Source organism: Cibotium barometz, chromosome 16 (assembly GCF_041138505.1).
Source record: "Cibotium barometz isolate CiBa-2024 chromosome 16, ASM4113850v1, whole genome shotgun sequence".
Taxonomy (NCBI): Eukaryota; Viridiplantae; Streptophyta; class Polypodiopsida; order Cyatheales; family Cibotiaceae; genus Cibotium; species Cibotium barometz.
Genome location: NC_141061.1, coordinates 8149550 through 8221638, shown reverse-complemented (window position 1 = coordinate 8221638; position 72089 = coordinate 8149550). Strand labels below are relative to the sequence as shown.

Here is a 72089-nt window from a genome sequence, read left to right as displayed (position 1 = left end):
TGGAATTAGGGTTGCAGGAATGCACACACAACTTCAAGAAGATGAGGAAGCTTGAGCACAACACAGTAGTGTATTATGAGTGCCAAAAAGGAAAGATAACAAGCCCTAGATGATAATGGGCATATATACAATGCACGGGGGAAAAAACCTCCTAGTGAGGGAAAAAGTGCCCCGGCGGTCCTAAGTGTGTTCACACACATCACTACTATAATATGGTAACAATTCTCATTAAAATTGATTTTTATGCATAGAAAGATGCATAAAGGAATTATTTTTATTTCAAAAGTGTTATTCTCATTAAAAGTGATTTTTATACATAGAAAGGTGCAAAAAGGAATTATTTTTATTTCAAAAGTGTTATTCTTATTAAATTTGATTTTTATGCATAGAAAGATGCATAAATGAATTATTTTTATTTCAAAAGTGTTATTCTCATTAAAATTGATTTTTATGCAAAGAAAGATGCATAAAGGAATTATTTTTATTTCAAAAGTGTTATTCTCATTAAAAATTGATTTTTATGCATAGAAAGATGCATAAAGGAATTATTTTTATTTCAAAAGTGTTATTCTTATTAAATTTGATTTTAATGCATAGAAATATGCATAGAAGAAATTTTTTATTTCAAAAGTGTTATTCTCATTAAAATTGATTTTTATGCATAGAAAGATGCATAAAGGAATTATTTTTATTTCAAAAGTGTTATTCTCATTAAAAGTGATTTTTATGCATAGAAAGATGCATAAAGGAATTATTTTTATTTCAAAAGTGTTATTCTCATTAAAATTTATTTTTATGCATAGAAAGATGCATAAGGAATTATTTTTATTTCAAAAGTGTTATTCTCATTAAAAGTGATTTTTATGCATAGAAAGATGCATAAAGGAATTATTTTTATTTTAAAAGTGTTATTCTCATTAAAAGTGATTTTTATGCATAGAAAGATGCATAAAGGAATTATTTTTATTTCAAAAGTGTTATTCTTATTAAAATTGATTTTTATGCATAGAAAGATATATAAAGGAATTATTTTTATTTCAAAAGTGTTATTCTCATTAAAATTGATTTTTATGCATAGAAAGATGCGTAAAGGAATTATTTTATTATAAAAGTGTTATTTCTATTAAATTTGATTTTATGCATAAATAGATGCATAAAAGGATTTTTTATATATATAAAAGTGTTATTCCCATTGAAGTTGATTTTTATGCATAAATAGATGCATAAAGAATTTTTATATCAAAATTAGAATTGTCTTAAATTCTCTGTTTAAATTCTATGAGTATTTGATAAATGAATAATTAAATACTCTAAGAGAGGAATTTTTATCGTTTTATATTCACACGGATTGAAAAAAAAAAAAAGAAAATCCAAGAAATCTATCAAGATCAAAATATTCAGATAAATGATTAATTTATTCCTCATTGGAATTCGTAACTATTTTAGAAATCAGTTAAGTGAATATTCAAAGAAAGAAATTCAGTAAAATAGTAACTGAATTATCAAACCTTTTCGAGAAAGATAGTTCAGGAAAAAAATCTTATCCGACTCGAACCTTGAATCAGACTATGACCAAGACCAAACTCTTTTGTCAGTTTTGAGGAAAGAAGGTGTGACTAGTTTAGAAAAATACACTCAAAACTCCCGCCAAATCTGAAACTAAGTTTGAGACCCTTCAAATTGATCTGTGGATCAAGGTTATAGAATTCGAGGAATTCTGGTATGAAATTCAGAATTCCAATCAAGAAGTTTTGGGGATGAATGGATGAGATGTAATGTGAAGTGAATCAGATAGATGTGAATGGATGTGAATGTGTATGAGAAGAATGGATGTGAATGTGTATGTGAAGAATAGAGTGAATGTGTATGAGAAGAATGGATGTGAATGTGTATGTGAAGAATAGATGTGAATGTGTATGAGAAGAATGGATGTAAATGTGTACGAGAAGAATGGATGTGAATGTGTGACCTGCGAGAAGGATCCTAGAGGGTGCTGACCATACGGTGCTCGGGCTCTGGGTCGCTGAAGATACCCACACATACGTCGTGGAAGATATTGGAACAAGGAGTAAGAGTTGTTTTTTGAATTCGGGCATGGATGTGGTTGATTGACCTTGCTGGTCCTCAAGGGATGAGTCCATCATGGCTCTTTTATATGGATCTATTGGTTGATCTTGCTGAATCTTCAACAGAGATTCCATTTTGATTTTTATAAGTGAATATATTACTGGGTACTATGAGGTAGGAACTATTGAAAAGGCCACTGAGTGGACAGGTGGTGAGCATTTTGGTTGCCACCAATGATGCCATTTTGGAGGATTATGATCATTGATACTATAATTTCATTAAAGATAGCTGAGTCTGTGAAAAAGGCAATTTCATATTGGGTGTGTAAGTGGTGTGACTAGTTTTAAGTTTGCATGAATATCTGGCTAGGGGGCTTGGGAACTCTCTTCCCTGGTACCCGGGACAAAAACACCAAATTCTTAAATGGATCCCATCACTACAGTGGTTGGGTGGTTGGCTAACCCATGGGACTAGATGGGGTTAGGCTGGATTGATGGATCCCAAAAATGAGACTCAATTCTGTTATGGTACGATAGATGAAGTAAATCCCGGATAAAAATTTGTTCTATGGAAAAGAATCAACAGATGTGCCTCTCAATGAGGAAAAAAGCGTTGGTCTCTATGATTCAAGTGTTGTCTTTTCCTTGATCTGACTATGATACTTACGGGTTCGGTCAGATCAGTTCAGTTAGTTAAGGCTCTTGACTACGTTAGAGGAAAAAATATCCTGGAGGAGGAATCGCCCGTGCTTTCCGAGCGAGGGAAGTTTTTCCGAGTTCGGTTTTGGAAGAACCGAGGGATTAGTCTCTTGTCTGGATATTCGTGGGTGAGGCGGCCTAGAGTGAAGGACCCTGCCCCACGCAAGAAGTGCTACTTCCGCTGCTAGCACCCCAGGATTCGTTGCGCGGAGGGGACAGGGATCTTTCATAGCCTCAATGCTAAAAAAGAATGCTTTTTTCAATTATCCAAAATAAAGGTGTTATTTTAAAGTAACTAGGATTATAACATGATGCATAAATCGATTATAACTAAAATGGATAATTTTGAATCAAAATTAAATAATTTTGAATCAAAATTAAATAATTTTGAATCTAATTAAATAAAGGCAATGCTAAATTCCAATTAGGATTCAAAAATTCAATTGAGAAAAATTGGTTGACCCTTAAGGTTCAAGGGTTTATAATACTTTTCCATTTTTTGATGTGTAAGATTGGAAGAGTGGCCTAGTATAAATGTACATCCAATTTATTTTTAATTATAACTTGGTCTTTATTTAGGGAGTTCTTGACCCTAGTGTTCTTGAAAAGCATTCTCTTAACACAATGGTGAAAATTTTCATTAGAGTAGTTCTTACTAATTTTTAAAATTCAAAGATATTTATAAAAAGAACCTCTCAAAATTTAGGAAGTTCTAGTGTAGATTTTGTAGGCATTAGGGTCTTTATAAGTATTAAGGTCATGTAATTTTGGGGAAGAGTCTCAGTCCATGAGGAAGGGTGAGAGAGATCTCCCCCTTCTATTAATATTCTCTCTCTTCTACCCACATTTTTTGGACTGTGTAAAGCATCTTATTCAAATTTAGGAGTTGGCAAGCACACTAAGGGGCTTACACACATTTCCCCCACCCACGCACACAACAATGCTAGGAGATTTGACATTCTTGGACATAACCTACCTAATCTAGCTTCACATTTAATCACGTTGAAGAAAAAAAATCATCACACCTTTCCACAAATATTGCACAAAGGTTGACATCTTTAAGAAGATAATGAGAAGTGTAGCAGTAAAAAAGGGAGGGAAAAAACCACATTTGTGCAGTTTATTATGCCCAACTTTTTTCCAACCATAACCCCTCAGCACAATAACATTACGAATGCTTTCCATGACGTGGAAAAAATCTCCAATTTTCACTAGGTGAAGTGTGTAAAGCTTTTTAAGATAGGTGGGCAATCCAAATATATCGAGGCCTTGTTTCATTCTTGGGCACCTAGTGTAACTTATAAACCCCCTAAACCTCGATGTTTTCTTGTATAATATATTGCTAGCCCTTATGGCCATTATATTTTAAGGGATGATGTGATTCAAGTCCCATTTCATAATACCCATGCTTAGTTATTTAACTATAGATGATTGGCCTTACAAAAATTATCATCCACGCCTTGTCAATTCTTTGATCAAACTATGTCATTCTATTTTTAAAACTATGTCACAATACAAATAGATCATGTGTATTATACACCTTGTCCAATTCTTTAGGTCCACAAACCAACAAACATCTCATAAAGCAACATAAAATAAGCCATGAAGTAATAGCTTCTAAGAACCTTACCATTCAATATTTCAAACATAATAGTTACGCCACTAATTCTCAACATGTAGATTCATGACCTTTAGATATGAGTTCACTTATACCAACTAGACTAGCTAGCAATATGTGCCACATCCTTGAGATAATTTGATCTTTTAATAGATGATTTTGCACAAAATGTGTGCTAACAATGAGTAGCATCATGAATTGTCGTTAAAAAGAACAAAATCTACTTTTAAAATCCAACAACAAGCACCTAAGAGCGGTGTGTTGATGTAGTGACTAGTCTATTGTTTGTAAAAATAAAAAATAGGCCTTTTATGTTAAGGTCACATATGTTTATTGATCCCTCCTTATTGCAATATTGTGTTGGAAACCATACATTGTAACATGTGGTTGTCCCCAAAGTTGAAGGGCCCCTCCATCTGCTTCAAGAACCTCTCCATTGAGAGAATGGTTGAAGGCAGCAAGTGGAAGTAATGGAGAGACTTGGGACAACCAACAACACGAGCAAAATGATCAATGAATTAAATGGCAAAAAGCATGTATACAACACAAATAGCTAAGTCAGCCCCAATAGAAGAAACCCATGACTGGTGAAAAGTACCTAAAAATTTGGGAAAAATACCCATGACTGAGTAAAATACATTAGATAAATATGCTACATAAATGGTGTAATAAATGGGAGAAATATTGGAAATGAACATAGTCCAACACCTCCTCTAATCTCTAGCATGATGGACCAACTCCCATATGCAAGACCTGATCAATAGATCTTGAGGAAGAGGTTTATTTGAAGAGGTCAACTAGGTTGTGCTGAGATGGATAATGGTTGAGAAATGATGCCATCAGTGTGCCTAGCTCATGAAGAAAGTGAAAATGGACCTCAATGTGTTTGGTCGTGCCATGAAAAGATGAAGTTCGTAGAAGGTAAATAGAGGAGCCCAAAAGAACATCAAGATTACTTAGCATCTACATCATCAACCATAATAGCTCACAACAAGGCCCAATACTTAGCCTTAGTAGAAGAAATTGAGACTGTATATACTACTTCTTGGATTGCCAGGAAATTGAATAGGACCTAAAGTGAAGCAATAACTAGAAGTGGACCACCTGGTATTCTAGTCACCTGGCCAATCAACATCAAATTATCTGACAAGCTTAGTGTTTCCTTTGAAAGAGAGACCATAGTCCAAGGTACTAATAAGTATGGAAGAATCCTAAGAGCAGCTTACCAACCAATGAGAATGTTGAGGAGTGAAAGAGAACTGACCGAGAACATGTACATTGTAAGAAATGTCAAAGTCAAGTGAATAACAGAACACACGCTGTCCTCAAAGACTATTGTGCAGAACCCCATGTGAAAAATCTTTTTTTTTGGGAAATGGTACAACTTTCTGGGAAGGAACAGGCGTACACTTTCAAAAGCTAAAGGGAACAAGCGTATGCTTCTCTCAAGGGACAAATGGCACAAACGTTCGCTTCCTAAAGGTCATGAACGGGTGTGCACTTTGGAATGGAGAACGTACAGGTGTGGTAGTTGTTGGAACGGGCTTACCAAGCTGGTGCCAAGAAGGGAACAAGTGTAGCAAGACTGCCATGGGCGTACGCTTCAAGAAAGACAATTAGCACGGGCATTCGCTTTGGTCAAGGTAAGTGGTATGGGCATGGCACAAATGGAAGGGTCATATGCTTTCTGAATCCAATGCCAAAGAGAATGACATGGGCATGGCAAAACTGACACGGTCGTGGCAAACACAATGAGTACTCTGGAAATGGGCGTACCCTTCAGGAGAAGGAATGGCCATAGGGCAGATCTGGAACATCCATATGGCAAGATTGGAACAACTGTGGCACTGTCAGATTCAGAGATTTTTAAGATTTTTTTGGGGACTTACGAAATTTAAGGGGCGACAGGTTGCCAACCACCAACTATATTCCCTGACAAATTCAGTTGTACCAACTTGATTGAATGCACTTTATGCCCAATTTAATCCAATTATTCTAGTTTTAATGCAACTGCCACATTTAGGGAAAAAGATCTAACCAGATTTGGCCAATTGAGAAGGGAACGAGCATGGCAGATGTGCGAACGGCTGTTTGCTTCTTAGATCAACTAACAAAATGCAATTTTTGCCTGGTTTTTCCATAGATTCTTGTTAATTCAGGTATCTTCCCACCAATTTTTTGTGTTTTTGATTCAATAGAGAGCTAGAGCTAGTCTCAAGCTATCTATTGGTGCCTATAATGCGTAATGAAAACTAACTTACTAGGATTAATTTGTGGATTACGCTAAAGTGCAAACTTGATATAAAAGAAACAAAAAATCAAAGAGTTTCATGAATGTCAAGGGCAATGTTGAGCACTTACTTACTTCTTCCACGTCGCTCGGTGAAGATCTCAATGCTTTCATGCTCAATCCATCTTCAAAGCTCCATAGATTCACCATCAACAAACAAAACAAACATAAATCAAGCAAACAACGGGTGGATTTGCACTCCAACCGGGCTAAAAAAGGACTCTAGCAAATGAATAAATTAAAGGACCCTAAGCTAAATGCACTCCTCTCGGCATAGTGGCGCCAAAGATGTTAAACCTAACATACTACCTTGCACACAAGAGGGAGAGACAAGAGAAAAGAGACACATGCAAGGGTCGAGTCTGGAGGATTGCACTTAGCCAACCCTAATGAGGGTTAACTCCTCGCTGTGAAGCCGCTAGGGTCTGACTCCACCTCTACTTGTGTCACCCAAGTAGAGATTCAATGGCTAGGTAGGAAGCAAGGAGGAGGGAGATATGGAAATCTGAACCTTCACTTCATGCCACATGCATGCAAGAGGGACATGGTAGAGAGGAAAGAGAGGGGAGAGAGGCAAGAACATCACCATTTCTATAAGCACACACCAACAATCAAGCATGTAAGCAAGCATACATCCCCACAAGCTCAAATGAGAGAGAGAGAGAGAGAGAGAGAGAGAGAGAGAGAGAGAGAAAGGAGGCAAAACTCAAATGAAACATCACCATTTCTATAAGCACACACCAACAAATGAGAGAGAGAGAGAGAGAGAGAGAGGAGGCAAAACTCAAATGAAACATCACCATTCCTATAAGCACACACCAACAATCAAGCATGTAAGCAAGCATACATCCCCACAAGCTCAAATGAGAGAGAGAGAGAGAGAGAGAGAGAGAGAGAGAGAGAGAGGAGGCAAAACTCAAATGAGACTAATGGTATTGTCCCTTTCCATATTTAATAAATGACTTATATACAAGAGCTCGTAGTTACAATTAGGGGCCCAAAACTAGTGTTCCTAGCTCTATGTACAACTGTTCCTCATGATTGGCATTACACAAGCCGTAAGCTTAGTCATCCCATGTCTCTTTTACATTAAGCGCTTAGTGAGGTTACAAAGGATGAGTACAATTAGTGATGTTACATTAAGCGCTTAGTGAGGTTACAAAGGATGAGTACAATTAGTGAGGTTACATTAAGTGCTTAGTGAGGTTACAAAGGATGAGTACAATTAGTGTAGCCACACTTGCAAAAGTAATGTTAGCTGGAGTGGTTAACACAAAGCAAATCCCCCCCAGCCAAAGACACCCACCTCTCTAACCTCCACTCATAACCCTCCTATCAAGCTATCTATAACATCTTCCATGGGAGCCCCTTCTTTATTCACTCAACCCCAAATCCTTGACTTTCTCAACCAACTTAATCATTAAGTGCATCCACGAGTCCTCCTTGCTAAATCATTCCATAAAGGGTCGGATTTCAGGAGCCATTGCAGAGACTACTTGGGAAGAAGCCAATGAAGATGATGAGAAGGACCATGGGAAGGATCCACGGATGTGGCCTTAACTATCCATCAACAATAGTTCACATACTCAACAATCCTACAGGATCTCACATTCCAAGTGTTATATGCACATTATGGGTGCATATACTAGGAGGCTAACCCACATTAGGCTTGTAAGCATGGGAGCATAGAAACAAGCTCTAATGGAGCATGGGTTAAGACTAACCTTAAGGGTTAAGGTTAGGGTCAGGCATCCAAGGGTCACACATAGGAGATGGAGAGTCAAGAGTCACTTGAGGGCCCTCCTATATAATAGGGGCATGGGGCACACTCAAGGGGGGCTTAGGCTATGGTCTCTTGATGTTATCTTGAGGCTAGGTTATGTTACTATTTCATAACTACTCACCTACCATTTCACACTATAGCTACATGCTGATGGATTGGAGTTATACCTCTTGATGGTATGGGACATCAAGATCAAGGTATGATGTACTTCATTATAATTCATGTGTATGTCCCTTGGTCTCTCGTCGGATGGGTGAGTTTATGTCTGATTTATGCATGTTTATGCATAACAATTATCTAGAGAGATCTTAGGGTTTTAACAGTGGTATCAGAGCAATCTCTAGTTAATTGTTGTTATTTTTTCTTTCTTATTATAATTTTTTGATATTTTTTGAAGTAAATTTTAATATTTACTAAATAAAAATATTATTTTATTGATTTATGTTGATGATTTACATGTGGATCATTGATATGATGGTTGGAATGCATGTTACTACTATTCAATGGACGAATCGACGTTGCAGGGGAATTCCGTGAGTTTAATGCTATTTTTAACTATTTTTTGTGGTTTAAAATAAGCATTAATAAAAAATTTATCAAAATACAGCATATTTTATTGTGGACATTTTTGGTAGAATGGATTTCCTAAATAAATATCTACAATTTTTAGGAATTTTTTTCTAATTTTTTAAAAATTTTTAGACCATTTTTATAGTTAAAAATATATTTTTTATATATTTTTACGGGTTTTTTCGCGGGTATGCTATCAAATTTTGCCGATTTTCTGCTAAAATGCAGTAGGGGCTAGCATGTTGATGCATTGGGTTCTCTCTCGTGTGTGCGGCATAATTTGTCTCTCTCAAATCGAAATTTTCTCTCATATTTTCTCTTTTGCATGGGAACACCCCTTATGTGGATAAGTTTGATTTGTATTTAAACTTGATTAGTGTATAATCAAGATTAATCATTAACCACATGATTAACAGAGGAAATGAGAAGAAGATTGAGAAATTATTGTTGGGGAGGAGAAGAAAATTTAAGACTTCTCCTTCTCCAAGATGTAGCACGCAGCAGACCGGGGGGGGCGGGGGCGACGGCGGCGGCGGCGGCGGGTGGAGGGGGCTCAGGACGGCGGTAGCCAGCCCTCCCACGAAACATTAAGAAAATATATTTTTTAAAATAAAATGTTTAAAAAGATTTTGATTCAAATCTTCAAATCCTCTCCCATGCTCATTTGCGGTGAGAGCCCAGGGCAGGGTATTTCTTGGCCACGGCGGTAATCTTTGATGAAAGCTGTAAAGCTTTTGAATAAGCTTTGTTAAGTTTTTTTTAATTATTAAAGCTTAAGAGAGAAAAACAAATCTTTAATTTTCATGATTCAAAGATTTAAAAAAAAATCTTTTAAAATCTTTTATATATTAAAAAAAGCTTGGAAAAGCTTGAAAAAAATGAGGAAATATGAGATTTGAGAAAAAAAATTCTTTGAAAATTTTTCAATTTATTTTCTTGAAAACTCTTGGCTTTCTGCATTCCCAGGAAACCTTTTGGCTTTTCGAATTCCAGAAAATCTTTTAACCTTTCGGATTTCGGAAACTTTTGACCTTTCACATTGCGATTTTTTTTTCGTCTTTTCATTTTCCCGAAACTGTTGGCTTTCCGTATTCCAAGAAAACCATGGGATTCCGAAATTTTTTGACCATTATGCGTTCGGGGTAAATTACAAATTTTAAAAAATTCTTAAAAATTAGTGAAAAATTAGACAAAGGTTATTTTAAATTTTTGAAAAATGTGGGGTTGGTGTTTGGCATGTAGTGTGTCCATTCGGGCACCCGTAACCATTCAAATTCCTTTAAAAATATATTTTTTGACCTAAAAATTAGAAAATCCATTAAAATTATAAATTTTCATTGAAAATTTTGTGAACGATGGGATTCTCAGGAAAAATTAGGAATTTTCTAGAAATTATTTTTTAGAAATCCTAGAAATTGATATTTTTAAAATATCAATGGTATTTTGGTAAATCTAAATTGCTAAAAATTTTCTAGAAAAATATAGGTTTGGAATGCCATAAGATAGATTTGGTAGAATTCAAAATTATCGTATTTTGAGGCCCTGTAAAATTAGAAAAATTTCAGAAAAAATAATGATAATTCTTTTTCTCGAGAATTTAATATTTTCGAGGGTTATTTAATGTTGAAGTACATTTTCTCGTACAGCTGACATTAGATAGATGTGGATTATTTGCATATAATTAATACGATTATACCTCATATTAGTAAATATTTCTGTTTGGATTAATTCTAAACGATGTTTTTATCATTTTTTGCCATTGTTTAGCCATTCTTTTTGGACATGTTCCTTAAGTTTTTTAATGATGGCTATAATCTGAGTTCAAAGTGTGTCTCACCTTTGACACTTTTCCATGATAATTTATTTTGCACTTATTTAAGTGTGGTCTATCCTTAATTTCTTAAGCCTAAGACAATTTCTATCATGGGTTAGTTGATCGGTTTGTTTTGGTAGATTTTATTGGATGTTTTCCAAGTTTTATATAGACTCACCAGGTTCTGCCTAGATCACTTGTATCTAGGGGTTTTTTAATGAGTGCTACACACATGTGTTTCACTTGCTTACTTTGGAGTTTTGCTTAAACGACACCACGTTTATATACTCCGGATTGATGAGTTGGCCACCAATTTTAATGCTTCTTTTGGCATGATTAATATTCATTAGATGGTATACATTAATTTTTATGATCAACTATGGTTTTCATGGATTCGAGGAGCTTCTATGCTTTTATCCATGTTTTTATTAGGATCTTTTGATCTTTTGGATAATTTCATGTGCTTTGAAGGTAGCATTTGCGTTCGTTTTTTGCACATAATTTCGGATTATGTTCCTTGTACTCTTGTACATATTCTAACTCAGATACCTAGTTGTTTATGTATCTAGGTAAGTTATTTTTCTATCCCAACTTTATTGTATTTATTGGGTAGTTATCCTTAGAAAGGCGCCAAAAATTCAAAATTCTTTTCTAATGATGTACTCGGAAAGAGTTATTCCTTGATGTGGTCTCAGGAATATAGAGAAGTTTTAGTATGTGAAAGTTTGGGATAAGGCCATCTTATTTCTTTTATAAAGGATTTTATTCATATCTCTTTAACGGCATACTAGGGAGTTGAAAAATATGGGTGGTATCATGGTGGTATGGGATGCTAGCGATCCCTTACATATATTATCTTATGGGATAATTTGGACTCAAGATTGTTGCTTTGCTTACATCACTTAGCATGTTGACCTCAACATTCAAAGACAATCTCATTTTCTGAATTCATTTAAAGTTGTGTGGGCATTCTCTAAATAAACTTCTTTTATCTATAGCCTACATGTATTGATGAGTGTAATCTCGTCGTTGGCATTTTCACTTGTTGAAATCTCTTTCTTTAGAGATCAAGGAGTTTATCTTATTGTGTTTGGATTAAGGAAATTTGGATTTTTCCTTTGTTGGCATTTCTTTCTTTAGTTCCGTACTTTAGGTGATTTATACAGTCAACTTGATGGTTTATGGATGGACATATATGACTCATCGAGACGCTGATGACTCTCTATGTTAATATGGGTAACTCGGGACGTTGATAATTCCATGAGAAAATGTGGGGTACATCGGGCCGCCGATGGATACCTGGTTCCTACTGTTATAATGCCATGTTTTCCTACTTTATTCCGAATGGTTTACAATGAGGAAACTACTGTGAGTATGAATTCCTCTGATCATCCGCAGTTTGTTGATGGGCAAACAGAGCATATGAATCATATTGTAGAGGATATTCTTTGTGCATATGTCTCTGGAAAAGCATCAAATTGGGGAAAATATCTTCTAATGATGGAATTTGCCTATAACAGTTTTAAACATACGGTTATTGGTTTTAGTCCATTCATGCTTATGTATGGGTATCAACTCAGGGGACCTATTGATGTCGGTCTTAAGGACATCGAGCTTGATGCATCGAGGGATTTCTTGTGTGATATGCAAGAAATGCTGACCGAAGCTAGGGATTCTATCTCGGGAGTGCTCAGGATAGGACACGGTTCTATGCTGATAAAGGACGCTCAACTTGGTCTTTTGAACCAGGAGCATTGGTTTATTTTAATGTTCCTAAAGATTCTGAGACTTTGTCAATAGGAAAATGCTTAAATTTATCTCCTAGATATTGTGGTCCATTTCGATTTATACATCGGATTGTCACGGTTGCGTATGAACTTAAACTACCTCCACATGTTAGAGTTCATACAGTCTTTCATATCAATAGATTGAAAGGGAAACTGGGAGGTGAGGATAACATAGTTACTCCTCAAGAACTCGTTGAAGTCGAAGAATTATCCTATGTTCCACATGAACCTGATAAGGTACTTGAATTCAGGGAAAGGAAACTTTGTAGATTAACTAATCCCTGAGGTTAAAATTAGGTGGAAAGATATGGAAATAGAGGATTCGACTTGGGAGTCGGTTGATATTGTTCAGTGCAGTTTTCCTTCTTTTCATTGCAAGAGTGCAATGTTTTGAGAGAGGGGAAGTATCTTATATGCACATTATGTGTGCATATACTAGGAGGCTAACCCACATTAGGCTTGTAAGCATGGGAGCATAGAAACAAGCTCTAATGGAGCATGGGTTAAGACTAACCTTAAGGGTTAAGGTTAGGGTCAGGCATCCAAGGGTCACACATAGGAGATGGAGAGACAAGAGTCACTTGACGGCCCTCCTATATAATAGGGACATGGGGCACACTCTCAAGGGGGGCTTAGGCTATGGTCTCTTGATGTTATCTTGAGGCTAGGTTATGTTATGTTCTCTTGTGTAGAGGATCATAACTATTCACTTCCTATGCATAAAATCAAAATTGATGAAAATAACTCTTTTGAAATAAAAATAGATTTCTTTATGCATCATTCTATGCATAGGTACTATTTTTTCATGAACCTGCATTGAGCCTCATCATCAACAAGCCACCAGCTATATTTTTGGATGGAGGGACTATAGCAAGCATAAGCATAGCCCATTGTACAACCCATCACATAGACCTTTCTATAATTACCAAGGAACTTTTTGTGGCCTCATCTTCAACTAGACCACCCATTGATCCACATTACCTTTATCCCAAGTGTTGACAACACCTAATCCATTGAGTAAAAAAGGCTCCCCAACTCCATTATAGCTGTGGGGTGGGTAGAACCATTTGTAGGCATCAACCAAGGGTTAAATGCAAAATGATGATTACCACAAATTTATCAGCATAATTTGAATTTGCTACCATGCCTCAAACAATGTAATAATCTCAACTCCCCAAGAAAAGACGTTAAGTGAATGTCAAAGAAAGTAGCATGGAGAGTCAAAGAAAGCTAGAGAAGTCTTCATGATGCGGAGAAGTGTGCACACAGGGGCACACCTTTTGATCCTCCACCATTGCATGCAGCTAACCTCATTAACACCAACCCTCCACCTGCACATTGCCCATGCACATCATCGGCATATTTGAGTATGGGCATCACAATTGTTTTCACTTCTCGCATCTCACAACACACACACATATGCACCTACAACTAACCTCATCAACACTAACTCCATGTATATATCTAGATGGGGGGGCCATGGTGAAGCACAAGACTCTCCCATGGTATGGCCCATTACTTAGAGAACCCTTGACCTTGCAATTTTCTTCAATGAGCTTCCATTCTTGTATCCTCCCTTTGTGTAGAGGAATGGTATGTTTCACCACTTTTGGAGGAATTCCCTTCATGCCGGTGTATTTCTACGCACAAAAACATCTTAAAATTCCTTAAGCAAGGCTATCAATTCTCCTTCTTGCTCATGGGTGAGGTCATTGGCAATGAACATTGGCTTAAGCTTCACCTGGGCGGCTAGCAAGAGTTATTTCCTTGACCTTGGCAGGGTTGTCATATAAAGCATGTGGCTCTGTGCTAGGGTTTCTTTGAGCCTTCTCACCATGCACCACTATATCCCCAATATTATAGAACTTCAAGTACTTGATCACCTATCTCAAATCTTCCTCTTAAGGTTCAACAAGCTCTTTGAGTTTTTCTTCCTTCTCTGCCTCAACCTTGATCTTATTGAGCTTTCTTATGGTAGCTCATAGAGCTTGGCTTGTTTGGAGCCCGTATTGTTGTCTTTGTCTAAATGGTGACCTTGTTTAGGTTAGTTTTCCACTGCTAAGTGTAGGTTTCATGCGAATCTATGGCCTCGATATATCAAAGCCAGTGAAGATTCATGTGAATCTATGGCCTTAAGATAGCAAAGCTAGTGAGGATTTGTCTCCATGGGGAGAAGATAATTCTTAGGCTTTCTATGCACTTTTCTCCTTCTTAGCCATGTGATTGTGGGCAACATAGTAGTTGATCCATCTATGAAGGAGTCCTTGGCTAGATACATCACTAGCTACTCCTAGTTTTAATTCATTTGTTAGCTCCCAAAAGGGATGCTGCACACTGAGCATGAATAGGGAGGTAATTTCCTTTCCATCTAGTCATGCAAACCTTGTTCCAAGATTTTGTGGAAGAGTGTACATGGTCGCCAAGACATGTACCTAATCCTTAGAGTCATCAAGCTTTGGGAGAGGCTCATAGTCCTTGGCTAGATACATCACTAGCTACTCCTAGTTTTAATTCATTTGTTAGCTCCCAAAAGGGATGCTGCACACTGAGCATGAATAGGGAGGTAATTTCCTTTCCATCTAGTCGTGCAAACCTTGTTCCAAGATATGTGGAAGAGTGTACATGGTCGCCAAGACATGTACCTAATCCTTAGAGTCATCAAGCTTTGGGAGAGGCTCATAGTCCTGGTTCTCATATTCACTATCCCACAACAACTTGTTTACATTATTTACACATGTTGCCCAAAGCAGTTTAGATAATTGTGCTAGACCCATCGGTGAGAATGCCTTGGCCCATGGGAGGAGTCTTCCCTATCTTCAAGGATTGGTTGCCTTTGCATATCTATTGGCCTCAAGATAGACAGGCCAGTGAAGATCCAACTCCATGGGGATAAGATACTTCATAGGATTTCTATGCAATTTTCTCCTTCTTGGACAGGTGGTTGTGGGCAACACAGAAGTTGATCCTTTTGCAAAGGATTGTTGCCATATATATATAGGCAGTGATGTGTGTGAACACACTTAGGATCGCCGGGGCACTTTTTCCCTCTTTAGGAGGTTTTTTCCCCCGGCTTATATATACACCCATCCTTCTAGGGCTAACTTATCTTTTGTACATTGACACAATCTAATACTTTGTGTTGTGTGCATTCTTGCTTCTTCTTCTCCAAGCTTTGTGTGCTTTCTTACAACCCTAATTCCAACAATTGGTATCAGAGCAGGCATCGGCTCCTAGGGCTACGCCGCCAGTACCCTCCGACTCACGTTCTAGGTTCGTATACTCTACAAATAAGCCCGTAGGGCTTGGCGTTCTCAGAAATCGCATGTGAGGTCGTTTTGGGCTCCGTTTTTGCATTTCAAGTTCTGCACAGGTGTTTTCATCATTTTCTGTAGAAATTTTGACAATGCAGTTTTCTGCAAAACAAGCATACGTACTCAAAAATGGCAGCACTTTCACACTTTCAGATGCTTTGTATGTGCCAGGGATAAAGAAGAATCTATTGTCTGTCTCTGCGCTTGCTAGACTTGGATTTGTAGTCAAATTTGTGGATGACAGATGTACTGTTCATGATTTGACTTCTGGTGATACAATTATTGCATCTGGCACCTTGTTTCGTGGGCTGTATAGGCTCAATTCTTATGACAAGTGTGTGGAAGATTTAGCAAATGCAGTTTCTGATGAAAAGGCATTTTCAGATGCAAAACTATGGCATGCTCGTTTTGGTCATCTAAACTTTGCTAGTTTGCTGCGTTTGCAGAAATTTGATATGGTTGCTTCATTGCCCCCTCTTGAGGCACCATTGAAACATGTTTGTGAAGGCTGTATTTTGGGCAAAATGCAGCGTTCTGCGTTTCCAAAGGATGGTTCTGTGCGGGCCACTCGCAAATTGTAACCTGTACATAGTGATGTATGTGGCCCTATGCAAACTCCGTCATTTGGTAAACACTTGTACTTCGTGACTTTCATTGATGATTACTCGAGGCATGCATGGGTATATCCACTGAAGGCAAAGTCCAAAGTGTTTTTGTGCTTCAAACAGTTTTTTCTTATGGTTGAAAATGTATCCAATTGTACTATGGGCACCCTCCGTTCTGATCGAGGGAGGGAGTTAAAATGTATAGATTATATTTGATTGATTATCATTTATAAATAAGATTTAATTCCATGCATGGAAGGGAAGTACATGCGTACTTGGATTGCTACTTCCTCTCCTTGGATTTTTTCCCTTGTCTTTTGTCTGTAGATTTGCTTTCCTGCTTTAAAACCCATGGGGTTTTATCCTTCTTATAGTATTCTTGTGCTTGAAGCTAGGACTTGGGAACCCATTGTTGTCCGACTGGGATACATTGCTGTGGTTCTCTTGAACTGGGATGATGTTTTGACGTGGATGCCTATTCTATTGATTTGTCCGCTTTGCTTGGCATTGGCGGCTCCATGTCGCATGTAACAACCTATTTTCCATGTCGCATGTAACAACCTATTTTCCATTATTCAATGGACTCCATAGTGGAAGGGTGATGGTTTCTTCGCATGGGTATTATTGGTATGTTGGTGCCCCAGGCTGATATGACAGAGCCAGGTAGGCCCTTTCTCTCTGATACGATGTTTTAGGCCCTTGGAGAGTTGGTATTGGTCTTGGGTTTAGTATTGGTCTCTGGGCTATGAATCATCCACCCCTGAGGGCAGGCATGGCCCTCCAAACTAGTGGATGACTTTGGGTTTGATTACTCTCACTTTGCCCTATTTTTTCTCTAGGATCTAGAGGTAGCATGGGCTCTCTTTCATGTTGGTTTTCCATACCTCTCTCCCTGGGATGTGGCTCGTTTGACCGTGTTTCCTAGGATAAAATTACGGAGCCTCGAAGAAAGGCTTCTTTGTGAATGGGTAGGAGAGGTAGGGTCTTGCTCTAGGATAAGTGGTTTGTCCATACATTGAGCCTCTAGTTCTCTTGTCTCAAGGTCAAGAGTAACTCGTCTTGTGCTGGGATGATCTTCACTCTCACTAGTGCTATCAAAGGCTAGCACCGTTTGGCTCCAAGCTATGTTGAATGATGGGTCTCACCTTATGAGCAAGGGAGTGTCATGAGAGTTTATACCATCAAATAGAGGGTTTATACCATCAAATAGAGGGTTGTTTTGCACCAATTTTCCCGAGAGTAGGTGCATGAATGTGTGGAATAGCAATGTTGTGAATAGTCTATTTTTTTGTGTTTTTTTTGGGAACGGTATGACCATACGCTTTCAAGATGGTACGGGCATACGCTTTCTTGAGGACACAGGCATACACTGCCCTTTGCTGAATTGAATGCTGCCGATATCAAAAGATCTGTCCTGGAGAAGGGAACATGCGTGGCAAAGTTTCCATGGCCATGGCACTGAGAAGGGTATGGGAATACGCTTCTCATAAACCCTTCCAAAGTGAAAATTAGACCTACTCTCCTCCTCAAATTTCTATAGATTTAGGTGTTTCCCAAATGTTTTTTTGAGTTTTTTTTAATGGGGGGCTAGAGCTAGTCTCTAACTACCTAATGATACCTAGAATGCCTAAGGAAACCTAATTAATTGAGATCAATTAAATTATTAAGTTATTTATGCAAACTTAACAAATGTTGAACAAAAATAAAAAATTGCATGAATCTCAAGAGAAAAATAAAGCACTTACTTGTGTCTCCCGCATTTGAATGAAGACTTCGATGCTCCAATGCTCCATTGATCTCCATAGCTCCATAAATAAAATCAACAAACAAGCAACAAGCTCATATAACATGCAACAACCGGTGGATTTGCACTCCAACCGAGAAATGTGAAGACTCTAGAAAATGAAATGTATGGAGGACCCTAAGCTAAATGCTTATCCCCAGTAGCAGTGCCAAATATGTTAACCTAAACATACTACCTTGCACAAGAGAGGGAGAGAAGAAGAGAAAGGAACCATGCAAGGGTCGATTCAGAGAATATCACCTAGCCAACCCTAATGAGCGTTAACTCCCCTATGTGAGGCTGCTAGGGGCTCACTCCACCACCACTTGTGTCACCCAAGTGGAGATGTGGATATTCACAAGCTAGGTGAAGAGAAAAGAAGAAGGGAGCTATGGAAAGCTCTACCTCCACTCAATGCCAATTTGCATGCAAGAGGGATCTTGATAAAAATACAAGAGAAGGAAGAGGAGAAGAGAAGCTAGACTAACACCATCCCCTCCATGTATACACAACAATCAATCAAGCAAGCATTCACAACCCATAAGCGAGAGAGAGAGAGAGAGAGAGAGAGAGAGAGAGAGAGAGAGAGAGAGAGAGAGACTCAATTGAGATAAATGGGATTGTCCCTTTTCATATTCCATAAAATTACTCATATACATGAGCTCACTTTTTACTATGGCCGGCCGCCCATTTACAATTGGGGGCCGAAAATTGGCTTTCTAGCTCTATTTACATCTAGCTCATTCCTATTGACCGGCATTACACAAGCCGTAAGCTTGGTCATCCCATATATCTTTTATTAATAAGGGCTTTGTGCAGTTTACAAAAGGATAAGTTACAAGAAGTGACCAGCTTGAAAAATGATGTTAACCAGAGTCATTAACAACCATGTTGGATATACTTCACTTTCAACCCTTGGGTGAAGCTCCTATAACATGCCCATCTTCAATAATAATATATGTCCATTTAATAGATGAAATTATGGTCTTTTTTATAGTGTAAAAATCATCATTTTAATAATTGAGCTATTTCTACTTCGAATATGAAAATTCTAAGCCCAAATTTGAAATCTGGGCGTAATTTTATCCTAATATAAGATTTTACAACACTCAAAACGGACACTCGAATAAGCCTCTACGTAAATGATTAGTTAAATTATAGTAAACTTCCAACCCATGCAAACATTGCCACATGAAAGGCCCATGCATACCCCACCTTTAGCCCGTTTATAGGCACCACCCTTTCCACAGGCTCATACAACCACAAACTAGCATATTTTTACGTATAGCATCCTTTCCACCCCTCTTTGCTCTCTCCTTAACCGTACCCATACCCGTAACTAGACCCTATATAAACCCCCCAACCCCAGCTCCCCCCCTCTATGCCCAGTAGCCCCCTTTCTAGGTGTAAGCACTCCTCGATATCCCTCTGCAACCAACCTCCCAATAGCCTGCTTCATCCAACCGCCCCTTATGTTGTGTGGAGGGGGTGTCCTTCACCTCCCCCCCCCAATGTGAATAGACTCAAGGGGAGAACCCTTCTCCTTCCCCCAGCCCTCTGGTCTTGTTTCCAGCCAGCCTTACTCTCCACTTAAGGGCACTCTACTTTTTCCCCCTCTTATAAAGAAACTTAAGCAAGTATACTCTAGCCCTAAGAGGTGGTTCCCCATGGGTGAGTCTTTTGCTCATAAAGTGAGCAAACAGACTCTAAATTGTGATCCATCTAGATCGTTGAGTTTGTGATTGTGCAAGCTAAAAGAGAGTGGACAGTATGGGTCATCCTTGAAGACATCAAAATATTGCCTTGGGAAGCGTGCACGACAAGGACACAAGAGGGGATTCTCTGAATGCGGCCCCATATCTTTCTTTAGGAGTCCCTCATGGAGGCAATGGCGCCCCATCTCTTCCTTTAGGAGTCCCTCATGGAGGCAATGGCCAAGTTGTCTTAAAAATCATCGAAAAAGGAGATTTTTAGATTAAGAGTTAGGTAAATCCTTAATCTTAACATTAATTAAGAAAGATAAAGGATGCTATTTTTCCTTGTTTTGAGAATATAGGCTTCCATATTCATCTAAACGTAAAAATGTATTTTCTTGTAAATTTGTTGCATTCTCATTCCTTTGATTCAAGAAAAGATAATGTGGTTTATCATATCTTATGAGATTGGGTTAAACTATTGTGTTGATATCTTGTTTAAATTAAAGTATAGGTATAGCTTCCCCCGCCTTGATGCTAACCATGTTCTTGTGCTTATGATGCTACCTAGTTTTGCGGGCCTAAGCTAGTGTAGTGATTAAACCCACCCTAGCACATAGACATCCCTCCGAGGAGCGAGAGGATCAAGCGACGGAGCCTGAGAGGGCAACAGGCCAGCTTGAGTCCTTGCCTCTACTACTACCAAACGACGAGGTGTATGGTCTCATAGTAGGGACTACCTAGTCTATGGAGACTGGAAGGTGTAATTATGGCTATAGTTGGATTCAAACCCTTGTAATTATTCTTAGTTAAGTCCCTTGTTTTCTAGTATTGTTGTATCATTATTCTCAGTTAAGTGGTTGTTCTAATGAACACTGTATAAGATCCCTAATTAATGAACTTGTATATATAGTCACATAGTGTGGTTGGATTAATTAGAAAACCAAAAGTACGGGTGAGTTGGGTGGAAAGTGGGAGGGTGGATCGCCTTGAGACTATGTCGTTCTATGGACGGGTGGACCCGATTAGTCGGTAGCTTTCCAACAAAGCTAATCAATCATACTACACTAGGTAAGTAATTCCCTAAGCAATTCTACTCTAGAGGACTAGGTCAGCACAGGCATGACTCGCATAGATGGGGGAAAGGGCGTTGTTTCTAAGAATCAAGGATAGAGGTTGCCCAAGACAGTTCGATCACTCTATGGGTTTTAAGAATCATTTAGGAGACCATGCTTCCCTTGTGAGATAGAGCTAGGTCTTACCTAGTAGTCATATTCTCGTATCTCTACACGATCCAGGTGTCAACAAATGACTAGGAAATTCTTTCAAAGACTTAGTAGACTATCTTAAGGATTTCCTTTTTAGGTTGGGGACCTTAAAATTGGTATTAGAGCAGAGTTTTAGTTCCTAGGAATTGTTATTTAGAGTTGTTTTGAAGTGTATGTTTTAACTCAATTACATGTTGCTTAATAAAATACCTTACTGGTACAACTTGATTTGGTGAATGAATGATTATTGGAGGAGGAAGATGTTGACTCTAGATTCCTAATCTGCCAGTTTGTCTTCCAGACAGCTTGTCGCTCTTCGAATTTCGAATTTCACGATATGATGATGCAAATACTCGAGAAGTTATCCCTCTCTCATCCCTCTTATATCCAAAGAGGGTAGGGTAGAGACCACTTTTGGAATTGTGGGCCGAGGTACTTCATCATCCGAGCAAACCGAATTGGGAATCTCACCATCAATTTGAAGCGGGTTTGTTAGATCAAAAACCTAAAGATGTTCTGCTTGTTCTGGTTTATGGGTACCCCTAGATTAGAGAGTTATTTGACCATAGAAGGGAGCCATATACCATAGAATCATTTGGTGTATGACCAAGTAATGCAAGTCTTACAACCCGCCGACTGAGTAGCTGTTATGGAATGCAATGCAATCCATAGTCTACCTCCCCTACCATCAATTTTTCATATCCTAGAAACCATAGTGGAACCCCTATATTTCACCTACGTAAACCGCTCGAGTCTTATGGCCTAGTTAAGCCTAGAAGTCTCTTTTATGATAAACAAGAGTAAATACATTAGTCTCAATCCTTATAATCAATCTTGCCCTTGTAAATATTTGAGTTGAGAAAGAAAATGATTTCAAGGTTTTACTTTTATATCATGAGTGTAGTGTAAAGTATAAGTCTCATGATCCTAAATTTACTCTTGCAAATGATGGCCAAGATGATTGGTCTTCTCCCCCCAATGTGCTATACACATACACCTACGAGAAGAAGCTCCTACTCAAACAGATGCAACCTCCCTCCTTTAAAGGGAAAGATTAAAAAATTGAGAAGGATGTGGAAGTATAGATTGAAGCAATGGACAATTACTTCTCAGCCTGCCAGTACTGGAGCTGCGAACCAATCCATGCTTGCACGGTTTCACCTCACTAGGGACGCTAAGCTCTGGGGGAAGAAATGGACAATTACTTCTTAGCCCTATGGTACTGGAGCTGCCAACCAATCCATGCTTGCACGGTTTTGCCTCACTAGGGACGCTAAGCTCTGGTGGAAGCAATGGTGTTGCGGAAGTTATCAAACACTCCCAAACCTAGGATGACATCAAGCAAGCTAGGAAGGAGCGATATCTTCTCCCATCTCATGAGTCTATTAAGATGAATGAGTTATTTAGCCTCAATAAACTCATCTTAACTTTGGAGAAGTACTACCCTAAGTTCATCACTCTCCGAAAGTATGCCCCATCCATGACTACCTCCCAGCAGGTGCCCTGCTTCGCCAACCTTTGGATTCTTGCTGCTGGAAGCAATCAAGCCAAGTAAATTGCAAGATGCTCTCATATGAGCCAAACCTCTTGTGAAGGAGCTAAATTCTCTTATGGCAAAGCTAGGTCCCAGAAGATATCTCACCATGAATCAAACCCTAAGGACCAGTCTTACAAGAAGCCCCCGCTAAACGCTCCCAACTACAACCGAGGTCGGCCAACCAACCTCTTTGTTCCTAGAACGTATATACTGCTTCTACTAGAGAGGCCCTTGGGTGCTTCTATGAGCTTGGACACTTTAAAGACAATTGCCCCAATCTCGCAACATCCTTTCCTCAAAGTGGTCGAGCAAATAAAAGTCGTGGAACCCCCATCCGCCACTAAGGTACAAGAGGTGGTGTCAGAGATCGCAGAGTAGTTGCTTGTGGCTATGCTATAAATGAAGAACCAACTTTGGAAATGGCCAAAGAAGAGCATGCCATCATCCATGCGACAATAGAGCATCAAGGTCCTAATGAGCAGTTTGGTGTTATTCAAACCCAAGCTGCTCATGGTAAGCCATTCCAGCTTTTGATTGATTGCGACAATACCCATTCATTTATTTTTGTAAGGTGTTTACATAAATTAAACCTAGGTCAAAAACCAACAAGGAAAATGGTTGTAGAACTAGCTAATGGAAAGGAAGTAGTATCTCACCACTTTGTAGGAAACCTTGATTTTGAATTGGGTAGTGAAAAAACTCATGGCCATTTTAGAGTCCTACCATTAGGCATTTATGATGGGATCCTTGGGATGGACTGGTTAGTCGCAAACAATGCTAGTATTCACTGTAACCAGGGGAGTATCACTTCTAAAAATGAGCATGTCCAAGTATTACTAGTTTAGGGTCTTTCTTGGAATGTAAAAAATATATAATTTAATGATATATCCGTATTTTTTTGGATAAACATGCTGGTGGGATCATGTGATTTTTCTCAAAAAGTTAGTAATTGCTCCTCTTTTATGATACCTTAGCTCGGTAAATTGCATGCTTCATCAAAACAATGACATTTTACACTATTACCAATCATTCTTCACATGAAACTTCTATGATTCTTTTCATTCAAGAAAATTATAAAAGTCTTCCAAGCAACCTAGGAGCTAGGGTTTTCTAGAGGAAAAGAAGCCATTCTGTATGTATTACATTATATGTAGGTGTGAGTGAAATAAATAATTATCTTTGATCACTTAATATATAATAAAGTGTATGGACTAATACATTATATACATATAGCAAAAACATAATAATATCACTACATTATACAATAATAATATATAACTAATAAGATGCTGTCATAATGTATATATACATATACAATAGTATAATATATCATACACATTATTGTTGATTTTATTTTAATATATGCAATAATATCAAGTGCCATTGAAAAAACAATTATCTTTCATTACTTAGGAATGCGATACATGTAAAGAGAAAACATAATATCACTAAATTATAATAATAATATATCAATTAAAAAGATGTTATCATTTACATATACGATATCATAATATATATTATCTTTTTTAAAAAGAAATATAAAAGGCGATTATATATTAAATTAAGAAAGCAAAAAAAGGAGAATGAACCGTTACATCATGCTTTTAACCAAAGAAGCATAACTCATGCATAAAAAAGACCAGAATCTATAATCTAAACACTTTCACGGTGAGAAGGCTTTGGACATTTGTGAACTTAAAACCGTCCTATTAGGGGTATGATGATTTTATTGCTTTAATCCATTATTATTCGGTAAACATCATCACATCCTAATACAGGGCCAGGGCTATATGTGAAAACAAAACCATTGAAACATCATCATATCCTAATTGCTTTAATCCATTATTATTCGGTAAACATCATCACATCCTAATACAGGGCCGGATGTGAAAACAAAACCATTGAAGTTTGGGCCAAAAACAAAGAGGTGTTATCTAAAAGAGGAGCAATCTGTCTACATATGCTACATTTATTGAAAACCCTCGGGAACTAGGCCAATAATTAAAATTTGGATAGAAGGTGATATATTGGAGAGGCAGTCTCCCAAAGGTTGCACATGTGAAGCTATGATTGAAGTATGTATACAACTCGAATAGTGGGGGCAGTTTTTGTAAAGCAAGGAATAGAGTTTGTGGATATGATTTTGTAATTTCTCTTGAAAAAAAATAAAAAAATAAAAAAATAAAAAAATATAACTATTGTCCAAAAAAAACTATTCTAAAGAAGTACGTCTTTGCTTTTCGACTCTACAGAAAAAAATCGATTCTAAGCGTAAGCCTGTACATTAGCGTAGCCATGAAGACAAATGGAACGGAACCAGGTAGTCTGCACAGCAAGGAGCTCTGCGTCTAACGCTCTCAAATACGTCAAAGCCTTCTTTGGATCATTCTGGCCAGGTTAGTGCGGTATCAAATTTTCATGTTTTGTCTCAATTAATTTCTTTGCCGAACAACAGCAAAAATCAGCAGAAAATTCTTCTGTATTTTATTTTTGTGATTGAAATTTTGGAATGCATCACCATTCTCTTGGATTTTATTTTTCCTAAAGTTTTTCCTTGTGTTTATTCATTTTTTTTCCTTGGGGGGGGGGGGGGGATTTTTTTGGCATTAGTATGTATGCGAGCTCAATAAATACATTTATTTTTCAGTGGAACAAAGGGAAGCATTGTGGTGGAAAAGGAAGGTTTTGCACAATGTTGATGCAAGTGGGTGGAGTGGAGGGCAGCCGGCCGACCTTCTTCGAGATGGCAGCGGCCCAGCAACTCCCTGCGAGTTTGCGAGCAGCTTTGCTCTACTCTATGGGGGTCAGTTTTTGCATCACTTGATATTAAGTACATCTTTTCTCTGATAGCATCCATATGTCTCAGTGTTAGGTATTTGTCAAGCATTAGAGTTAATCAACATTTAATATGAGAGATGAAGCAATGTTGTACCACTATAACTGTACTTATTGAGGGCATCTTGCAGTAAACTGGGGTGGCTACCCTGTTTTCAGCAGGGAAAATCCTTAGTTCACCAACAATAATGACAAAATGCCACAGTAAACATGTGAAATTTTCATCTTAGATCAACTTGCAGTGTTATGTCACACATGAGATCTTGCCATTAGACGACGACACTACTGCTGGAACTCTAACCTATCCAGCATATCTATGTGCAGGTTTTGGCACAAAGAAGACCGATTCTCCACAAAGTTCTAGACCACAGCGATGAAGCTTTCGGTCTTCTTATGCTTGTGCTTGAAGCACACAGCCTCCGAACAGCTGGTATCTTCCTTTGCCCCATCTTTTTTTGGATGTCCACTATACATTTGATGAGTTCAATATATTGCATGGTTAAAACAAAGTGTAAAAGTCCGCACAGGTACATTTATATTGCTTTCCATGTGTGCACAGATGCCTCTTTTGCAGAATCACTGTATGGTTTGCGCAGAAGGCCTGTTGGCATTCCCTCACATCCGAAGAACCAAGCTACAGAGAAGGTTTTCATGACAAGGAGACAGAGAATTCTTTCACTTTTATTCCTGGTAATTTGATAGCATACCCAATTTTTTGATTGAAGTAGTCAATGCCGCATCTTACACCAAGGTGGTTTTATTTTTGCAGGTAGGCCTGCCTTATTTGAAATCAAAAATTCAGGCTGTTTATGATGCTCAAAGGGGAAGCATGCTCCATGCAGCCTTATGGGGAAGAGGAGACATAGATCAAGTTGATGGGGACACATTCAGCACGGAAATGGAAACCACAGAGATTGTTTCTGTATCTGAAGAGAATGGTGCTTTGGGTGGTTCCTTTAGACAGAAGTTGATGGCTGCTCTTGTTAAAATGTATCCATGGATTCATGCAACACACGAAGGTATTATATTTTTTCTTTGATGTCATGGAGAATAATGTGTCACTATTTTGGCTTCTACTAAAAGAGATTCCTGCTTGCTTGTCCTCCCTTGTCCCAAAAGCTCATGTTAGAGACCATTTAGTATGATATTAGGGGATACAGAAAGGCCTAGATATTGGGGGCATCAGTGGATTCATTTGCTTATCTTCTGATGAAAAATGGTAAATGTATGTAATTTAGAGTCTCCACTTGGAGAGAAATTAACTGGGAGAGATACAGTCACGGTTTCGTGAACATGAAATCACAGACTTTTAGAGGATACCGCTGGTCACACTTTTTCTACGGGTGATCAGTATGATATTAGTAGTTGAGATTGTTCATTGATGCTCTCCTCCCTAAAGAGCATCTTTCCGCCCTCAAAAGTTGCAGCATGTGACCCATAAATCCCTACTTCATTGTCTAGTATCCCATTGCTTGGTTGGTTGAGGCTGGAGCTTGTGACAATTTTTTCTCAGATGGTACAATTTACAGGCTTTTGGTCCAGATGTGCAGTCTTTATCAGAGAGACTGTCCTGGGACAAAGTGTTTTCACAACTGAATGCAGGTGGGAGCAGGGCTGCATGAGTGCAACAGCTTCTTGAAGCTGGCCAGGTAGTCAGGTACCTGCTCGCCTTGTTTTTGATGGAAATTCTCCCATTGCGTCTTGAGATTGCGTTTGGTAGTTTATGGAGATAATTTCCTTCAGGATTGCCTGATGACATGCTTCAAGTATGAACACCATGATGCTAACTAGTCCTCCCAACATAACAAGGCGGAGTGAGTCAAAGCTATATGCAGTTGGAACAAATTGGAGCCACTTGCTGCCTCCAGTGTGGTTGTCATCTTCTGATTGAGATTGAGAGCAATGCTCGGAGTGCCTCTCTGCTCCAGCACATCCTTGTGCTCATTCTTCTTGTTCCAGGAGTAGCGAGCTTCTTTCAAGTTGAATTTTGGAGCCCCATGAGCCTAGGAAAGTTGTCATCTGAGTATTGAACTCTTTCTGGAAAGGTCCCATTTGTAGTAGAGGATAAACAAAGGTATGTGCATTTGGCTTGATACTTGATGGCAAAACTGACAATGATTTAGATCCCTCAAGCCTGAACATAAGGTTGACTTCAACGAACTAAAAGCTGCTTTGATTATTAGGTTTGCACCAATTGGTGCAATGCATGGGCCAAAGCTGCCATCTGCTGGTCTGTGGCCGCTGACCCCTAATCAAGCAACTAGAAAAGAAAAGTTTTGCAGAATGCCTAAGCTGAAAGGACAATCAAGAGTGGTTTCCAGCTGTAGAGCATCCACATACCCCACCGATAGAGCTTGTTGGTGATTTATGGTTGCACTTTGAAACCACTTTCACAGGATTCTAGCTGAACCAAGGCTCTAGGAGATGTAAGCTATGATACCAAATGTAAGGCTATTGGCTATATGCAACCGAGAGATAATGACAATGGAAACCAAAAACACAAGCATTCTGTTGAATACGTGAGCAAAAGATTCAAAATAGAGAAGATTGTTTTCGACTATTAATGTCAATCCTAGCAAAAGGTGACCAATGAAGAAACACCAAGTCAATGAAAAACACCAAGGCTTTCTCAAATGCTGGCTACAATCTGCTGGTTTTCGCCTTCAATGCACGCTTATGAGCTCCTGTGACTGCTTGGTTGCTGATAGAGATTGCGGAGGCTCGAAGATTGATGATTGATGTGGGAACGCTATTTATAGGTCATCAAGCCCCCTTCATGGCTGGTCTGCGTACTGCCTGACCTACCAGACCTGTCTGTCCTGCTTGACAGCTGCCAGACCTGTATGGTTTCCATTGGCAGCTGTTTAGTGGCCTGAACGCTCCCCAGAACTGATCCCATCCTGCCAGCCTCTACTGTGGGGTCCTGTGGTGTTACATGTGGAAGCTTTGAGATGCTTCTTTCAGCCCTAAACACCATCTAGAACATGCTGATGCAAAAACGCAAACAGAAGGTAGAGTAGAGAGAGAGAGAGAGAGAGCTGGAAATTCAGTATTTCATATGGTACAAAAAGGTACATCTGTCTTGTAGCCCTTGGCTGCCTTCCATGAAAAGGTAAAACACCTAAACAAACCCTAGTTCTATGACCCAACTCAAAAGGAGTCGAATACTTTGGCTATTTAAGTGGACTGGCCAACTGCTGGTCGGCCAGCTCTTGGACATAATTAATCATATGCTGCAGCCGACTGGTCCCTCTTCTTCTGTGTACTGGTTGATAGTATCCATGTCCTCCACTGGTCAAAACCCCCTTGCCAAAATAGCAAACAATGCTCCAAATATGTGGTTCTAATCATTCTTTAATCCTTCTTTATCTGGCTGCACTCTAGGATTAGTCCTGAGATTAGCATGTACATGTGTGCGCACATGACATCCCCCTTTGCTAAACTTGATCATCCCATTCCATCCCCGGAGTCCCTCCGTCATCCTTCCTGCTCTGGCAACCTTTTCATTGAATACCCGACTCGGTCTCCAAATCTACTCTAACTCTGAAGAAGATCTATGCATCTGTTCCATCCAGTCCCCAATCCGTTCCTGCCTTGTCTCTGAACACTGTCTTGGTTTTCATTCCTGAGAAACGAGTTGGTACTCTCACTCCACCCCTTGGAGGATCATCCTCCCTTGGATCCATTGCCCGAAAGCCTTTCTTGGCTCACAGGACTGCCATCCCCTTTGGGTTTTGTGGAACACCACCAACCAACCTCTTGGGAGTTCTTCCCGGTCTTGTGTTCCTTGCCTTGGGCCTCTTACCTGTGCACTTTCTTGCACCTTGGACCTGTACACCTTCATATGGGATTGAATCAGTGTTTAGCCTTGCTGAGCCTGATGCTCTAATACCAATGTTACATACAGAAGCTCTGAGATGCTTCTTTCAGCCCTAAACACCATCTAGAACATGCTGATGCAAAAATGCAAACAGAATGGAGAGTAGAGAGAGAGAGATAGCCGGAAATTCAGTATTTCATATGGTACAAAAAGGTACATTTGTCTTGCAGCCCTTGGCTGCCTTCCATGAAAAGGTAAAACACCTAAACAAACCCTAGTTCTATGACCCAACTCAAAAGGACTTGAATGCTGAAAACGATGAGCACTTTGGCTATTTATAGGCCTTGTGTTGGCCAAGTGGGCTGACTGCTGGTCGGCCAGCTCCTGGACATAATTAATCATATGCTGCAGCCGACTGGTCCCTCTTCTTCTATGTACTGGCCAATAGCATCCATGTCCTCCACTGGTTGAAACCCCCTTGCCAAAACAGCAAAACAATGCTCCAAATTTGTGGTTCTAATCACTCTTTAATCCTTCTTTACCTGGCTGCACTCTAGGATTAGTCCTGAGATTAGCATGTACATGTATGTGCACATGACATGTGGGTAGCCTGTCCTCGACGAACGCTGCCTAAGGATGGTGTGAACTGTGATAGTCTGGGCTGTACTGAGTGTGTCAAGGATGGTCACCTTAATCCTACAGACATTTTTTTCCCCATAAAAATATTGTAGGGAAGGGAGCAGCAGCATTGTAACTTGTTTGGGGGATTGAGCTTGCCAAAGGATGACGAGATATGAAGCTAACCAACTTCTGGCCTACTGATGACGCTGATTACACTGACTTTCCCTGTATTTACTTTTTAAGTCACCTCATACGTTTTTATCAGTAAAGGTACTGTTCAAGAACCATTCATAAGGTTTTTCTATAAATACGTCACTTCCTCAGAGTGACACTTGGGTATCATTTGGAACTAGTTGTGAATAGACAGTATGTTTGGTCACGTTGATGTTGATACGTGTCACCTGTGATGATAACCAATTGTGCACTTTTTGAACAGGTCTATCTTTTGCATACCAGCTTTTGTACCTGCTTGATGCCACACGCTTTTACACCCCGGCACTGCAAATCATGGGATTACAAGTTTGTCGTGCCTCAGGACAAGAGCTGGTAACTCCCTGTTTAGAAATTGACTTGATTTATGACTTCTGCTGCTGGATAACCGGCTCCACTGCTTGGATTCCCCCCTTCCCCCACTCAGCTCTCCCACCTTTCCTGTACACCGCTTTTTTGTCTCCAATCCTGAGACACGGGGTCTATCTCCATCAAGAACCAGCTTCTTCCTTACGTGGCCAACTCATGCACTATTGTCCTGGGTAGAGCTCAATGAGTAAACTGTTTTGTTTCCTCCACCCCTGCTGCCCTTGCCTCCTCCCTGCCTCTGCTGCCCCCGCTTCCCTGCTGCCCCTGTCTTCTTGCTACCCCCGTTTTCCCCTTTTGCCCACGCTGCCTTTCCTCCTCTTCTGCCCCCGCACTCTTCATTGCCATCACTGCCATTTCCTTCCCTTCTTGCTCTGGCCTCCGCCTCCCTTCGCCTCACTCAAAAACGGATTACTCTTTAACATGTTTCAAGTCATCCTTTCCGACAAAGTAGACATGCATCATGAGTAGCATGAGCAAAAGAATGTTCGGCTTAGGGATATATGCATTCGTGTAATCTATTTTGAAAGCATAGTCTTCGCTTTTGTGCTTGGACCTGTTTATTGGAATTTGGGTTATTCTATCAAAGCACATAGAAATCTCTTCCGGACTCATGACGGACTTGACAAACAAGAGAGAAGTACTTTGCCATTGTTATTTGTTTTGTGTTATTTTGGTTAAGTGCTTACCCTTGTATGTGCATACAAGAAGAAGGGTGAATTGTTTGCCTTGAGTAGTTTCAGGAAAAAATTTTCAATGGTTGAAAAGCTTGGTATCGATGGTATACATGATTATCATATGGTTTTATGGCTCCCTTCACTAAGACGTATTGGATTCATGGAGCACACGACAACTCATGGATTGAGGATGTTTCTATGGATCTCTATTGGCGTTGAAATGCCTATACGACTATTGGTGGTGGCCGAAATGTCTATAAACTATGTGTAGCATAAATGTTTATGGAGCCCCAGGACTATCTATATGAGTGATTCTTATCTTATGTTACACACTTGACCCACCTCTCCTCCAAGGTGTGTCATGTGCATGATTGCCCATGGACATTTCCTGCAACTAATCCTGAAGGGGCAACCAGAAAAACAGATTAGAGATAGGATTTTGAGCACAAAGTGCAGAGAGGCAATGTTGGACTTGGTGCAAGGCATGGAAGACTTGGAAGAGGCTGTCGGCTGCAAGACAAGGGGATGTCGGCTGAACAAAGTGGAGTTGGCTGTACCAGAAGGCGGCGGCTGCAGGCGCTCAACGTTTAATGGAGAAGTATGCCAGTCGGCTGGCCGACCAGCATTCCAAAGGTTCAAGAAGCCTATAAATAGGCATATGTGCTCATTGGATAGATCATTCAACTCCTTTTGAGTTGGGTCCTTAGAGTAGGACAGATTTTGGTGTATTCCACCTTTTATGCAAGGCAGCCTAGGGCTGTATAATTGGGTACCTTTTTGTACCATATGAATATGCTGAATTTACAGCTCTCTCTCTCTCTCTCTCTCTCTACTCTCCCTTTTGTCTGCGTTTTTTGCATCAGCATGTTCTAGATGGTGTTTAGGGCTGAAAGAAGACTCCAAGAGCTTCTGCGTGTTACATTGGTATCAGAGCATCAGGCTCAGCAAAGCTAAACACTGATTCAGTCTTATATGATGGTGTACAGGTCCAAGGTACAGAAAAGTGCACGGGTACGAAGCCCAAGGCAAGGAACACAAGATCGGGAAGAGCTCCCAAGAGGTTTGTTGGTGGTGTTCCACAAAGCCAGAGGGGATGGCAGTCCTGTGAGCTAGATAGGTTCTCGGGCAACGGTCCCAAGGGAGGATTATCCTCCAAGGGGTGATGTGAGAGTGCCAGACTCATTTCTCAAGAATGAAGACCAAGACAGTGTTCAGAGTCAGGGCAAGAATGGATTGGGGACTGGATAGAACAAATGCATAGATATTATTCAGAGTCAGAGTGGTTTTGGAGACCGGGCCGGGTTTTTAGAGAAAAAGGGTTGCCAGAGATGGATGGATGACAGAGGGACTTCGGGGAATAGAATGGGATGATGACAGTCATCCAAGAACAAGTTGGAATCCCATCATCAAGTTTAGTAGAGGGGGATGTCATGTGCATGATTGCCCATGGGCATTTCCTGGAACTAATCCTGAAGGGGCAACCATAAAAACAGATTAGAGCTAGGATTTTGAGCACAAAGTGCAGAAGAGGCAGTGTTGGACTTGGTGCAAGGCATGGAAGACTTGGAAGAGGCTGTCGGCTGAACAAAGTGGAGGCGGCTGTACCAGAAGAAGGCGGCTGCAAGAGCTCAGCGTTTAATGGAGAAGTATGCCAGTTGGCTGGCCGACCAGCAGTCGGCCAGCATTCCAAAGGTTCAAGAAGCCTATAAATAGGCGTATGTGCTCATTGGATAGATCATTCAACTCCTTTTGAGTTGGGTCCTTAGAGTAGGACAGATTTTGGTGTATTCCACCTTTTATGCAAGGCAGCCTAGGGCTGTAGAATTGGGTACCTTTTTGTGCCATATGAATATACTGAATTTCCAGCTCTCTCTCTCTCTCTCTCTCTCTACTCTCCCTTTTGTCTGCGTTTTTTGCATCAGCATGTTCTAGATGGTGTTTAGGGCTGAAAGAAGACTCCCAGAGCTTGTGCGTGTTACAAGGTGTGTGCTTAGAGCACCAACACGGAGTGTAAGTGGTAAGAGTGAACTTGAGCCCACCTCTCATACAAGGTGTGTGGTCAGAGTACCAACACGGAGTGTAAGTAGTAGAGTGAACTTAAGCCCAGCTCTCCTAGGTGTGTGGTCAGAGGACCAACACGGAGTGTAAGTGGTAGAGTGGTTAGAGTATCAACACTTGAGCCGACCTCTCCTCCAAGGTGTGTGGTTAGAGTATCAACACGGAGTGCAAGTGGTAGACTGGACATGACACTTGGTTGGCATAGGACTTATGTCTATGCTAAGGGTCATGTGAACATGACGCTTGGTTGGCATGAGACTTATGTCTACACCAAGGGTCATGTGGATTGACGCATGGTTGGCAGGAGAACTTGTCTCTACGCCAAGTTTCAGTAGATTGGAATCTGGTCATGATATGTGGACGTATGGAACTGTTATGTCTTGCCCATTCATTTGGGACATGATTATGATATCTAGCCTTATGGGACTGTTTTGTCTCGTCCATTCATTTGGGACATGATTATATCTTGGATATATAGCTTGAAGCTTAAAGTTGTGGATAACTTCTAAGAAGTTGGGAAGGATGTCACCAACTTCTAAGAAGTTGGGAAGGATGTCACCAGCCTAGACATTTCCCATTTTGAAAGGGGTTTGGTGGACTCTTAGACGTCTAAATATTTAGAAAGTATTAGCTTTGGGAATGGGGGATTTTCCAATACAAAAGATCTAGCGCATGAAGCATGGTCTAAGTGCTTGAGATGGTTTCTTGGACACACAAATGGGCATTGGAGCTCAAGTGGAAAGCATGTATGGCGAGCTCCCGAGGATTTGGAAGAGATCTAGTATTGAAACATGGTGCTCACATACATTTCTAATAAGGTGGAATACAAAGGATCACACTCCTAAAATCTAGGAGGGTTACTATTTTTGGGCAATTCCAATGGAAATTTTGTTCACGTCATTACAAATGGAAGGACTTGCTGAAGCACCTTTGACAGAAGGTCTACGAGTTGAGATATTTTTAGAGATGAAGTTTATGGGTGGGAACGATCTCTTAAATTGGGATGTGTGGCACGACGATGGATCAAAGTGAGAGAAGTGGCCTCACACTTGTCACCTCAGCTCTCCACTTGTCATTATAGCTTTTACTTGCCATTCTAGCTCATGAGAGTTCCAAAGCTATAAATTAGACTCCTCTCTTCACGTGAGCAGGCTCTATTGCTGTAAACTAGCCTCTACCATGTTGGTAACTCCTCTATTCTTGGTGGTCATCCAAGGCTGGGGGAGATTGGTGAATAGTAGAAAAGATGTGGTCTTGAGTTCGGAAAAGGATGGCTACAAAGCGGTCCTCGAAGGCTGGACTTAGGAGGCTGTGGGTCCTATCTCTGTAAAGATCCATCTTGGGCTCAGGGGCCAAGGAGCGCCAAGAACAGGAGTCTTGGCGGAGATACCGACCATGAGAAAGTCCTACCAGGGCTCACCACTTGGGAGGAGGCCTTTGATGATTAGCTTACCCAGAAGGGCTTTGCTCTACATAGAAGGATCAATAATGCCGAGGCCGACTTTGAGGCAAGTGTGAATTATGATTCTCCAAGCCAGCTTGGCCTATGCCGGCTTGCCATTGTTGTGTGCCCAAAGGATGTTGCGAATCAACCGCTGTACCTATCCAATACACGCCCTAGAAAAGGCCCAGTAGGAGGTGATGTATCACATTGTAGCGAGAAGGACCTTGTTCACTACCACTACTTTGTTGGCAAGAGAAAGCTTGGTCGTGCTTTAGTATAAAAGCTTCTTCTGAATGTTCATGAGGAGGGGGGCAAGGTCCTGCTTAGATTTGATATCGATCGCGACCTAATAGCCGAGCTTGTCTTGCCCAAAAGCGGCAAGGTCTTGCCCCAAAAGTGGAAAAGGTGCTATTATTAGCTCCAAGCTTGGCATAGGCTTTCTTGAAATACATCAAAAGAATGGCCAAGTCTTGCTGTTGAAGATAAGCGGTGGTGATGCCTCCCAAAAAGTGTAGATGTTATCCAAGATGCTCCTTGCCATGGATCAAATTTGCGAGGTGCGGTTGCAGTCGATTTCTGATGGGATTGGTGAGAAAGTGGGAATATTTCGCCTCGAGTGCCCTGGATCAGGACCTGGTTGTGAGAGGCTGAGTAGAGGGTGAGACACCTCGGATCTAGGCAGTAGGGAAACCCATCCTTCACGTAGTCCGAGAAGCCCCAATCCACCCTATCATAGGCTTTCTCAAAGTCCATCAAAGGAAGGACCAAGTGCTGCTATCGAAGACGAGCGGTGGTGACGTTTCCCAAAAAGTGTAGATGTTATCCAAGATGCTCCTTGGCATGGATCGAATCTGGAAGGTGGGTTTCATACTTAATAGAAGTCTCTTTCCTGAAAAAAATAAAAATAAAAATGTGGGAGGTGGGGCTGTAGTCGATTGCTGATGGGATTGGCAAGGATTTTGTAGGCTGTCCCCAAGAGGGTGATAGGTCTCCACTGGCGAATCTCCAACCTGTCATCTCCCTCCTCGGGGATCAAGTGAATCAAACCCTCTGCCGCTCTCTCTGGCATAGATCCAGAGCTCATTATCTCATTGAAGGCCGTGTGGAAGACGCCCTCCATGAGGTCCCAGTGTCGAAGAAATAGAGGATTCGGATGCCCATCTCGCCTCGGCACTTGCCTCTAGGGAGTGCTTGCAAAGCCTTTGCAATCTCCTTGGAAGAGAAGGGCATCAACAAGAAGCTCCGGAGAGCCTGGGGGACCACCTCATGTGTGCTGCCAGACCCTCTCTCGCGCATCCTGTATCTCCAGGGAGTGCGGTTGTGGAGGGAATTGAAGAAGCCTATGGGTATGGCTCAAATGTGGAGTGGTTCAGAAACAATGGTGCCATTCGATCCTCTAAGTCTCCGGATGCCATCCCTCCTGTGGTGAGGCCTTGTTCTGCTCAAAGAAGTCCCAAGTGCCTTTGTTTCCCACCTGAGTCCAGAAAGATGCTCCGGCATGGAAATTTTTTTTCCGGCAAACAGATCCTTCTGTTAGTTAACAAAAAAACAGCCATGAAGGGCTAAACACAACCGCACCTCCATGTACGGGGCGGGGATCGAGGAGAAGGCTATCTCATAGAGGGGCAGGGGGAGGGAGGGGGGGGGGAAAACCACATAGGTGGTCTGTAATGCCAAGTGGGATCTGTGCGACCGCCGACAATCAGGCCCAAAGGGCAGCCCAAAAAGGTCCTCAATAGGGGCCCAAGAAGGTCCTCATTAAAAGGCCTTACAAAGGCCTAAAAAGGTTTTTTTCCAGGTTGGCTAGGCTGGCCGACAGGGCCAGCCGACCTGGTTGTGTGGGGGGCCAGCGCTATATAAAGCACTCGCGCTGCCCATCCTTGGTAATCAATCATCGATCATCCAGCAGTGCGGCGCCCTACTCCCACAGCACTGTTACACACCCACAACAATTCCAGCATTCAGTGCCCTGCTTCCGCTAGTGCGCGGCAGCCCCCTCCATTGATCGGGTCACAACCCTGCATAGTTGCAAGCATTCTTTGCATTCGCATACAAGTATGCTAAGTATGATAAAAAATGCTTCAAACCTTGGCAAGGTTGCATTCGTGACCTTATTATGTATGGATAAAATCATGAAACTTATGCCCAAATTACTAATTATGGGAGAAGAATAGAGAACACAAACTAAGAGTTAAAGTTAGTGAAAATAGAAACGAGGGTTGAGACAACACCTTTAAATCTCAAATTTTTACACTCTGTCCTTGCAAGAATCCAAATTTTGGCTAGACGCCCGTTTTTAAATGTTGGGAAGAAGTGAAGAATGCAAGCCTTTGCAAACGCGAGTTTGCTGCATTCTTTGCAAATGTTTGCATACCCTTGCAAACGAGAATGTTTGCAACTATGCAGCCCTGCTCCTACTACTGCTGCCCTGCCCTGTGCGCTGCACCCTGTCCTCACACAGACTTGCCTTTTGCAGGCTCTGCTCAGCATCCATTCAGCAGCAGCCTTGCATCATAGCCCTGGAGTGCCACCGCAATCCCCAACATGAGCCTTCGTCCTCGACCGTGCTCTTGCTGTGACTTCGTCCTTGCTTCATTGCTGGTCTACTTCCTCAGGGTCACTTCATCAGTGCCTCACATAGAGGCCCTCTTGTACTGAATCACATTCACCATTTTGAAGGAGAGAGCACAAGTGGAAGCATAAACAGTAAACATATGAGAGAGTGCAAAGTAGAATGAGAGAGTTGGACAAGATCACCTTTTATAACAGCAGTGAAGCTTTACAATGGCAATGGCCAACAACTGGATGTTGAACTATGTGCAAGGGAATTGGATGAAGTAGTGAATAATGGGGAACTCCTTATATAGTGCATGAGTGAGCTGGCCGACTGCTCACAAGACAAATAAATAGGAGAAATACAATAAAATACCTAGGTAAATGGTAAAGGCCCAGAAAACTGAGATGCACAATTCTAACACCCCCTCTGCAACTCATAGTGTGCAAGAGTCGGAAGAAGATAAGTCGATGAAGATGCAACCATGGACCCTCCAGCACCACGAATACTGGAATCACCTCGGAGAGAGCACCCACCATCTTGTTTCCTCGAAACAAGATGCCACCACGAATAGCAAGGAACTTTGCTTGGCCATGAATTCCTACACAAGTGTGCAGTGAACTCCAAGAATAGATGATGAGCTGTTGGACACACCGCGCCCATAATCCCCAACAGTGGACGGAACACATCACGTCCCAAAAGCCTCGAACAATGAACTTGGAACATATCGAGTTCATAATCTCTACTGTACCAAAGATAACCATGTCCTGCCAGATGTCTAATGCTTGGAACTCCGAATCACTGTCCTCATGCACCAGTAGGTGGAGCTGTAATCAGCCCCCTCTCCCGCCCACAAGCCTCTTTTGGCTGGAAGCACATGGGGGGAAACTACATGTGTACTAGAGAAGCACACCATCTGGGGTCTCCTGAGCCGGAAGTGACCTGGGAGCCCTAGAATCTGTATCACTATCCTGTGTCGTGTCTTTGCCTTTTCTTTGAGATGAAGCCTTGCCCTTAGTCTTGTCCTTCTTCTTGGACAAACAATCCTTGGACAGATGTCCTCTCTTCCTGCAAGAGAAACAGTGACTCCGACCTTTCTGAGGAAAGTGCCTAGTCAGAACTGTTGATTGACACCTTCAACGTACCCTGTGAGATGAGAACGGACTCCTCTACCAAAAGTCGGGAGCTAAGATCATCAAAATCCAACTAAGTGGATGTGACCTGGCACCGCAAAGATCGAGAAATAACATCATAGTCCGGAGGAAGCTTGGTTAGGATAAGAGCAGCCAGCTGAGAAGAGGACAAAGCAGCACCCGTAGCCAGTAAACTGGTCATGGATAACCTTGGCCTTCATGAGAAAAGACTGCATGAAATTGCCTTTAGGAAATAACAAGCCATAGAGCTACCCTTGCAAGGTAACTGCTCTCATCGATGAATCTCGTGCAAAGAGATTCTCCAACTTTGACGATACCTGATGAGCACTGGAGAGAGTTTGCACTGCCGGTGAGACCTCCTCGGTGATGGTCCGCACAAGCACAAAATGCGCCTTGGAGTCCCGATTCTCCTAGTCTTGTAATTCTACAGCAAATTCATCCTCCTGATCTCGAGTCCACCTCCTATAGTTTTGAGGACGCTCGGGCTTCCTTTCAGTGCCCTGAACAATGTCCCACAAACCCTTGTGGATGAACGAGACCCGCATTTGAAGCTTCCAATGAGCGTAGTTGGGTCCTTTCAACTTGTCATCTTTGTTTGTAGAGGGGGGAGCCATATCCACAGCAGCAAAGAACAAATCTCAGCTCTCAAACACTTCTCTCAAGTGCTTTCCAACGAAGCGAGGCACCAGGAACAATCAGCCCCCTCTCAAACCATAGAGAGAAAGAGGCGGGACAGCAGAAAAACAGTCCAGGATCCATTGGGAACCTCCTATCGGAAGGGCAAGGATTCGTGGAGGAAGAAGACAATGTAGGGCCACACGTCTGGCAGCACCAAATGCAAAGAACTCACCAAAAAATAGATGCCGGTGTAGAAAACAGAACCACAACTCCACCTTTTACCTCTGTAGAAGAAAACACAGCCAAGTGAACTGGCCGGATTGCCTTTGTAGAAGAAAACGCAGCCACCAAAACTGGCCTGCAGCAAACAGCCAGCCGCTGGACCTGAAAACACAGCACTGTTGGGGGAACACAGCCACTATTGTCATAGATCTGCAGCCGGGAGAGATGTGGAGAAAAACGCACAGCAAAAGGAGGGAAAGGTGGGCAGTTGTGCAGAGTTTGGAGCAGCCAAGACCTAAGTGTATGATACCATGAAGGAGATAGCACAGGCGGAAGCATAAACAGTAAACATATGAGAGAGTGCAAAGTAGAATGAGAGAGTTGGAAAAGATCACCTTTTATAACAGCAATGAAGCTTTACAATGGCAATGGCTAGCAATTGGATGCTGAACTATGTGCAAGGGAATTGGATGGAGTGAATAATGGGGAACTCCTTATATAGTGCATGAGTGAGCTGGTCGACTGCCTCTAGGGCTGGCCGACTGCTCACAAGACAAATAAATAGGAGAAATACAATAAAATACCCAGATAAATGGTAAAGCCCCAGAACACAGAGCTGCACAATTCTAACACATTTTACATATATTCATTCATCCATTTCATGCTGTGTTGATTTGCTCTAATCTCTCGCACCTTAGGTTCTTTCGTCCTTTTGCCCTCATAAGATCACCACCTCTATCTATGAGAAAAGGGCTAGGCCGGCAGAGCCTCAAGAAGGCTTCCCGCTGCTGCCGCATGCGGTCAGAGCCACCCTGCAACTCCCCCCACTGACTGTGGAGGATGTGAATTTGTACTTTACTCTACTCTCCTCTCCTCTAAGGAGCTGATCTCAGTGCAGGCTGTGGCCATTTGCGCCTCAATCCACGGGCTGTCCGGGGTGCATTCCTGTAGTTGCTGGAGGGAGGCAAGGGTCCAGTTGAGTCTCCTCTTCTGCTCTCTAAACTCCACTAGTCTGGAGTGGGCTGCCATTTGGAGAATGACCCTGATCTCACTGAGCCCAGTATCCAAACTCATAGTTGCTGTGCCCGACTTCCCTGATTATGCCCAAACTCCGGGAGATGCCAAGGGTTCTGTCCCCTGATGGTGAAGATAATAAGCTCCTCCCAAGCGGCCAGCTTAGCTCCAGAGATAGTGTCTTGTCTACCACCAAGTGTTTTCTCTGTGGTCTCCAACATATTGAATTCTCCCCCCATACACCAGAAATCCGCCTGAGGGAGGCCCTGCCTAATCGTGCTCTAGAAGTCTGCCCGACCTGCCATGGAGTTCAGGGCATAAATGTTGAGGAGACCCACCCGGTCCTCCCCAAGTCTGATAGCTACCCATGGCGCCCTCCTTGGAATTATGGTGCCTGAATCCACCACTGCAGGAAGAAGCTGCTCACTGGCAGAGATACAGTACTTGAAGAAGGGAAAACATTGGTGCTCCAGTGGGCAATGGAGTCCTCCAATGCTACTTGTCCAGAAGATCTAGCTGCACGGGACCAATGGCGCTGCCCGACATTGGCAAGCCCACGACATCTTCCCCCTCTTCCTCTTCGACTTTTGGGAGAGGCTTTGGGACAGCTTTTTTCGGAGGAAGATCACTCTCCTATTTGGGCTGGTTGCTCACAGGACTCAGGAGTCTAGGTGGCTCACGGTTGTCGGCTCCTCACCTCTTGAGATAGTGTGGTGCTCCACCAACCATGTTGCCTTTGGAACTGCAGGAAGGCACAACAGGTTTAGTGTGGATTCTGCGTCTGTTCACCTCGAACCTGGCAACCTTTCCAGTTGTCACTTGGTGTTGGATCACCGCTATCACTGCCGCCAATGGCTCAAGCAGTACCTTGGACCTTCAGACTCACGTGGATCACTGCTGGGAGCTTATTAGCAGCCTTGCTACTTGGCACATCTGGCGGGTGTGGTTTAGTGAGGCCATGGAGGGCATAGTCACCCTGCTGGCAGAGACCATCTGCTTTATCTGGACGGGCCTCATCCACACCCTTTGAGAAGTACTTAGAGTGCTGGGCAGGGACTCAGAGAGCATGCAGCAGTGCCCTGCAGCCTTGTTTCGTACTTGGAGCCTTGGACTCTTCATTGGGGAGTCGGTGGCATCACTTGGCATTGTAGGCTCCCAGCCATGGAGGGTGGCCCCATTCTACATGGACATTCTGTCTATTTAGAAAAATGTAACTTGCGTGTGAGCGGATGTTCTCTATTTGACTAACAGAAGGATCTGTTCTGGGAAAAAATTAGAAAGTAAATTTTTAGGGTTTTTTGCCTCGGTGTTGGCAGTTGTGAAGTTGCTTTGCTCTTAGTTCTAGGTCTATGAACATGCCTTGAAGAGTTTGTCTAATTTGTGATTTGGTCTGTTTGCAATGTTTCAGATGGATGCTTCCTCTCAGATTGCAGAGCGAAGGAATCGTGAGTTTGATAGGCTTCGGGGTCCACGATTAGCACAGGTATGGTTTTTTGGCTTTGGAATTTATGTGTCTTTCAAAAATGTTTCCTATGATTGCCTTTTGGAGTTTGAAGCCAACCTACCATGCATTGCAGGTTGATATTGTTCTAGTTGAGATTGTCTCTTTTCCAATAGGGGAGTTTTCTCCATGAGTTTCATCACTTTGGGGGTGGGGGGGCTATTCACATGTTTTATTTTTCTTTCTAAATTACAGTGCGTGGTTTACATGTGTTCTTCCATGGCATGCCAACATAAAACACTCGTTTGTCGCCCCAGATCAGATTTGTTTGAAGATTTTCCCCCTCAATGCGTGGACCCCATAGCAGCTTTTGCCGCCACTTGGACAGCTTGAGTCTACAACCCCTCAGTGCTTCCTCATTTTCTCTCTCCTCCTCTTCTCTCTTCTAGAGCATGGTAGTATGGTACATGGTCTTAATGAACCTTTATGTATGTCTAGCTAAGACAATGGTGGTACATCAAAATACATTCATCAGGCACAATGAGAACATAATTGAGGATCCATAAAAAGTATAGAAGGAAAAGTATTTGTTCATTGAAATACATCCATCTAACTGCTACACACTACATAGCAGCTAGAAAATTATGTTAAGGCAAACTATTTGAATCCAACGTGGTGGAAGAGACGTAGAGAGAGAAAGAAGGATTGCATTTCATCATGGAGAGAGAGAGAGAGAAAGAAAGAAAGAAAGAAAGATTTTATTAACGTCTTCCAAAAGACCGAACTCGGCCTATGAGACAAATCGGAGTACCTGTATGGGGTATCCTCTGTCATCTCAACAAAATGAAAAAGTACTGAATAAAAAAGCTGAATCTGGGTGTGCAGGGGATGGAGCTCTATTACTAGGAGAATGCAAAGCTATATGCATGGAGTATACAATCGTGATATGCAACCTAGCTAGCTCCATCCTGTACCATACTGGGGGTATAAAATGGTATACATCAGTGAAGGGGGTGTCCACAGCTCCCTGAAGAACATGCCTGGGTGTGCTCTGAAGCGAGCCAGTCGCTCCGCACCCTCTCTGTGAAACTGAGCTCTGATCTCTGTCATCTCTCTCTGGTATAGGCGTGGTGTCCGAAAGCCAGGTGTCCTCTGTCTCCTGCGGGCTCTAAGTGTCTTTGCTTTCTGAAGAGTAATTCCCTGCCGTGTAGGGGCTGGGAGGGGTATGGATCTCTAAAAAAATGTAGTAATCTGTGTCTGTTGCCCCCCCTCTGGAGCTGTCTGAGCCTGTAATAATGTCTCTCTGTGGCGCTGTATGTCTAGAATGTATCTCCCCAGTATGCGCTGGTCTGCTGTCTCAAAGATCTGGCGTAGGGAATGTGGCTCTCTGAATAAAATGGGATATCTCTCTCTGATGGCTGTATATGCTCTGCATCTGCATACATAATGCTCCTCACTCTCCACCTCCTCTCTGCACAATCTGCATACCCTCTCCTCTCGGGGGATCCGTGCTGCTCTGCCAGTCTCAATCTCCAATCGGTGTGATGAAACTCTGAGCTGACCAATAGCCACTCGGGAGCCGTGTGGTAAAAAGCCCTCCATGTATCTCGGCCTCTCTATGAATCCATCATCAGTGATACTCATGAAGTGATCTCTGTAGTATAGCATCTTCGGTGGAAGAGGCTGTGTAGGCGATATCCATGTCTCTCGTGTATAGAGCTGCCATAGATCCTGTCTCAATACTCTGTTCCTCTCACTATGAGAGAGACGGATATGTGGTGCATCCCTATCATACTGGAATGGTGGTAGATGATCCATGTCTAGGCCATGCTGTGAGAACCAATGTGTGACCTGTGCATACCATGATCCTCTGTCTCCTGCCTGAGAGAGAGAGAGAGAGAGAGAGAGAGAGAGAGAGAGAGATATCAAGCGTCTACTAAAGACCCAATGGGCCTATGAGACCAAAGTGATACAATAATGTCCATGGCATATCTCATCATGGAATGGAAAATAAAACAGAAAGAAAACATAAATATAGCTATCTCACTGGGGTGATACAAAACTGTCCATGGAAACTCATCATGGAGAGAGAGAAAGAAAGAGATTTTATTAACGTCTTCCAAAAGACCGAACTCGGCCTATGAGACAAATCAGTGTACCTGTGTGGGGTATCCCCTGTCATCCCAACAAAATGAAAAAGAGAGAGAGAGAGAGAGAGAGAGAGAGAGAGAGAGAGAGAGATTCTTGTGACATCATCTTTTGGCATTGCATGCAGGTTCTTCAAAGGGTTGCATTAAAAACCATTTACAATACTTTGGATTTTGCACAAACTGGACTTATTGCTTCAGTCTTTCTTTTCAAGGTAAGTCTTTTATGGATATTTATTTGCTTGATGTGAGAGTATATTTGTACTTTAACATTCAATATCTTAAATATTGGCTCGAGTTGTACATGAGTTTAAGACATCAGTTTGTCAAAATGAGATGGATCGTTTTTCAAAAAATAAAGGCCCATAAGGGTATCGTGTTCAGATGAAAATATGTAAGTTTGTAAAAAGGGGTCATACTGATGGGTCAAATAAATACATATTGAATCGGTGTGATATATAGGGCTTTGAAGTAGGGAACCCCATCAATACACCCTTTGAAAGGACATGCACCATAGGTATAGCATTGTGCGGATTGTGGAGGCCTCTCTACGCCATCCACCTAGCAAAGCTATGAGGACAGAAGGCTTCTATCAGTGTGAGTGCAAATGAATAACATAGGGAAACATGCTCCAGAAGACTTTAACGGAACAAGAAGGTGAAAACATCTTAACCTCGTGATGTGGCAAGGGTGGCTGAGATCTCTTGAGTCCAATTGGTGAGGGCCACGTGCATTTTGCACTTGGATGCCATGTGGACATGTGCATACGGGCCAAGTGCAGACCTAAGGCCTGACACCAAGGATTTTGTGAGCCCTTGTTAAGCCAGTGTACCCCTGAGGGTGGTCAGTTGTGTCGTGCTATCTTGCACCATCTAGTCGTGCCCGGCAGTAGGAATGATGGACGAGCTACCTGGACAGTTATTATACACATGTTGGGTGTCCCGGGCAACTTAGTCGGTGTGACACTATGAGAAGAATAGATCTTTCATGGTAGAGGTTAGTGGGCAGGTGTAGAAGGGCTGTGGGAAGCTAATGGGCAGTCCACACTGGCCATAGGCCAAGGCCCAAGGGCAAGGGGGCTCATGAGCCCCAGTCGGCCAGCACAAAAGAAGGGGCAAAAAACCTATTTTCCTCTAGTTAACGAACCAGGTCCTCCTTGCTACCATCTGGTACATCGCCACTTGCTGGGCCTTCTAGGGCATGTATTGGTCAGGTACAATGTTTGATCCGCAACTTCATTTGGGCAGGCAGCGATGGCAGGCAGGTGGCCTTGGCATTATCGATCTTTCTATGCAGGACAGAGCCCTTGTGCACAAGCTGATCATGAGAGGACCCCTTCCAGGTGGTGAGCCTTGGAAGATTGAGTCGGTCCTGACTCTCGACAGAGGACCTAAGCAACTGCACTCTCAGAGGGTGATATTGATCGGGTTTCATGACCACAGATGGCACATCTACCCACCCTCGGTCAAAGTGGCCAGAGAGAGATTTTGAAGATTATGGTTATGGGGGGGCCGACCACTCATGTGGCTAGTGGGATTGTGGTGAGTGGCAGTGGCACGATCCCTTTGCCCCTGAGGATGCCCCCGACATGCCCTTCTTTGAGTACATAGTCCGTAGGATTCAGATGCGAGAGGTACATAGTACGCTAGTGGCAACAATACACTCGCAGATTGAGGGCATCCCCATGGGTTTCCTCCATGATTTTTGGAAGTGGTTGTGGGACAGCTTTCGTCCATGGAAAGTTACTCTTTTCCTTTGGTAGATAGCTCACAGGAGCTTGGTAGTGGGCACCTGGATGGTAGTTGGAGGTTGGCCATCTCTTTGTTCTAGATGTGGACACCCCTTGGAGTCACATTGGCACTGCCTTTGGGATTGTCCCAAGGTGCAATAGGTTTGGTTGCGGATCCTCTCCATCATCTTCACCATGGACCAGGTACCACCGTACCATCACCTTGGGGACAATAGCCTGGGCTTCCGGGACAACACCAGCATATGAGGAGACGGGATAGGACCTCACACTTCTCTCTCACCACAATATCATGACAACCCCGCTATCCTTTTTTTTTTTGTGAAACCATTGATTTATCTTATATTCGAGAATGTCTCAAAGTGAGAGGCTCTCATTAAAGTACATAACATAATGGGAAAAACACTTCATAAATCAGCTTATCAAACTGCTGCTGCTCAAAACTGTCATGCAATGACTGATGTAATGATCAACACAAGTATACGTACTTGTTGATCTGAGGTTGTGCAAACACCTCATAGTTTCGATCCAGCGATATTGTCCATATAGCCCAATATCTCGCCCAGGCAAAGAAAAAAGCATATTTCTGCAGTCTGGAAGGATATCTTCCAAACATCCAAAACATTTTCCCAAATGTCATCCCAGGGAATCTTGTTGGCATATCCGAAAATAGAGGATTCAGAAAATCCCTCATGTGAGTGCATGCCCATAGCAAACCTACACACTTTTTTGTAAAGCCAGTGTTTTATCTTATATTCGAGATCCCTCAAAGTGAGAGGCTCTCATTAAAGTATATCTAAAAACACTTCATGGTTTTGTTGATCAATCTGTTGTAGCTCAAAACTGTCATGCAATGACTGACGTGATGATCGACAGAAGTATACTACTTGTCGATCCGAAGTTGTGCGAACACCTCATAATTACGACCCAACCATATTGTTCATATAGCCCAATATCTTGCCCATGCAAAGAAAAGGGCATATTCCTATAGTTTGGAAGGATATCTTCCAAACATCCAAAACCTTTTTCCAAATGTCACCCTAGGAAATCTTGTTCGCATATCCAAAAATAGACGATTCAGAAAATCCCTTGTGTTAGTGCATGCCCATAGCAAATGATAAGTACTCTCCATTTGATGATTGCAAAGCAAACAATCTGGAGCTGTAATTTTCCACTTAGCCAAATACTCTTCTATTGGGAATGTTCTGATGAGGCATACCTATAGAAAAACCTTCTGTTTTAAAAGACAATTTGCTTTGCCATATCTTTCTTGAATTACCTTTCCACCAACGTAAGGACTTGTTCATATGCCACACTCGATCCGCATGTTCCTTTATTAATGATTGTGGAAGCAGTAATCTATATACCCTTGCCGCTGTCAGTCTACAAAGAGGAAACTCCGTATAGGGCGGTAATGGGCTCCCAATTGCCACCACCGTTGTGTTTGTGGAAGCGATAATGGTTGCCTTTAGCCGATATGACATCTCTCATCGTGCAAATTCTTTTTTGTGCTAAAAAATAGGCTTTTCTTGGCTCAGTCACTACTACTGGCATATCAAATGCTCTGCTTCAATGCACATTTTTAGCTACCAGTGTGTTTCCAAGAGGCACTGACCTATGTGCCCAATGTAAATGTATGAGCACAGACTTCCAGTCTTGTAGCAATTTGGAAGAGTATGGGCAACTTGGGATTTTTCCTTGTACTTGACCTACCAAGATATTCCAGTAGGAGAGATTCCAATGCGCAAAAGAATCAACCTTGTAACGCGCACACATTGGAGCCAACATCCATGCCCATGGCTGTCCTTGTTCCACATAAGTTATTATCATGGTACTTTTCTGAGCCATTATATGGTAATGTACATTTAAGATATTCAGCCCACCGTGCATTTTAGGGTTGCATACATGCTCCATTTTCAATAGCCTTAAAGCCTTCCTATTAGTGCTTGTTCTCCATAATAGTTCCATTGCTGATGACATGAATGTGTTGGGCGATTTTTTTGTCTCAAATCAGCAGCGGCAAGAAGAGTTGTATGTAAGCCATTATGATGGATTGTACTATTCACAGCCTGACATGCAAAGGCCATGTAGACACGTGCCAGTAATCAACCTTTTGTTTGAATTTTGTTTGCGCCCATGCAACTGCTTCTTTGAAAGATATGTTCCAACCCAAAGGATATCCCAAATGCCTAGTGATATGGCCAGGGGATAGTATATCTCCTGGCCAGAGTATAGTATGCCAATCCACCTGTTTTAGTGGTAGCAACTTCAAGTCTTAGTTAGCTACACACTCTAACTGTTAATAAGAAGCTATTGTCTATCTATTAACTAGCATAGCTAGTTACCTATTAGATAGGAGACAGATATACACAACTATGAGAAAGCTATTAGGTAAATATTAGATGCACAGTTATTAAACAACTATTATGTATATAGTTATTAGGCATATATCTATATTTGGGTGGCATAACTATTTAGCTAATGAGAAATTTTCTAACTTTCACCAGTATTATACAATAGGCATACCTGTGATACATCTAGTAGATGAATTGGATGCTTGATGATTTTGCCACATAAAAGTTCCTTCTATCAATAGATAGTAACTTAGAGACATCAATTAGTTTGAGGCCTGGTGACTCCTCTCATTCTTTTAAGTTTAAGAGCATCATCATGGCAGACCTTTTGAGGAATAATTAATTCCCAGATTGTGGCTTCTTCAAACTTTGGAGCGTGCGAATATTTGCTATGAGTGTTGTTTGAACATTATTCTAGTGCCTTGGAGTTGTGTCTTGCAAATCTTTTAATAACGGATAAAGGATTAGCTAATTGAATATGTCTTTCTTAGTGGTCATGTCCATTCCATTTTTTCACTGATGAAAATACCGTACAATCTCTTTGGAAATTTTTGCTCTTCTTTTGCCAAGAGTGGTCTCTACATGTTCCTAGTTTCTTGCTTCCTTTGACTTTCTAAAGTTGATTTTCAGCCCCGTTGTTTTCCCAAACAATTGCAGAACATGCATAATCACTGTCAAATGCCTTGGAATATGTGCCGGAAAGAAAAAAGAGTCATCAACATACCATTGATGACCCGTCTGGCAGTACCAATCCATGTAATTCTCTTTCTCGAGTAAGAATATCCATATACATCTGTAGAGGATGAGTGGCAATTGCATACAACATGGTGCTTAGTGGGTAGCCCTATCTAACCGATCTTCCCAAAGTCTAGGGTGATGATAATCCTTTCCCAATGATACATCTAGCTATGCCGGTTACATACAGCCAGTAGTAGATGACTTCTATCATTTTCAGACCAAAGCCCAGATGTTTCATGGTGGCAGCAATGAAGTCCTAGTGCACTGTATCAAATGCTTTGGCAATGTGTACTTGCAGTAGCTATATTTGACATACTCTGTTCCCACATAAGCATTACATATGTTGCTTGTTATTTGTTGTCTAGGAATGAATCCATATTGGGTAGGATGCAACATTGTGTTAAGTACATAGGCTATTCTACTGGAGATCATCTTTGTCACCAATTTGTGTAGCATTGGCATTAAAGCGATAGGTCTCCAATCAGCTAAATTCAAGCATACATCCTTTTTTGGAGCCAATTTCACAAGGCCCTCTTGTTAGGAAACAGGTATCACTCCTTGTAACCATGCAACATTTATCATTGCCAATAGAATTTCTTCCAATTTGTCTCGAAAATGTTGAAAGAATTCCACAACCAATCCATCCCATCTTGGTGACTTCCACTTACCCTTTAGTAAGAGCACTTTGTAATTCCATGTTCGTGAAAGGGGATTCCATGTGTGTAGCTTCTTGTTGATTAAGAATTGGCGTCACATTTATTAGCATTCTGGCTTTGTCTTTCAACTCTTTCTACGAGAAGTGCCCTGGTGTAGCAAAGATTGACTGGAAATGTGCCATGCATTTCCTTTCGAGTTCATTTACATCATTGGTCCACTAACCATCAGGCTTCTGCACATGATGTATGCTTTGCTTTTGTCTCTTAGCATGCAAGTGCTTGAAAAGTTGTTTTGACGAGCAACCTTTATATAGTAAAGGCTTTTGCCTCGCTCGTATTTGCCATTTTTTCAATTTCCTTTGAATATTGTAATCTATCATATATTGTGCATTTAATAGCTTTTCTTCCTCCTTCTGCCTTGTTTATGCAACCTCATGCAATGCATGTAGATCCACTTTGCATCAGTTTATTTGCTCTCTTTGTTGCCCCATATACCATCTGCCATATTCTATAATGATTGATTTCATCCTTCTTGCAAAGTTTCTCCATGCTAACTCCAGGTCTTAGCATACATCTTCTCTAAGTAATGCAATGATTTTGTACACCTTTTCTCGATACACATCATGTGATAGGTAGGAGCTATTGACTATGCACAGTCGTTTACATAGCAACCTTGCATTGTTCATAGCTATGTCAAAATGCATCCCCACCCATAATGGAGTAGAGCCTTGTGTGAGAGGCTTGGAAGTTGGAAGTTACTAAGTTAGAAGAAGCTTGAGGGAGAGAGACTAGAGAGAGTAGATACATTCATAGAGTGTAGCTTGAGGCTTGAGGCTTGAAAGTTGAGAGAGAGAGTTGCTTGAACTTTGAAAACTTGAAGGGGTGTGTGTGTGCTTGTAGCCTTGTAGCCTTGTTCTTATATAGATATTAGATACGCAAGAGAGAGAGGCAAGGGCAAGACTCGAGAGAGAGAGAGGCAAGGCCAAGCCTCAAGGGCCAAGGCCCAAGGCCCCAGGCCCCAGGCCCCAAGGCTCAAGCCTAAAGGCCAAGGCTCAAGGCAAGAGAGAGGCAAGGGCCAAGGGCCAAGGCCCAAGCCTCAAAGGCTCAAGGCCTCGCCAGACAGCTAGAAACGGCCAAGGCAAACGGCTAGAAATGGCCAAAAAAAACCAGTCTGACTGCGCGCAACGGCTCCCAGCCGTCCCCGTTCCTATTGCCATCCCCTTCACTCTCTCTTTTGAGGGACGCCTCCAGGGGGACGTCTGACCGTCCCGTGCCGTCCCCGTTGCTGAACGGTCCCGACCCGGCGTTCCTCCGTTCCAACAATCCATCCCTTCCGTCCCCTGTGACGATGTATTGAAGTCCCCTAACACAAATGCATTTGTCAACCATGGATAGACTTCTCCAGAGTTTTGCCCTTCTAGCTGACACTGTTGGTGCATATACACTCGTAAATTCATGCATTTACATTGCAGCACAATGTATCCACCAATAGGATCATTATAGGTGATCACTGGCCTCAAAGCTGTTCATATCATTATGCTTGTGCTTGAGTAATCAACAGTTTATGGCTAAAATAGCCTACTTTTCCAACAAAAGCATGGTGATTATGTTCCTGCAAAGCAAACCTTTGCACTATCACTTTCAAAGACGGTTTAGCTCTACTTGTTTTGTGCCAATTCATAATCTTCGTGCAGTACGTCATAAAGACATTGAATTTCCAGATTCTTTGCAAGTTTGGATTGTTTCTCTTCTCTTTCCTTGGGATCAGAGTGGCGTTTGGTATGCACATTGTGAATCTGCTCAGAAGAACCCATCTTTGTAGTTGATCACACACACACACACACGCACAATTAAAAAAAAAAAACACAAGGGAACAAAGCAGTAGACAACACAAGGCGAAAGGAGCACGAAGAAGGGGAAAAAACAAAGCTACAATAGGCGCGTCAGAATTGAGCTACAATAGGCGCGTCAGAATTCTGACTCGCGTTAGAACTTGTGAGAACCCTTACACACTCTCTCTCTCTCTCTCTCTCATGGACAGTTTTGTGTCACCCCAGTGAGAGAGCTAATTTTTGTTTTCTTTCTATTTTATTTTCCATTCCATGATGAGATATGCCATGGACATTATTGTATCACTTCGGTCTCATAGGCCCATTGGGTCTTTAGTAGACGTTTAATATATCTTTCTTTCTTTCTCTCTCTCCACGTGCCCTCTGCTCTGTTTGCCGTTGCCCTGAGGTCCTGTTTCCCCTTGTGCCCTCTGCGTCCCGTTTCTGCGTTGCCCGCCCTCTGCTCTGATTGCCATGCCTACCGGTACTCCCGTTTTCGCTTGTGCCCTCTTATGTCTCGTTTCCTGCATCCGCCCTCTACTCTGTTTGCCGCCACCGCCCTGACACCCACCCACCCTTGCTTAGGCTCCCAATAATGTAGAATGTCCCTACCCGGGACCAATGGTTGAACCCTCAACCAGAAGCCACTCCTGCCCTTACTCGATCGCGCATCGGGCCGGCTCCCGTCTTCTCCCATGTCCTTGACCATAGCTTGAGGTGGGTGATTGTGACAATGGTGCTCCCTCTTGAAGACAGAGTGAACAAGATCGAAGAACAGGTTCAGAGGGCCCTTTCAGACCAAAAGACGCTGATAGACATCACATTGAACCGGCATCAAAAGGAGATTCATGCTGTCAAGATTGAGATCTAGGGCAAAGACAACCGGGTAGAGGAAATGTACAAACAGCTGCAAGATGAGATGCGACAAGAGATGAAAGCCTGGAAGGACTTATGCTTGGCTGCATGCATGGAGAAACGTATGGAATTATGCAAGGAAGAGATGCACAAATATGGCAAAGAGGAAGGAGAGCTAGCTACACAAGGGCCCTTGCTCTAGAGATTGCCCGGTTGCGAGACACCAATGCCAAACTTGAGGCGGAACTAGAGAAGGCTAAAAAGGCAATCACAACATAGATTCAAGAGGCTAAATCAGGATTCCGAGAGGAGCATGTAGACCTCCAACAAGACATGGAAGCAACCAAAGAAGAGGTTGGAGAAACCTCCAAATGGGTTGAGATTGTGAAAAAGCAAAAAATTATCCACACCCCAAATGCCACATCCATCATGACGTTATGCTTGAGGAAGAGAAGCGTTGCCAATTTAGGGCTCTACATGTGCGTGTAACAGGCTTGCAAGTGGGCAACTCACCAAAAGAGGACGGTGAGACTTTATGCCATAGTCACAAGGGACGGGGGACGGTGACGGGGGACGGGGACGGGACGGGGGACGGCCATAAGTAGGGAACGGGGACGGGGGAGGGAACGGCACTCAAAAAATACTTTTTTTTAAATTTTTCTACTCTACACTTACTCTACTTTGGAAGTACATCAAAATGAGCACAAATTTACATTAAAATGGTAAGCTTTTGTGTCATATTAATAATTAAGTAGATACAAAATGAGTCATGACTCAAGAGTCAGGAGTCAGGACTAAGCCTTAAGGAGGCGGAATACATGGACGGACTCAAATGAGTCAATGACAAAAAAGTGCTGAAGACTAGAGGCTAGAGGCTAGAGGCTAGAGCTAAGTAGTAAGGCCCATGAATCATGATCCATGAATGATCATCCACGTGAAGTGCTCGCCTCATGGTCATGGGTAGCTTGTGCCAAAGAAGCATCAAGCTCATCCTCAGTCTCATCCTCACTGGCATGCTGCTCCTGCACCTCATTCTCTTCTTGTTGACTCATCTCCCACTCGGTGAAGGAATCTGCCTTCTTGGTCACGCTCTTGCAAAGCATTCGCAAGTTCGCGCTGACGAAGACAAGGTCATTGGCACGCTCTACCCTGAGTCGGTTCCTCTTCGCGCTGAGAGAGAGAGAGAGAGAGAGAGAGAGAGCCTAGAGGCTTGGAAGCTGGAAGACTCAAGAGGCTTGAGGGAGAGAGAGAGAGAGAGAGAGAGAGAGAGAGAGTCTAGATTCTAGAATCTAGATAGTAGGGCGGTGGCCTGCGGGCCTTGTGTGAGAGCCTAGAGGCTTGGAACTTGGAAGTTGGAAGCTTGAGCCTTGAAAGCTTGAGCCTTGAGAGTTGTGTGTGCTTGTAGCCTTGTAGAGGCTTGTTCTTATATAGATAGGCAAGAGAGAGAGAGGAAAGCCTTAAGGGCAAGAGAGAGAGAGAGGGCCAAGCCTCAAAGGCTCAAGGCTCAAGGGCCAAGGCCCAAGGCCAAGCCAATAGCCATAAACGGCTAGAAACGGCAAGCGCAACGGCCAAAAACGGCGAGCGCAACGGCCAAAAACAGCCAACAACGGCTCTCTGCCGTCCCCTCACAGAGCCGTCCCCGACCGGCGTCCCCGTCCCTGCGGCGTCCCCGTCCCCATCCCCTGTGAGTGACGCGTCGTGGGGAACGTCCGTCCGTCCCCGTCTGTCCTCGTCGCTGTTCCGCCCCGATTCGCCGTCCCCGTGTTCCAAGCAGCCGTCCCCTCCGTCCCCTGTGACTATGCTTTATGCAGACAAATGGGCCTCATTGACACCCCTTTTGTAGATGCTTGGCGAGCCAGGAAGGACTTTACGAGGGAGAGGCCTCCTCCTCCTCAAGTTCAAAGATACGGAGTTCCGTATGGCTTTCTTGAAGCAGAGGGCCACCCTCCGAACCACCAAAATATACCTTGGAGATGACCTCACCCCTCTATAAGTGGAACACAGGAAAGCTGGGATGGTTCAGGTTATGGAAGCCCGCAAGGCAGGAAAATGGGCAGTTTATCGTGATGACCGAGTCATCATCACGGATAAACGCCCCACATGACGGTGCGGGGTCTATGAGACCACAGATGCATTGAGGATGGGAGTATGGAATTGCAATGGAACTCTATGGTCAGACACAGGAGGCTTCACAGAGACTTGCAGAGATAGGGATATTATCTTCTACAAAGAAACACATTAAAGCCCTGCGAAAGGGCTGTAATGCCAATTGATATCACCATCCCTAGTGGGGGCCACTGCTCCAAGTATGGAGGGAAGGCCCTGTGACGTTGTTGTTGCATGTGGTTGAAGTCTCTTGCCAAAATTGATCCAATCGATCCCAATATCCACGCAGGGTGTGGATAATGTCCGTCCAAATTGTCATGTGCATGCACATGGACATGCAAAATCCCAGTGCGCTGAAAAACAGATATACTAGGGCATGAGCAGGGCACATGGGATCCCAAGAATAGATGCCAATATGTTGTTTAGGGGACTTCCGGCGCCGTCGGCAGTAGATTGAATATTTGGTATTTTTGCTGCTGGCCGACAACAGTCAGCCAGCCTATAGTGGTGTCCCAAGGCCTATATAAGGCTCAGCCAAGCGCTTGTTGAGGCATCTCAATCCTGTAGGGGCTGGATCATAGGATAGGATTCTAGAGTCAAGATTACCTTTTTATGGGGCAGCCTAGGTCTTGCAAAGATTGAACCCTTTTTGTACATTATAAATATACTGAAAATACAGCTCTCTCTCTCTCTCTCTCATTGATCGGGCTATAGAGCTGGGGCGGTCCAGGCGCCCCAAGATGAGAGGCCCATCTCGACACCGGCGGAGACTACAACAGAGGATCAGGACCATACTAGCACGGCATGGGAGACGTCCAGTCAGAGTACTCACCATGGAGGACATTGAGGATATCCGCCATCGACCGATGAGAGACATCTTTGGATAGTGATGTGTATGATGCTTACCTTTGTTGCTGGAGTTTTCCTCCCAGATGTTATCCATTAGGAGCTCCTAGTACCGTACTTTTCCTCATAGTTGCTCAGTTTCAGTTATTTGTTTAGTTGTTTTTAGCTTTGCTTACACAGACATTGTATCAGATCCACCAATTGTTGTAACCTTTTTGGTCTCATAGGTCATTTTGGCCTTTTGAAGACGTTAATATATCATTTCATTTCATTTCTCTCCATCTCTCCATCTTCTGTTTGCGTTTTGCAAGATTACCTTTTTATGGGGCAGCCTAGGTCTTGCAAAGATTGAACCCTTTTGTACATTATAAATATCCCAGTGCATGGACATGGTTTGTGGATAGAGGCACTACCACCCTTTCAGTACAGTCTGGATTGTCCATTTTTGGATCTCACCCGCTCAGAGCAAAACCACGTGATCAGGATGGATATCATCAGAGTGGACACAGAGAGGACATGGACTAGCCCCCTTGAGCCCTTAGGCACGAAAATGGCTCATTACAAGAGCCATTTTCTACACCTCGCACCAGATGATTTTATCACCCGCCCGGCGTACATGGATGTACACCTATCACATGGGATACGTTGTGCCATTGGACATATCCGGACGTCACCACACCAGCTGCGGATTGAGACAGGGCGATATGTGCATCAGATCTTGGATGACCGCATTTGTCAGCTATGCTTTGTTGGTTTTTAGCACGAAACATCCATTTTGGGGGTTCCCCATTTTAGCTATTTACCATTTTTAAAATGGTGTCATTTCCTCAGCATTTAGCTGTCATTTTCTGTCATGTTTATGTCAAACGAATTACATTTTTCTTATTCGCCTTCTTTCTTCTGCTTCCCCCCATTTTACCATTTTTCTCTCGAATCCATCCCCCGCCCCCAACTCCCCCTCCCCTCCCCCAGGCTGGATATTCTGCATGGGTGAGCTCACATGCCTCATCCCTTCACCCGGCAGCAGAAGATGCAGGATATCCTTTGACAACATGGCGAGCTCCCATCACAGAGGGGGGATGCCTGTGGACAATGTACATTTGGAACCACTGCCAATTTGGTTCTAGAGCCTTGCACAGTTTTCTTTTCCAGCATCCCATGTGTGTTACCTGACTGATTATGGTTAGATCAGGGGGACATTAGGGTTAGGGAAGAGTTACGTTTTGGTATCGTTACCGATCACAGTTTTCAGTTTTAGTGTCCACACAGGGAAGATCAGACAGCATCCACATTGCATATGCTGGTGGCTCTTCGGCAAGAGTTTCAGGTGGAAGTGTCCCACAGGTAGTTAGTGGCCTGCAACTTCCAGCAAGTGGACCATGACCACAATCATGAAGTGGACCACGACAACAATCAAGATCAGACAGCATCCGCATTGCATATTCTGGTGGAGCAGATGGTGGCTCTTCGGCAAGAGTTTCAGGCGGAAGTGTCCACACAGGTAGTTAAGGCTTTGCAGGTGCGACCACTGCAAGGCAGCCTAGGTTCCACTTCTGCGGTGGCCTGCAACTTCCAACAAATGGACCACGACCACAACCATGTGGTTGAGCAGCCACCTGCCTCCCAGCAGCGTAGTAGAAGGCAGTTGGAGCATCATCATTCTTAGTCATGGGCACGCTTGGAGCACCAGGTGAGGTGGTGTGGGAGTAGTTATTCGGTTGGGCATGGCCGGCGGTCCCCTTAAAGGTTTCCACAGCATGAGCCTTATGATTCTACTCTTATGCCATGATAGGAGTGCATAACAATACATGTTTGTAATAAAAACTTCAAATGGAATTGCTTTGTATAAATACACTTAGTGAAATATTTAGAAGTCACTTGTATCCTTTGTAAACATGTCAAGTTGAAGTGGAATCTTCTGTTTGTGTAGATGATGGAGTGGTGGTACCAATCTGCAGAGGAAAGGGTAACTGCTCCTACCGTGTATCCAGCTCCTCCACCACCGCCCGCACCCAAGGTATACCAGCATATCTATTAGTGTATTTGACTTTGTTTTATTGACTTGGGAACTGATGATAAGATGTGAGTATTAACGGATCCGTTTCTTTCTTTGTTTGATGCAAAGGCGGCTGAAAAGGGCATCCCGTTACCAAAAGACAGGAGGGTTTGTCCACTGTGTTTGAAGCTGCGAACAAATCCTGCACTGGTGGCCTCCTCTGGATTTGTCTTCTGCTATCCTTGCATCTTTCCTTATGTATCTCAAGTAAGTTTTTGGACACGACAATGTGAAAGTCTAATCTCTTTTTCAGTGAATGTGTGCGTTTGTGTGGGGTTATGTTCTTGATGGAGTAATGTTTTCCTGCTTTTTGCAGTACAATCGTTGCCCTGTGACCTTGATACCTGCAGCTGTCGATCAAATAAGAAGATTGTACTATGACTCGTAGTATCTGGTGTCTGTGTACAGCATGCTGTTTATAGTCAAGATTTGGGGTTAAAATCTAAATGGATCTTCACAACATTGTTCCATGTGATGCCCATGGTGCCTCCATCAGGTCTATGAGACCAAAAGTATCATAGAGCATTGTAGTAGGAGATGCTTGAAGCACACTTTTGAGATGTAGCAACTGTAAACGTAGAAAGAGAAAAGAAACAGAATACCACAAGGGTCCATGAGACAATGGTGGCCCATCTAAATACATCCATCTTGCCGTGACATGTCTGGGATGTGTTTGTGTGTGTGTGTGTGTGTGTGTGAGAGAGAGAGAGAGAGAGAGAGAGAGAGAGATTAACATCTATTAAAGACCCCAAAGGTCTATGCGACTAAAAACTAGAATGCTTGGGTACCCTTATCCTCTTGATTGCTTGCACCTATGCGTTGTCTATGTACTTTGAAAGAACGTGTCCCTTTCCGTTCACATATAAACATCTTGAAGCGCTTGAATGAGGATGGACACTGTAACCCATACCATTTCTGCAACACGTTCTTCGTATGCATGTCTTTCTCAAGTTTATATGAACAGCTTATAGAGCTCGAACGAGCATGAACATGAAGCCTATGATTGTATTCAATGTGAGGAATTGATGGAAATCGATAGAGATCTGAGAGTATATTGCAAGGTAGATAATTCCAAAATCATTACCACATTTGAATCTGAGTTTCACGTCATTCATGAAGTCATAGGATTTTCGTGCTCGTTTGTGTGAGTGAAGTAAAAAAAAAAAAACAAAGTATGGCAAGGAGTTGGCATAGTCCTCTTCGAAATTAATAAACATAGGAGAACGTGTCCTTTTTCCGTTTCCCTAATAGCACTTTTGATATCAAAAGTGGATCAAAACACCTTTAGTGTTGAAGGTGGCCATTAGTCCTACATATTGATTCATAATACAAAACTCATTTTCAAATGTGGTAATGAATTTGTAATTTTCTAATTTGCGAGGTACTTTTAAATCCCCATCAAATATAAGCACAGGCTTCAAGCTCATTGATCACCGATGTCAATCTAGCATTGCTTCCAAGTATGCTTTGAAATTCATGTTCATTTGAGCATTTCAAATATGCTCTACACTACACGAAGTATGCTACCGAAGCACTTACACAAAACACAGTAAAATTAAAAAAAAAACAATCTTGTTTTGCAAGCCTCAGAGCATGGAGTGCACCTGGTTTTGATGATATGTGTGCGTGTGTGAAATCAATGTGCTTGATGCGATTCCAAACTGACTACCCTTTGTTGCTGCTGTGTGACGAGCGAGAGACAAAGGCAATGTTATTGTTGGGTACTTCCACGGCAATGCCAGACATGACCTTTACCTCCTGAACGATCGCAACCTGCACATCAACGCCTACGTCATTGGCCTCAAACCAGACAGCCAGAAGGGCGAGTACACATGGGTGCAGGGATTGGGCGTTGCTTGGTGGAGCCTTTTTGAATCCTAACACATGCCACAAACTTCATAATATATATACATGGTATGAAAATATATTGTCTTCCCCTTTACGTTGGCAGTGTTCTATAGTGGCAACAACAAAGCCTACCTATCGTTACTTGTTTTCTCAAAGTACTCTACACTGTGCAGGTTACACAGTGCACACATTTGTATTTGCAACTCCGTGTTTGCAATGCCTTTGTCCATGTGATTACAAGTTCATGTTTGATGTTACAAATTCATTTGCTGATAGAGCTTTATGTATTGCTCATCCAGTAAGGAAACCATGTCAGTCAGATAATCCGACAAATCAGATAATGTTTGAGTTTCAATCTGGACTAGGAATCTCCAGGCTCCTCATGGGATTTCAATTGGGCTTCCAAGAAATTGGCCCGAGTATGCACCTTCAATGAGCGATCTTTGATTTCTCCGAGCATTCGCACATGCTCGACTTCAGGCTTTGGATGACTCTTTTAGTTGCTTTACCTCCTCTCCCAGTAGGCTCACTTATTTCTACAATGGAGCTAATTCCACCACCTGAGATTGTAAATTAGAGTTTTGTTGCTTGACAGTAGCCATCGAGGCCTTTAGCTGTCGTAACTGTTGTTGAACTTGCCTTCCGGGCAATAGATCTGTCTTCTCAAAATACTTGGCTAGATATTCGGCGTGTTGCCAAGCCATCATCAGACTGAATTTATCAGTAGAAGGAATCTGTTGCAATGGTAAAGAAACCAATGTGGAAGGTCCCATTGAGTCATCAAAAGATGTTGGATACTGTATCCGTATTCACAGTTTTCGGCACAGTTGACAACGGGAGAACCACTCGCTGCTCAATTATTTTTTGCTTTTGCTCCCCTACGGTCTGTAACAAAGAAAGCTTTTTTTTTATAAAACGGTCTGTAACAAAGAAAGCTTGCTTTCCTAAAAAAAAAATTTGTTGTCGAAGAAGCACCAGAAGCCGGGGTTGATTTTGTAGATTTGTCCTTGGACTTCTCCGTTACCGTATCCTTAGAGGTAGCCTCAAAGGGCTCCATTTTGTCAGCGTCTTCTACAAGTAAGACCATAAAAAAATCTACCCTACTCGAGTCCAGGTCTTTGGGTTCAATCTAAGAATTTCCTTTGGCCGAAGAAGACCTTTGCCCAGGAGATCAGAGATCCAGACTTCACCTTCAGTATCCAACCCATAGCTTGAGCCAAGATATTCCGATTCTTGACTTGTGAACCAAATGGCTTCCAAAAAAAATGATAGCAAGTTATGCGGGTGGCATTTGTGCAGTTTGCTAGACTGTGCTCCGTTGTCTTTGTATCCCCAAAAGAGCTTCTAATTATTTGGCAAATGCTAATGAAATGGCTTGATTCTGGTAAAAACTTCTTCTCCTCTATGACCTCCAGTGTGATATCAACCTTTGTTTCTCCTAGCATCATCACATCGCCTTGTTGCAATTGTCAAATGATGTCTGGTGAACTGGTGTAATGCTCTATCATATACCGGTGAAGCGCACAATTCCCACTTGCTGTAGCCACTTTTGCACCACTGGACTCACCATCGAAAGCTTTGAAAGCGGTCAAACACAACCATGATGGAGAGTTTGGCAAACACAACCACAACCTAGGGTTTGAGGGAGCTTTGAGAAGGAAAGAAGGCCGCACAAGCAAGAAAACAGCTAGAGCTCCGAAGCAACTTTTTTTTTTTATACTAGTCTGTTTTAAGCGTGCTTTTTAAGTAGGCTTTTTTAGCACGCTTTTTTAAGACTTGGGTAGCCACGTGGTCTTCTTTTGATGCTTGCTTTTGTGCAAGCATCTTAGGCTACCCAAGGTAATGATATAATGGTACCATGGATATATTGAGCCATGGAAAACTTGAAAAAAAAGAAAAAAGAAACCATCTAACACTAGTATATGTACATGTAACAACAGATGCTCTTGTGTAGAGTGAGATATGTTGTATCAGCAGCTAATGACATGAGAGAGAGAGAGAGAGAGAGAGAGAGAGAGAGATTAGTAACATTCAATATTTAAGTATCATGGACGTTAGACAAATGCTTGGGTGAATCAAATGAAACTTGCCTTTGAGTTTCTAAAAGATTTAATCCCTCAAAACACACTTTATAGAGGTGGCATATGTTTAGCGTTTCAAATGTGCATCAATTAGATTTGTTAAGAGATTGATGGAACACAAGAAATAGAAGTTTTTGATGCACTTGGGAGTAGAACAACTCAAATCCTTAATAACATGATTGTTCTCCTATTCTCACATTTTTAGTGTCAGCATGAATCTAGAGCTCCAAGGATTTGAGCCTTAAAAAAATGCCATGAACTTTTGATTTTGCTATGTGAACACTAGTAGTTTAGCATGTCTTAGCTATAGCCTCTTGGGCTATAGCCTAGCGGTCGCGCCCTTTTGCAGCTTAGCTTGGCGTAGGGCAAGCTTGTTTACTTTTGAGATTTCTACGATGAGAGGTTGTCCTAAGGTGTGACTACCTCTAGGTTGCAAGGGTGCCTTTGTTGCTTGCTTACAACTATATTATGGATGGAGTGATACTAGCGTGGATTCTCTTTTAAGGTATAGAAACTTCCTCATAGATATCTCTTTTTTATCATCTTACATCTTAGACATGGTTAGTGATCGACTCTTTTATATAATAGGTTGCTTAGAAAGTTTCTCCCTACACCTATTTAGGTATGGAATATACCTGTATACATGTATGCCCAAATGATTACATTCACTATCAAGGCAAACACTTGGAACTTGTCTCTTGTTTGCATTGTTGGTGTGCACATCTTGTTATCGAGAGGACATGTGGGAGATAAAGTTCTCGCCCAAGCTTTTGAGACATTTTTCCATCACACCTTGTATAAAACATATATATTCAAGAGTAAGTCGAGTATGGAGCTTATGACATGGCATGCTATCCAATGTTTTGCGGATGGGTGTTAATCCAATTCTAGGATTAACAAGAGCTACCGCCATTATCTTAAATCAAGGAGTCACGGTAGATACACCAAAGGGTCATACATTCATGATATGAAGTAATAGTGTCCAAAGCTACAACTTGGACGGGCGCCCGTAAATGGTGTGAAAGAGTATTTATGGCAATTCTCGTTTCAAGAGTGTGTGGTATAGCAAGATAGGATAAAGTCCTAAGTGGTGTACTTCATGGATATATTATGAGAGTAGTCATTGTAATAGCATTAGGCCTCTTATGAGCCTAAAGTGCCCGGCCCGCCATAGTTTAAGTGAGTTTGAACACTTATGACCATGTTTATAAGTCAATTTCTTTCATAATAGAACATACTCTCCCATTGTGCAATTGAATCTTGCTCTTGCTAATCTTTTTGCTAATCTCTTCCTAATGCATGCTAGTGAGTGTGTGTGAGTGAAGTGAGGTGAGAAGAGGGATGAGGACCCATAGTGCAACGCGGCGGTGTGACAACGCTCGTGGGAGACGCGGTGGGATTGCTTCTCAAGGAGTTGTAGAGCTTGGAGACCTCAAGGGTTATGAGCTCAGCCATTGGAAAGATTGACAGTTGCGGTTCACCAGGTAATCTCTTTTTGGATGTGTTTCAAGGAGGGTTAGGGTGAGCTCTAACATTTTTGGCGCCGCTGTCGGGGAACCATCCCTTGGCTTTTTTCATCGTTTGTCTCTAATCTACGCATAATCCATTGCTCATTATCTTAATTAGTGGTTTTCCACGAAAAAGATATAGATTTGATGGTGATTTGTGTGAGATTTGGTGTAGAATAGCTCTCTTTTTTGTTTTTGAAAAGAATGCTTTTTACTTAATTTTTAGATTAATTTATTATTTTTGTTATTATTTTTATGGTTTTTCATGTTCTTAGGGCTTGCAAATAGTTTTTACTAGGCTTAGTTTGAATCCATTGCATCAAACAATGCAAGAGAATGCATTCCTTAGTGAATGTTAGCTCTCTTTAGTTTAAATATAGATCTAAGATCATTAATTCTAGTTTAACTGTGAGTTTTTTGTTGAAATTGTTTGAATTAGAGTGTTAGCAAACATTAGGAGTAGCTTAATCTTTCAATTTTTTTAAAACCATCAAAAAATCCTTGAATTTGATTAATTTCTCTTAATGGACTGATTTTTGTTATTAAGAGTGATTAATCTTATTCAAAGATACTAAAAAATTAAAAAATGTGTTAATTGGGATATAAATTGATCATATAAGTAATCAAAATTAGAGTTTTTGAGTGTTTTGAGAGCATTTAGATGCAATCATTTTTTTTACATAACTCATTAAGGTTAATGAGCATTCAATGAGAAGATGCTTATGATTTGTCAATTTGTCCAATTGGGGGATCATTTATGAAAGGTGTAAGGTGTGTCATTAAAGGGTTGAACTTTTTTGATTTCACCTACCTTTTTTGAAAAAATACCCATATCCCTTTCATTCTAAATTCAAAAAAATATTTCCCACAAAAAGAAAAATGCGTATTTCCCACACTAGACTAAAAAATAAATAAAATCAAAATTAATTTCCATGTGAAGCCCGATTCACTGTGCGGGAAAACGTGAAACAACAGTTCACGTGAAAAAAAATCCACGTTAACAAAAAAATGACGTGAACGAAAATATGACGTGAACGAAAATCTCACGTGAACGAAAAAATGACGTGAACAGAAAAATGACGTGATCGAAAATATGACGTGAACAAAAAAATGACGTGAATGGAAAAATCACGTGAACGGAAATATGACGTGAACAGAAAAATCACGTGAACAGAAAAATGACATGAACGGAAAAATCACGTGAACGGAAATCTGACGCAAAAAAATAAAAAATAAAATCGAAATTAATTTTCACGTGAAGTCCAGATTCACGCGAGAAGACGTGAAATAGCAGTTCATGCGAAAAAAACCACTCCTGTTTGGAGGCCCGTATCTCCTAAACCATATATTCGATGAAGGCGCTTTAGGGCTCATCGAAAAGCTGACATCGAGCTCTTCGAATTTGGACTTGGTTGTCCGAAGTCAAAATCGATCATTTTGGCCTCCGACCAACAGCCTCAACATTTGACCCAAAAATCGAGGTAAAAAACAGTCAAAAAACCACGAAAAATTGTAGAAAACAGCGCGAAAATGATGACGAGCCATATTTGTTTTTGAGGGTCTAAACGACAAAATCACGGACGACTCAAGAAAACAAACTTGTAGTATTCCAAAAATACTACAACTCTCTCATACAGAGTTTTTCAAAATTCCTTTTGGATCACCCTCAAATATGGTGCGAAACGAAAAATATTCTTAAAATTTTCTTTCGTTTTGAGACAGATGGAAAATAGGTTTTAGGACCTCCTCTTCCATTTGGGAAGTTCCTAGAATATACTTTTTTCGAAAAAATATCTCGAGGTTCACATGCGTATAGCGCCTAAGCTAATTAGGACATACGGGCACCCGTTTGATCCAACGAAGAGTACGCAAAGCCTCTTGAGGCTATAACGGTCTGTGGGAAAGTATAAAAAGCAAAAAAAAAAAACTGTAATTACTCATTAAGGAGCATTTAGGCACTCCGACATGGTCACGATAGAGGGATTGCCAGGGATCACACAAGGACTCAACCCAATGGTCGACATCTTCGAGCCATTGAGATCCATGCCACAAATTCACCTCCCAGTGCCATTGACCATGTCTATAACAAGCGTGTCATCAGGTTTTACACCCCCTGTCACTTCGATTCAACTGGGCTTTGGTCCTTTGCCTAACATTTTTGAAAATCCTATAAGTACCAACCCTTTCTTGGATGCCCACACCTTGGACATACTGACTAGTCTAGGAAGGGGGGTGTCCCAAGGACTCAGTGAGTTTCTTCCAAAACAAGAGCACTCACATACGACCTCAATGACTTACAAAAATACGGCTGTACAAATTTCCAAAATTATGGGTAAATATGACGGAACAACCGACCCTGCTCAATTCATTCAAATGTTTAAACAGAGATGTGAAGCCTTTGGAAATCCCAACTGCCCCACTAAGGTACATGCGTTGAACTTATGCTTAGAGGGAAAAGCTAGTCAATGGTTCATGCATTGATGCCGACAATCAAGACCAACTTCAAAACCTTGAAATCATCCTTTTATACATGGCTTCTCTAGAGAAGGTGATTCGGTGGAGTGCAACAACATAACTCTATTCAATTAAACGTCAATCCAATGAATTCATTAGAGATTTTATCCTTCGGATAAAACTTTTGGACTCACGTTGTGAGTCATGGAAAAAATTAAATGATGTTCAATTGAGGAGATATTTCATGATGGGCTTAAAGAATAACAGCTTACACAACTTGATTATTGTAACCAACCCGGAAACATTCGATCAATGTTGCAAAGAAGAAATACGTTTAGATGACAACATGCTAGAAGATGATTATGCTACGAGATGTTCCTTATCTAAACCAAGTGAAGCAATGGCAAAAGAAAGATCGATCTCGGAATTGACATTCCCAGAATTTTATGTAGCCTTGTTTAAAACCTTAGACCCAACATCTATAAGAGAGGATGTAAACCTTCAAAATCGAACATACTTAATACGTATAAAAGTGACAAGCAAAATGCCTTGTGTTGAATGCAATCACTATGACCATCCCAATCTTAATTGTACATACAAAGTACCTGTTTTTCTATATTGCATATATTGTAAAACCTTAAAACCTTTGACCATGATACTAACAAGTGTCCCGCTTCATCCACAATGGACTCAAAACCTCCATCTCTCGTGCACCAAACAAAAATAGTCCAAAGGGCATAAACTATTTAAGAAGCAATTAATTGGACACTTCAGTGTTTCTATTGTCGTGGATCTCACAAGGTGGTAGACTGCACAGTTTAGAGTACTTCCATGCCCATAGTCACTGACACCTTCTTGCGAGACGACCAATGTGTGAACGATGTAGCATTGATTACATGTTCCAAGATTTCCCAAGACGAGTTTCTTCAATAATGCAACTTGTCTCACAAAATATAACTCTTAACATCTTAAGTGTACAAAATGGGCAAAACAACTGGCCACAGTGCCATTGAATGTGCTTACACGTTTACAAGCCAAGGCACGACAAACAGTCAAAAAGAATGTAAAAGACAATACCTCAACATGGGTAGAAGGACATGCTTTAAAACAGAACTCAAAAGAGAAAACAAAACCTTGTAAATTCAAGAAAAACAAAAGACAATAAACTGTCGAAACCAAGGTCGAGTTAAAAGACGTGGAAAAGGAGTTTATACAAGACATAAACCCAAAAGGGGACATAAACACGAAAGAGCCAAAAGCTATACACGATGCAGAAGCATCCACATCAAAGACAACCACACAAATCTCAACACCCATATGTACGACACATGATACAAAAACCCAAAAGAAAATTCGATCTCGTCGCATAGGTAAACATAATGAAAAACTGACAAAGCAAAGAAAGTCAAAGAATGAAACAAGTTCTAGTACATCACTAAGTGAGGATGAAACAAGTTCTTCCTCTTTGCTCAGTGCACTACATGGACCAATCACAAAACTAGAACCCACCCAACCACCCCAAATGGATAATAATGATCACATGACATATGCGGAATGCAAAAAGCGAGCTCTCAAGAGTGCATGCTTAGCATGGTTGAATGTCTTACAGGGTCACCGGTTGAATGTCTTACAGGGTCACCGGTTGTGATTGAACCTCATAATGCCAAACCTAAAATAGCAACCAAGATACAAAGCCTAGAGGAGTATGGCTTTCCCTTTCAAGAGGAAGACATACTCTCTACAAAAGAGTCATTTGAAAAATAGACTATATGAACTATAGGCTTGAGAAAGCACGTAAGGAAAATGATAATTCCCTTACAAGATTAAAAAAGTCTCTCAAAACCTCATTCGGAGGAATGCTCTTCTCTCATGATAAAGCTAGCATCACATCAACACTTGCACCTTTAATGGCTCAACTTGATTTATACAAGGACATAACGAACTACGTAAACCAAAAATGTCACGATTTGCAAGTTTCAAAACAGCCCTCTCATTAAGAATTGTCAGAGGGCCAAGTGTGCCATTGTACGCATTGGGTGCTCTTGAAAAAGCTGAGACCCAAACAAAGGATGAAAGTGAATGGGAATATGAAACAGACATAGGATCTGAAGCTGAAACAATAACTGAAATACCCATGGTTCCTTTGGAAGATTCTATCATGGTATGGTTGGATTTTCCTACAGGCAATGATGTTCAGCACAAACGTGCATTGATTAGCCCTCGAGAAAGTCATAACATCATGACAATAGACACTTGGGTGTTATTGGGACAACCTAGACTTACCCCGACAAGCAATAGTATTGCAAAAGAAACCAATGAACAAAACATTGAAGTTCCATGTTACTTTAGATGCATCACTTGAACAATCAATGGCGATATGGAATTTACATTTCATGTCACCCTAGATTCCCTTGAGTATGATGTCATCGTTGGGTGGACCTTGGATAAGTGAATCGTTGTATTCACTAGATGAATCCATGATGCAAACAGTCACCTTGCACACTCCTGCATGCAATGTACAATTGGTATTTACGGGAGGAAGATACCTTGCAAGAGCTGGAGCTTTCAACATATCTTACTGAAAAGATCCCTAGGATTTTGGTTGGATTGGAAATTTCAAATAAAATCACCATAGCTCAAGCACAACTTTATCCAAAACGAGAACACAATCTCATGACCCTCGAGCTATGGGATTTGTTAGGTCAACCAACACTCACGCGCACATCCTGAAAGGATTACCTTTACACACAAGACTTGAACATGCCATGTCTGGGGTACTTTGAACATACAATGTATATCAAAACTAACCCCCTCACTTGCAAGTTTTTTGTGGTTGAGTATGTGTTGGAAGAAGATTTGATCTTGGGGCATAAATGGATTGTTGGCTGCCCAAGCACCACTGTGCTTTGCTAGAGCGATAGAGTCATCATGATGGTCAATGACAAAAAGTTGACAGTATCATACTGCGAGGAAGAAGATCCAAGTTTAATGAATATCTATGATGTTGAACGCAAAAGGATACAAGTCTCTTCCACAAAAGCCCCTCTACACCATGACCTACCATCTGTATCAACAACGACCGACTCCGCTAAAGCCTCTACTCCAATCCCATCCTCACCTACAAAGTTTGATGCCAAGACCTCGCAATCTCGACATCTATTCCTGAAGAAATTCCCACAGCCAACCATCTATCTCTAATAGGGAACTCAAAGGAAAGGCCCTGGATCCTATGCATCTTCATCGACAAACCTCATCAAAGGAGACAACCACATGTTTAAAGGCCTCGTCATCGACAGCCACTCAACAAGAGACTCTAACCTCATCATCATCAACAATGCCCATGAGTCTCAAACCTGCAGTCTCAGTGCCAACCAAAGTCAAGGAGGGGCCCAAACCTTCCACATCACCCCAAAAGAAAACTCCACCACGACAACCACAATCAAGATATCTTAATAGTATCAAAATGTGGGTGAAAAAGCAACTACTTGTAGCTCAAGGCTACTATGAAGGTGACAATCAAATTTGGGTGCCTCGACAGTCAAAACCTCTTCCTCAACGTAGCACTCAAAAGCCAAGGAAGAAGAAAAGTAATCCACAACAGCATCCACAAAAGCCTATGCGAGTTCCTCAAAGAACTCCACCAATGCAACAAGTGTGGGTACTAAAACATTGCTGCCAGCACAAGGGTACACCAAAGAAATACCAAAGCTTGGGTCCCCAAGCGCATCACAAAGTCCCCTAAGCTTGCACAAAGAAAGCCTCAACACCAAGCACATTGGCAAACAAATTACAGTGTTCGTCAAAGATGGGTACCTGTGTATGTCCTTCAACAACAAGGATACTATGTTGGTAATTCCATCATATGGTTGCCAAAATCGAACAATGTGAAGAAAACCTCACCACCACCAACTTCAACCCCAACAACTTCACCTTTAGTTCAACAAGAAGCCCAAGAAACAGCAAGCAAATCCCTCAACCACTCTCGTGTATCCAACACCAACACAAGAGCTTGTCTGTTCAAGCAAACAATCAGCAGTCTTCCCTACTGCCTCGACATCGTTTCAGCAACAACAAATTCAAGATCAAGTACGGAGACTTAAGAGCACATCAAGAACAAAATAACAATGCTCTTGTCCCCCCTCTCTGGAAATAATAAATGATCCATCATAAGCATGTGCAAACACAGTTGTAAAGTCACGGCCCATGTCAGTCCCTACACTTTCACGTCTTGGATATTCACATCTTGGACTTTCACATCTGCACTTTCATGTCATGACTTTCACGTCTGCAGATTCACGTCTTGGACTTTCATGTCTACAGATTCACGTCTTGGACTTTCACATCTTGGACATTCACGTCTTGGACATTCACGTCTTGGACTTTCACGTCTGCACTTTCATGTCTGCACTTTCATGTCTGCAGATTCATGTCTTGGACTTTCACGTCTGCAAATTCATGTCTTGGACTTTCACGTCTACAGATCTTCACATCCTGACTTTTACGTCTGGTCTTTCACGCCTCAATGTTTCACGTCTTAGCAGTTCACATGGAGAAAAAAAATAAAAATAAAATTGAGGTCAAAATTTACAAATTCAAGGAGTTCCATCTCAAGGCTTAAGAACCTACACTTTCACGATTTAAGTTTCATCATGGATTAAGCCATATCCCACAATAGCCACTATATATTTGTTAAGCGTATTGCTTACTATTGTTTTGGCTAAATTAATGCAGTAGCTGCTCCATGAGTACGAATCCATACAAGCACATGGGCAGAAGAAGATAGGATCAGGTCCTACTCAACAACATTTGACAAGAATCCTGCCACACAAAGGGACATCTGTCACCTTCAATGAATCAAATGAGGAACTGAGAATCACCATCTCGTTTTGATGATTAAGTCTACGTTCCTCCAGATCCTTCTCTCTCTTCTCTCCCATTATTAACATCTCTTAGTGTCCCCACTAACAAAAATCATATGTAACCTTGTCGATGATTGCCAAAAACAAAGTGAGCAAAAATAAATAAATGGCTCACACAAATATTAAAATGCAATCATTCGCAAAACCCCCCCACCCTGTTAGGAATTCCCAATATACCACTAACCTCTTCATTCCTTAATTAGCTTTTCTTATTCCTTCCGGAGGAACACATACCATTGAACGTCATTCAACATCAAAGCCATCAACAAAGCTTGTTCATTCTTCCCACACAAAAGTCTTCAACAGATCACGTGGACGCGATAGTCATTAGAAAGGGGGTAATGTTAATCCAATTCTAGGATTAACAAGAGGTACTGCCATTATCTTACATCAAGGAGTCATAGTAGATTCACCAAAGGGTCATACATTCATGATATGAAGCAATAGTGTGCAAAGCTATAACTTGGACAGGCGCTCGTAATGGTGTGATGGAGTATTTATGGCAATTCCCGCTTCAAGAGTGTGTGGTAGCAAGATAGGATGAAGTCCTAAGTGATGTACTTCAAGAGTATATTATGAGAGTAGTCATTGTAATAGCATTAGGCCTCTTATGAGCCTAAAGTGCCCGGTCGCTATAGTTTAAGTGAGTGTGAACACTTATGGCCATGTATATAAATCAATTTCTCTCATAAAGAACATACTCCCCCATTGTGCAATTGAGTCTTGCTCTTGTTAATCTCTCTCCCTAATGCATGCTAGTGAGTGTGTGTGAGTGAAGTGAGGTGAGAGGAGGGACGAGGACCCGTAGTGCAACACGGCGGTGTGACAACGCTCATGGGAGACACAGTGGGATTGCTTCTCAAGGAGTTATAGAGCTTGGAGACCTCAAGGGTTACGAGCTGGGCCATTGGAAAGATCCTCACGACAGTTGTGGTTCACCAGGTAATCTCTTTTTGGATAGGAGGGTTAGGGTGAGCCTTAACAATGGGATATTGAGGATCCTAGCATATTATGAAGCATGGAAAACATTAAGAGGAGATGATGAGACCCTAAAGAGGATTCCATCAAATTATGAAGCATGGAAGCACATTGAGAGGAGATTACCAAATGTTAATGATGGAGGAAAACGTGTCACTTGTACCTAGGCCTATCCATAAATGAAGTGGATCCATTTTGGTTATGCTCCACATCTTGGTCTACATTGCCCATTCTACTAGTAAACTATAACATCTCACATTAGCTAACAACAAAGAAAGAATAACTTCTCCTTTGGCTTTTGATCCTAAGCAAAGTACAAGGTGGTAGAAGTGGACGGGGTGATAAATTCTCAATGAACATAGGCACCATTCTAATTCTTTTTGTTGAGGAGCTTTGCTACAAGTAGTGTCAAAACTTTTGCCTCTTGGTCGTGTTACTGATAAATAGAGGAGGAGAAAAATTACTTTCAAAGGCATACTTGCAGCAACTCTCAATAAAGTAATAATAGATGAAATTTAGATTTAGATAACATTAAAATTTTATGTGATTATGTTGGTGTAAGCCAGCAAGGTTATAATGTAATTTATTGTGTTGTAAAGTATACATTTTTGAGAAATGTTGTAAAAAGACTACTCTACCTTGTCCATATTGGGTTAATATCTATAAAAAGATAAAAAAAACCTTAATGAGAATCTTTTTCGGCGAGTAAATTGGAAAAATAGTTTTCTCTCAAGTACATCAAGTTTAAAATACATCAAGTACATCAAGTTTAAAATAGTTTTCTCTCAAGTACATCAAGACTTAATGTGCTATGATTCCCTCAAGTACATCAAGACTTAATGTGCTATGATTCCCTCAAGTACATCAAGTTTAAAATACATCAAGTACATCAAGTTTAAAATAGTTTTCTCTCAAGTACATCAAGTTTAAAATATTTGTTGACTTTTTGTCAAGACTTAATGTGCTATGATTCCCTTTTAGAATATGACTTTTGTGATTCTTTGCTTTGTTGTTATGGTGGCTAGCATGTGGAGGCATGGCTAAATTTGTTTTGAAGTTTGATGGGTGCTAGAGTTTGTTTTGAAATTTCTAGAGCATAATGCATAAGT

The 72089-nt window shown here is 41.7% G+C and overlaps 1 protein-coding gene across 1 annotated transcript; it reads left to right on the top strand.

Annotated features, from left to right (window-relative positions):
- Nucleotides 1-24878: 24878 nt before the first annotated feature.
- PEX12 (peroxin-12) lies at nucleotides 24879-57830 on the top strand. The gene is made up of 11 exons (XM_086810169.1): nucleotides 24879-25220; nucleotides 25472-25627; nucleotides 25984-26089; nucleotides 26219-26349; nucleotides 26429-26678; nucleotides 30537-30646; nucleotides 41826-41900; nucleotides 44134-44220; nucleotides 57067-57153; nucleotides 57262-57399; nucleotides 57509-57830. The coding sequence occupies exons 2-11, from the start codon at nucleotides 25517-25519 to the stop codon at nucleotides 57578-57580; spliced, it is 1167 nt and encodes a 388-aa protein (XP_086666295.1). The 5' UTR covers nucleotides 24879-25220; nucleotides 25472-25516; the 3' UTR covers nucleotides 57581-57830.
- Nucleotides 57831-72089: the final 14259 nt, after the last annotated feature.

What these genes read in the sequence shown, in the direction of transcription:
- PEX12 (XM_086810169.1), top strand. Translation starts at nt 25,517, where the DNA reads ATGTTGATGCAAGTGGGTGGAGTGGAGGGCAGCCGGCCGACCTTCTTC. An exon ending in CTTTGCTCTACTCTATGGGG is followed by an intron (nt 25,628 to 25,983) that starts GTCAGTTTTTGC and finishes ATCTATGTGCAG; the next exon opens with GTTTTGGCACAAAGAAGACC. An exon ending in CACCACCGCCCGCACCCAAG is followed by an intron (nt 57,154 to 57,261) that starts GTATACCAGCAT and finishes TTTGATGCAAAG; the next exon opens with GCGGCTGAAAAGGGCATCCC.